A 72,089-nucleotide genomic window follows, 5' to 3' on the forward strand; every position below is an offset into this window, starting at 1 on the left:
TATATTTTAATATCAACATGGAGTCAACTGAGATTTCTTTCTCAGTGTCACATCCCAGAATATATGCAATTAAAGCCAGATATTCATGTTGGGATAAAACCAAGGATACCCTCATCTTAGCCCTATGCTTTTAGGCCACATCTGTCCAGGAAAATTAAAACCCATCACTCTCCAACTCTCTCAGAATGAAAGGCACTGCCTGGAGTTTCCAGGGACAATGCTCATCTAATCACTGGATGTGCTCACAGGTGGGCAAGTGAGTGGTCCTCCCTGTCGCCAGTGAACTCCCCCTTCCCCAGTATGGCCAGCTGCCCTACTCCATCTTCCCCCATGCTGTGAGTCACCACAGTGCTTGTGAAGATAAGCCCAGAGTATGAACATTTTATCATTCACTGAAACACAAAAGGGACACACTTTTCCATTATGCTGGACGCGGTAATGGAAGCTTTAGGAAGTGAGTGTAACATGAACTCATTCCTTCCGCTTCAGCAGACAGATGGATAGAGACATTCCAGTTTGTTTCCAGCCTTTTGTCTTCAGAGCATTTTTGGCATTTCCTTCAGGAAACTGGAGGTTGTGACCTAAGGTTTCCTTAGTGAACACACTTCTGTTTCCCACAGTTAACCTTACCCAGAAATGACATCTACTCTATTAGGTGAGGTTTATCTTCATGTCCCAACTGTGTCCTGTGCATATTCAATGACACTTGAAAGCACAAATTCTGAGAGTAACAATAGGGCTGAAGAGCCAAACACACCAAAATACCTTTATTTAATCCCATTAAAGATGACAATAATAACAAAATGAGAATTAGCAATTACAAAAGTCTGTGATGCTTATAAATTACCCTTGCTTTAATTTTATAGTTGGAGACATTAATAACTAAGAATGTTAACTCTTTCAAATATAATGAACAGAAAGTTTTCCAATAAAAGGTGCTATGATATTCAACCTTCGTTCTACAACTTGCTACTTCACTGATACAGTATATTCCCATATTGCTCAGAAGACAGGCTGGGGAATCCAAAAGTGTCCTCAAAAATTAAGTGACTCAATATTATATCCCATATCCATATTCCCACCTCCCCAGCATGTTGGTGAAAGCCAAGAACATACACTTCTGTTAATCAGTTTAAATTGGTCATTGTGGTTCATAATTTAAATTAGATTGACCATCACATTGTTAATTCTTAAAAAAGAAAAAAAAAGTTTTTAGGACAGAATTATTGTACTTAATTTGGTTTGGCTTTAATGTAATTTAAAGCTCAATTAGGTTTACTTGCCAATGTGGTATTCAGAAGATTGGTGGTTTTTCTCATTCTTAAGACTCTTCAATGTGAGCTTACCAAGTTTCTCTTCCTGAAAAAGATAGTGGTTTCTAAACAAACCACATTTTTTTTTCACACCCTAGTTTATCAGAGTAAAGTCTTTAAAGAATAACAGAAATTTGCCCTTCCACTTTGATTCCAAAGAGCCACATAAGTCAAAGAGAATATCTCAATAATGATTTTTAAAAATGCTCTTCACAAAGAGATCTTTAAAAAAGATCAGTTTATTAATGTTTAAAAGTTGATAAAGCTATGTGCAAAATAATCCACAAAGTCAGAAACCTATTAAATACTATATTTTAAAAACAACAAGACATTTCTTGGTTTAATTGCACTCAAAAACCATACTAATGAGACAGTAATATATTTTTTATTCTTTGTAACATTTATACACATATTCAATTACTACCTAATGAACAGCTATACTGAAAAACTTCTGGTGTTCCCTATCAGTTAAAGTAATGCTTTTAAGGGCACAAGAGGGTGGTATTTTCTTAAGAAATACACATTCAATGGTGTTAACACAGGTTAGGAAAAAAATCCAATGAAACGACCTCTGCGGAAAACAAATACATTCAAAAATCATAAAGAGTACTTTTAACACAACAAAATACAACCATCCTGTTGGTTGGAATGACTCATACAACACTCTGAAATAAACATCACAAAAGTGCCAAAGACAGATGCTGTATTTGTTAGACAAGGTCAAGAAACTCTCTTGGTTTACAAAAGTTAACTCCCAGTTTTCACCTTGTTTTGTCGGTTTCTCCCTTGACAGTAAGGATCTTGGTTGATATCATTTAGATAAAGTAGACTTCCTTATACTGATTACAGTCACAATGGATATGACACTCTAACACATTTCATTGGAAAGATGTTTAAAAAAAAAAAAAAAACAAAGTGACTTCAATCTAACACCAAGAAAACGGATCCAGCTTATGTGGAAACTTTGGCCTCAACAAATGAAATTGCTTTACATCTTCAAACCATTTCTATCTCCTCACAGCCTACCTACTCAACACAGCCTTCCTGCTACAGAAGGTCAAGAAAAGGACCAGGGCACAACCTCTACTCTGAGGAAGGCCAGGTAGTTACAATATAAAGTAAAAGGATCTCCAGGAGGGGTGTGAACGGGGAGGGGAGGGTGAGTTATGCAGAGCCTCCCTAGACAAGCAGAAGTGCACACATTCACTTGGGTTTGAAACTACAGTGAAAGAAAACATCTTCTGCTTACAACTCCAGACAAAGAGAAGCTTTCACATGGGGACTTTAGTCTTTGAGGAGGGGCCAAATGAACCCTTCAGGAGCTTGACAATGCTAGACCTTTGGCTCAGTGCAAAATCAAAGCTCCAGGGGAATAGGAAATAGGCTCCAGGCAGGGACCTGATCTCCACCCTTCCCAGTGCATTGTTCACAGGAACTAAACACCCACCACCACCCTGCACCACCGGGCTGTTCAGATTCTCCCCCTCCCTCCCTTTCTCCAGCTCTCAGCAGCTCCTTCCTGGCAGCAGTTGAGGCCCAGAGCCCTTTTTGAAATACTGGGGTGGTGGGTGACCACGTAAGAGCACTTCCCTAGGATCGGCAGCATTCAGCTTTAGGAAGAAGAGTTGACGTTTCCAGAAGACATAATGGTCTCTGGGTTGTCTCCATCGTCCTTCTGAGGGTGGGAGGAGTTGTCCGATTTACTACGGCTGAATTCCATACCAGCGATGATGGGTCGCTTGAATTTGCCGGTGGAGTCTCCACTGGGGCACTTGCAACAAGACATGATCCGGATAAAGGCCCGGCGCATCTCCTTGTTGGTCAGAGTGTAAATGATGGGGTTAGTGCCAGAGTTGAGCACTGCCAACACCAAGAAGTACTCTGCTTTGAAGAGGATGTTGCAGGTCTTCACCTTGCAGCCCACATCCAACAGAAGCAAGATGAAAAGGGGTGCCCAGCAGGCGATGAAGACGCTCAGGACAATAATCACTGTCTTCAGCAATGCCAGTGATTTCTCGGAGCTGCGGCTGGCCTTGGAAATGTTTTTGCGGAAGGTAAGACGGCGGCTTCGAGTCCTGACCAAGGAGTAGATCCTGCAGTATAGAATGACGATGGAGAGCAAGAGAAGAGTGAAGACTGTGGTGCAAAAGAGGATATAGTGCTTGTGGTAGAGCGGCAGCACGGTGGAGCAGCTGGACAGTGTGCTGATGCAGTTCCAGCCCATGATGGGCAGTCCGCCCAGGATGAGTGAGATGACCCAGCAGGCGCTGATCAGCAGGAAGGAGCGGGAGCTGTTGCTGCCATTGTGAAGTTTCATCTTCAGCATGGTGATATAGCGCTCAATGGCAATGGCTAGGAGGCTAAACACCGAGGCTGATAGGGCCACAAACATACTCCCTTCCCTCAGAAACCACTGGGCCGGGGTGAGCTTGTAGGTGGTGGCGCCAGACAACAGCAGGTTTGCTGTGTAGGCCACTCCTGCCAACAGGTCTGAGAGGGCCAGGTTACCAATAAAATAGTACATGGGCCGATGGAACTTCTTGGTTTTCCAAATGGTCAGCAAGACAAAGATGTTCTCCAGAATGATGCAGCAGCAGATGAGAATGAACACCACCGAAGTCAGTTTAATGCCATTGTCGTCGGGGCTAATATTCAGCTTTCCCGTGTAATTGTAATGCCGGACTATGATATCATAGTTGACATAGTCGGAGACCGAGCTGCGGAGGGCCTTGACTACCGGGATGCTGGTGGACACCATGGTGCTGCCCAGTGTCCCCCCAGGAACCCGGAGGTGGCACTTCTCCAGATGAACGCTAGAGGGCGAGGGCGAGCGGGCCTTCACTCGCTGCGGGGGTGATTCTGTAAGAGATCCAGGCTTTTTGTGTAACTTTTCCTTGGTTGGAGAGGGCCTCCGAAACTGCAGCCTTAAACAAGTCACAAAAAGGAGAGAGTCAGGGGAAAAACCACAGCACACTAGCAAAATTCATTCTAGCTAAGGCATTGCTCCAGTTTTGTTATTACTGCTATTTTAAGAAAACCTGGGGAGAGTGCAGGGAATATATATATTTATATACATATAGATATATATTTTAGAAATCAAATTATTTCTGAAAGACGAGAGAGGAAGAAGAAAGAGAGTAAGAAAAAATCAGCCAGGCTAAAAACTTCAACTGGATGAATGGAAAAGTCTCTCTATGTTCACATACTCTCAAATTGAGATGGGAAATCTAGAGAAGTGCACCCAGTAACTCCATTCCCGGCCCCCAGCTCTCACCCTTCAGCTTCTCAACTCCCGATAACCCGGGATTCTCTGAAATGTTCATCAGTTCAGCTGCTTGCTCACACCAGCAGCCCATAATTTCTACCCAAAGAGACCCAACTGGCAAATCTCAGGACAGAAACCTACACCTGGGTCCCCTCACCCCACCCCACCTCACCCCACCCCAACTTAAAGAGAAGAGCACCACCTCCTAATTGCCATGCAAGAAAGTAGATTTGCACGAAAATCATTTGACAGCATAAGCCATTTTCTGGGCTCTATTAATAACCCTCTGGGAGCAGGTGTGCTGAGGGTCCGAGGGCGTAGTGAGGTGTGGGCCGCCAGGCGCGCCCCAGCTCTGCGGTAAACAGGAAAGCTCAGCGCCTCCGTGAAGCAACTGCCTATTCTTTCTTCTTCTCCCCATCCCCCCTGCAAGCCCAGTGCAAGTAAAGGTATTCAGTAAAAACCATTCATAAGAGATTGCAGTAAATCCCAGAAGTTTCATACGTTGATTGCCTAAGTATTTTCAGTTTAGCCAACACACGTACAAACACAAACGAGAAGTTATACTACTAATGACAATACATGCCACCACATTTCTAAGTTCAGGGGGCAAAGCTACTACTCTCAGAAACAAACAGACGTATGATGTGCATTGCTAAACTGGCGTGGGCAATTTTAGTTAGTGCCGTCCCCACAAAGCGCTGCCTCCTCTCGTAGAACCAGAAAGTGTGAAGGAACGGCACAATGCATTAGTCTGCATAAGTCTACTTTTAAGTCGTTTAAATGTTTCAAAGTAACGCAGCAATATGACTTTTTCTAAGTGAAATAATAGAAGCAGGAGCAATCCCGGCAGCTTCCCGGTCAGCCAGGCTGGTCGCGTTTCCCCCATCCTAACTCTATACCTTTCTCAGAAGCAGTGCAAGTTTAAACCATCACCCCTGTCCCCATATTCTTTGTCTATAGGGTTTCTAAAAATAAGCGTCTTCTCTTTCTTCTGAAGAACCGCAACTTCCATCCCCCGCCCCCACCAGTCAGTTCTACATTTAGGGATTAATCCTTTTCCAAACTCCATAAATCACCGGTGCCCCAAGAACAATTCGATCAAGTTGGGCTCCATAGCAGCCCAGAAGTAAGTTCTTTCAGGGCCCAGAGATGAATGTTTTCAAAGTTTTTGTTTGTTTCGTTCAGGCTTAAAAATTCGTTTCGGCCACCTAGGCCCTCCGGCAGCAGCACTTCTCCACGCTCCCAGCCATCGCTGGCCAGAGCCCGAACGGTTCTTGCCCCCTACCTCGCTCAGGCAGGACGAAGTTGCGTTAGAAAAGCTCCGGGTATGCACCGCGCACTCCGCATCTTGCCGCTGCCCCAGACTGACTGCACTCTGCTTTCGCAAAGTTACTGGAGTCCGGGACCCTCCCTCCGCAGCCGTGCACTCCAATGGCCAGCCCCGCTCGCTGCTGCCCGCGCCAGTCTGCAAGGCAAAGTCGCCGAGCGCCACGCCGAGGCAGGGTGGCTTCCTTTAGGAGGAGGTTGGGAGGGGTTAATGCCTTAACCCTTCACGCCCTCTGAGGGCTGGGGGCCCCCGGATCTGGGCTGCTGGGACACACCGTCCAGGAAAGAGCTGGGGCAAAAGTAAATAATGAAATAAAAAAGAACCCTTCCCGCTGCTTCCCCAAGCAGCAGCGAATCTTAAACACACACACACACACACACACACACACACAGGGGCGGGGGGGAAGGGGCGGAGCCTAGTATCCCCTAAATTCTAATATAGAAGTCATGCCCCTCGCCAGCAATCCACCACTCTCAGACGATGGAGAGGGCTCATCCAAGCCCACGGAAAAGAGGAGGCGGGAACCTTTAGGAAACTTTTCTCCCGACAAGACAGAGGGGCAGAAGACGACCCAACGTCTCATAGTGCACCTCCCCGGTCCCTAGCTTCGCAGCCCTTGGTCGATCCAAGTGTCCCTAGTTTGTGGCCAGCAGCCCCTAGGGCCACTTCCGCGCGGGCAGGGGAAAAAGAAGCCGCTGCCCAGGGAGTTCCACTCGCGCTCTAGGGAACAGAGGCTGAGACAGGACTTTCAGAGGTATGGAGGGGGCTAGAAGCCAGAAAGGGAGAATGGACCGGAATAATCCTGTACTCTTCGTTACCCTTCCAGCCCTGATCCCGGTGAAGCCTAGAAACTTGCGGTCTAAGGGGCTGAAAGTGGCTTACCCCGGTGTATAGTAAAATGGGACAGCATGGGGCTTGGTGTTGGGCGGGAGTTCCCCTCATTCAACTGGGCGCAAAGACAGACAGTGTGTCCCAGATTCTAGCCAACAGTGAGGCCTTTGAGGAGGTGGGCTGCTGCCCGGTCTTAAAAGGGTTAGAAAATTTGGGAGGCTCTGGAATTCTCAAAGGGGAAGAGCCTCCCGGCCCAGCCAAGTAAAGCCTCCGCAACTACCCAGCTCACTGCGGGTGCCCTTCTCTCTCTTTGCATTTGGGAGACAACCCAGAAAGCCTTGAATCTCAATATTTGCACCTCTCCCAACCTTTTCTTTTGCTTATATAATACTTAAGAACGTGCATCTGAGAGTTAGTATTCCATCAGATTTGCCTGACTGGCAAGCTCAGGGTCTGCCCTGCCCTACTGCTATTGTTTTTTGTTTCTTGCGGTACTGGGGATTGAACCCAGGGACGCTTCTGCCATTGAGCTACCTCAACCCTTTCTATTTTATTTTGAGACAGATTTTTCACTATGTTGTCCAGGCTGCCCACGAACTTGTGATCCTCCTGCCTCAACCTTCCTAGTAGCTGGATTTACAGGTGCCACCACAACCGGCTGCCTTGCCCAAAAAAAAAAAAAGAAAGAAAGAAAGAAAGAAAGAAAAGAAAGAAAGAAAGAAAGAGAGAGAGAGAGAGAGAAAAGAGGTTTCCACCCTGTCTCTGCTCCCACCGCTTTCCCATCCCAGCAGATGTGAACTATGTGAACAGTTTCCACAGTACAGTTTCAATTGACAGACACACCCTGTACCTGAATGACTCAGAAGGACGCTTAATGAATAAACAACAGACCCCTGGCTTCTGGGATTTTATGAGTTGGTTTAAAAAAAAAAAAAAAGTTAATTCACAGTCACCTTAAAATCCACATCAGCAACATAGCACCCAACACACACCCACAAATTCAGTAGCATGAGCTTACAAAATGGAAATTAAGATAACAGAACTCCAGACTCCAGAATATACTGAATGGGTTTAAAGACTTACTTCATTTGAGAGGGGAGAGATGTGGTGTCTGTCCAGCCAGTAAAAGTGAGGAATTAGAGATGTCTCACACACTGGGGTTAACTGAGTTCTTTATAGGGAAAAAAATTGTAGTGAATCATGCACCTGGACAGAAGCAAGCATGTGGCAGACTGACACTACTGCTGTGTGAAGCAAGCAAGCACTGCTGGCCGTTTTATCCACAAAGGAAATGCCACTCAGCTTAAGTTAACTGTAGATTTCTCAGCTAAGGAGTAGTAGAAATGGGTTCCACCATTTACCTACTGCAGACCTCTGGTCTCCTAGCTTAATGTCATAATCAATAAGCAATTAAGGAATTGAAATGTGTGTTATTAAAAAGAAGTAGTTCTCTTTATTTAAAGTCTTAAACTTGTACTAATTTCTGAGTATATATATCTACACAATTATATGAAAGAATACTAGTGAATGTCCTCTTAAAACTAGTTAGTTTTACTGTGTATGTATATTACGTGTATATACATGTAGGGCTGAAGGTTCAGCTCAGTGGTAGAGTGCTTGCCTAATACACTCAAGGCCCTGTGTTCCATCCCCAGCACTGCTTGCCTTTAAACCTTTCATTGTTTGCCTACGATATATAATGAAAAGTTGTTCTTTTAGTATTTGTGTACCAGATTCTAAGTGTTACACATGTTAATTCATTTAGCCCTTACAGTTTAATTCCTATAAGTTAGGTAGAATTATTATCCTAATTTTACAAATAAGGAAACTGAGTCCCAGACATATTAAGCATGTTGGTTAATGTGGGATATAACCATAGACAGGCTGCAGACTCTTAACCACTACTCCAAACCACCAAGATAAACCTCAAGTGTGAGAGAATTACGTGGGGGAAATAAGTCCCTTTAGTTGTGAATACTATTCACAACAACATTCAAAATTGATCCAATGTTTTAAGAGCTAATGATTTTTTGTAGTATTTTGCTAAAGATTATTTAGTAATATTTTGCTGATGATTGTTTAGTAATATTCACCCTTAGTTCACATCTATGAGATATAAAATGTGATGGTCACTCAGGCAAAATTAGAAAGTAGGTAAAGCTATTTCCAGGGATGATATCTCTGTCAATTCTAGGTCTCTATTCCCTATACACCTCTCCCATTGCTTTCAAGGGAGCCCCTAAGAATCGCATCCTCAAGTTATCTCCTGGATACTAGTCCAGCTCTTTTTTCTGCCACTGCCTAGAAGTCAAACCTAATGATTCTACCTTATTGCTCATCCCAAGGTTACATCTGATGCCTGGTTCACATCAAGATTACTCCATTCCAAATTTCTGATCCCAAAACAGCTTCACTATTCTTTATGCATGTTTTGGTGTTTCTCTTTAAGGACTGGCAGATAAAATACCATGTATCTTTGTGGGCATAAACTTAAGAACATTTTTAACTGCAATCCAAGGGTAACTGGGTAAGTTGTATTTTTATTTGCTCAATCTGGCAACTCTACTCTTTCCTAATTGTTCCAGTCACTTTGCAACTCCCGACCTCAATGCCCAGTAAAGATCCAATCCTACCCTTACTCATTTATCCACAGGAAAATTACCAGCCTCCTACTTCATTAAGAAAACACTATGAAACACCCCAACTTCCCTCCCCTCCAAGTTTCAGCTTAATAGCTTCACCCAGCCTTACCTCCTTCCCACCTAGTTCAGAAGTGAAAAGACTGTTCCATAAAGCCATACTCTTGCTTGTATCACCATGCTGCATCTTCCAAACTTTCTAAGATTTACTCAGCTCAGTAGTTCCTTGTCTCTTCTACTTTCAATCCTTGGTTTTTGATGACTTTTTACCTTCAGCTTACATAAATATTTGTTTCCCCTACTGAAAACTCACTGTCTTCCCTCATCCTAGCACCCACTACCTCTGTTCTTGATTGCCAACGCTCAAAACTGCATAGAGAAAGATGCTTGAGTCTTGGAACCAGACAGACTAGGGTCCTGGGTCTTAATGCTGCCAGTTCCAAGCACTGTGACTTGGGGCAATTTCCTTTATCTTCCCTGAGCCTATATTCTCATCTCTAAAATGGGATAACATTTCTTTAAGTCACTCTGTGAGGATTGCTGCTACATATATGTAAAAAGTTCCTCAGAGTACAGAGAAAATGCTGCACCTGCCCCCCACCTCTACCTCTACCTCTGTTGTAGTCATTTCTTTCATTATCTTGCTTTTCCAATTTCAATTCACCTTCCCTTTTGATTTCTAAATAAAATTAATCCATTAAACAAACTAATCCATGCACATCATTCAAAAAATAAATAAATAAAATAGCACAAACTTGCCAGGAAGCCTATCAGTCCTCAAAGATTTACCTGATCCTCCAGTCCTCCTAATCACTACACAGTCTTCTTGATGCTTCTTCTGCAAGTCTCTAAATTCCGAATTTTATACTTCTATAACTGCATCATCCATTTTAGACCATATCTATAGATTTTCTACCATTCTGGAAGTGCATTAACTTCTTACTCTTTGCTTGTTTTTTTATTTTGTTTTTGGTATTAGAGATTGAACCTAGAGATGCTTTACCATGGAGCTACATACCCAGCCCTTTTGTATTTTTTATTTTGAAACAAGGTCTTGCTAAATTGCCAAGGCTGGACTTGAACCTGTGATCTTCCTGCCTCAACCTCCTGAGTCACTGGGATTACAGGCATGTGCCACTGCACTCAGCAATTTACTTATTCTAAAGAAACATGCTTGTGTTATACATTTTTAAATCCTTTCATGTCTGATATTTTAGCAATTCTATCCTTACAATCCACTGCTGTTTTGGCTATGGTATTAGAAGTTGTAAGTAACTTTCTCTGAGAATTTTAGAGGCAATACTCCTTTCTCTTTTTATTTCTAGAGTTACTGATAAAAAGTCTAAAGCGATTCTGGTTCCAAAATCTCCCATGTGTACTTCTATCCACTATCTGCCTATTAGTGTTTTTAGAATCTTGTTTTAGAATGACAGGATGAGATGCCTTGGAATTTCCAAGTGCTTTGCAGTTCTGGTAATCATCTGAAATTATCTCTTCAATAACTTCATCTTCTCTTTTTGTCCTCTCCTTCCAGAATTCCCACTATTCAGATTGTAGTTTCCTCATATTTTAATGACCATTTTCCTTTATTTTTTCTTCTTGTTTCTAAGAGATTTGTCAATTTTCTAAGCTGGAATGGGTATATTGGCCCTTATCCTGTTACACAGGGTGGAGATGGAAGACTGGAAGTTTGGATGTTTATTTTAATTTAAATAATTATATTTAAAAATCAACAGAAAAATGAATTAAAAGTGAGATAATGAAAGCATTAAATATAGTGAGGTTATAAAGAAGGGGATGTAGGAAACATTACCTCACTACTACAGTGGATACTTTACGGTCAGGCTTTATATTTTTAGATCAGCTTTTGCCACCTCTTTCAGAAATACCAGAGGCGCCGGGTGCAGTGGCACATGCCTGTAATTCCAGTGACTCGGGAGGCTGAGACAGGAGAATCTCGAGTTCAAAGTCAGTCTCAGCAACCGCGAGGCTAAGCAACTCAGTGAGACCTTGTCTCTTTTGTATTTTGTATTTGTATTTTGTATAAAATACAAAATAGGGCTGGGGATGTGGCTCAGTGGTTGAGTGCCCCTGAGTTCAATCCCTGGTACCCAACCCCCCCAAAAAGAAAGAAATACCAGAAGCTTCTAATTCTTGATCTTATTTGAGGATACATAATGGGAATTTAGTTTGTTTCTAGGTTCCACTTCCTGCTGGTTGATATTACAATTTTTTATGGTTGGGCCAGCCAGTTACACTCATTTGTTCTACGAAGTTTTCTTACTATTGTTGAGTTTAGAAGGATATGTGAATGAAATTGACAGTTACTTTCATATGATTATTAGCCATCAATTACAGAAATAGTTTTCAATATTACTTCAACTGATTCCAGTAAGTTGGAAAATCTAGAAGAAATAGATAAATGTCTAGACACATAAAACCTACCAAAATTGATTGAGAGGTTATAAAAAAAAATCTAAACATACTAACAAAAACAGTGAGACAGAAGCAGTAAAAAAGTCTCCCAAAAGAGAGAAGCCCAGAACTGGATGGATTCACTGCTGAATTTTTACCACACCTTTAAAGAAGCACTAATATCGGTGCTCTTCCAATTATTCCATTAAAAAGAAAGGGAAGAATTGCTTCCAAATTCATTCTACAAAGCCAGTAACACACTGACACCAAAACCAGATAAAAACACAACAAAAAAAGAAAATTACAGACCAATATATTTGAACATAGATGCAAAATCCTCAAAATAATAGGTGGAAACCGAATTAAACAGCACATTTAAAAAGATCCTGTACCATATCAAGTTGATCTCATTCCAGAAATGCAAAGATGGTTTACATTCACAAATCAATAAATATAATACACTGCATAGATGGGGTCAAGGATAAAAATCACATGAGCATCTTGATAAATGCAGAAAAAGCCTTAAATAAAATTCAGCATATCTTCTTGATAAAAACCCTAAATAAACTAGGTATAAAAGGACCTACCTCAACATAATAAAGTATATGTCAAATCCAAAACAGGATCATATTGAATGTGGAAAAACTGAGAACATTTCCTCTAAACTCAGAAATGAGACAAGGATGTAGTTTCATCACTCCTATTCAGTATAATAATTAAAAATTTAGTCAAAGCAATTAAGCAAGAGGAAAACAATAAAAAGAATACAAACAAAAAAGGGAGAAGTCAAATTCCTATTTGTAGATATGATCCTATTCTTAGAAGACCCTAAAGACTCTACCAGAAGACTTAGGTCTGATAAACAAATTCAGCAAAACAGCAGGATACAAAACAACATAAAAAATCAACAGCTTTTCTATACACCAAAAACAAACTCACTGAGCAAGAAATCAGAAAAACAATTCCATTTATAATAACTTCCAAAAAAGCAAAATACCTAGGAATAAACCTAACCAACAAGGTAAAAGACCTCTACAATGAAAATTACAGAACACTAAAGAAAGAAATCGAAGAAGACACTACAAGAGGAAAAGGCCTCCAATGTTTATAGATTGACAGAATTAATATGGTTACAAATTACCAAAAGCTATTATAGACTCAATGCAATTCCCATCAAAATATCAATTAAATTCTTCACAACTAAAAAAAAAAATCCTAAAACTCATATGGAAGCACAAAAACATCCAGAATTGCTAAAGCAATCTTGAACAAAAAGAGGTATCACAATATCCAATTTCAAAATATATTACCAAGTAACAAAAACAGCATGGTACTGTCATGAAAATAGACATTTAGACCAATGGAATAAAATAGAGGACACAGAAATAAATCCACAAAGCTTCAATCATCTGATTACTTGACAAAGGTGCCAAAAATATACATTGGATGAAAGACAGTCTCTTTACTTACTTATTTCATACCGGGGATTGAACCTAGGAAACCTCTACCACTACCTACACCCCAAGCCCATTTTATTTTTAATTTTGAGAAAGAATCTCATTTAGTCACCTAGGCTGGACTCAAACTTGCCATCCTTCCTGCCTCAGTCTCCCAAGTTGCTGGGATTCAACTGTGAACCACTATGCTTGACTAAAACAGCCTCTTTAATAGATGGTACTGGGAAAATTGGACATCCACATGTAGAAGATTGAATCTAAATTCCTATCTCTCACCTTGTACAAAAATCAACTCAAAATGAATCAAAGACCTAAATACAAGATCTGACAGTTTGAAACAGTTAAAAGAAAACTATAGGGGAAATACTTGAAGATATAGGTAGGGTTAAGTTATACTACAGAACTATGGTAACAAAAACGGCATAGTATCGGCTCCAAAACAGATGTGTAGACCAGTGGCACAGAACAGAAGACCCAGAGACAAACCCACATAAATAAAGCTGCTCATACGAGACAAAGGTGCCATAAGCATATATTGGAGAAAAGACAGCCTCTTGAACAAACAATGCTGGGAAAACTGAAAACCCATATGTAGCAAAAGGAACTTAAAACCCTACCTCCCACCCTGCTCAAAATTCAATTCAAAGTAGATCAAGGACCTAGGTATTATTAGACCAGAGACTCTGCACCTACTAGAAGAAAAATTAGGCCCAACTCTCCATCATTGGAACCAAATGCCTCAACAAGACCTCAAAAGTGCAAGAAGTGAAATCAAGAATCAATAAATGGGATGGATTCAAAATAAAGGACTTCTTCACCACAAAGGAAACCATCAAGAAGGTGAAAAGAGAGCTACAGAGTGGGAGAAAATCTTTACTACTTGCACCTCAGATAGAGTATTAATCTTCGGGATATGTAAAGAACTCAAAAAACTTAACACCAAAAACCAAATAACCCAATAAATAAATGGACAAAGGAACTGTACAGACACTTCACAGAAGAAGAAATATGAAAGGTCAACAAATACATTAAAAAATGTTCAACATTTCTAGCAGTTACAGAATACAAATTAAAAATACACTGAGATTTCATTTCACTCCAGTAAGAACGGCAATTATCAAGAATACAAGTAACAATAAATGTTGGCAAGGATGTGGGGAAAAAGGTACACTCATACATTGCTGGTGGGACTGCAAATTGTTGCAACCACTCTGGAAAGCAGTATGGCGATTCCTCAGAAAACTTGGAATGGAACCACCATTTGACCCAGTTATCCCACTCCTCACCTTATATCCAAAGGACTTAATATCCAAGGGACATGACCATATCAATATTTATAGCAGTTCACAATAACTAAGCTATGGAACCAATCTAGGTGTCCTTCAACAGATGACTGAATAAAGAAAATGTGGTATATGTGAACAATGGAATATTACTCAGCCATAAAGAATAAAATTATGACATTTTCCAATAAATGGATGGAACTGGAGACTATCATTCGAAGTGAAGTAAGTCAATCCCAAGAAAGCAAAGGTTCTCACTGATATGTGGATGCTAGCACACAATAAGGGGATGCGGAGGGAAGAAGTTCATTGGATCAGACAAAGGGAAATGAAGGGAAGGGAGAGGGAATGGGAATAGAAAAGACAGTAGGATGAATCAGACATAACTTTCCTATGTTCATATATGCATACACAACCAATGTAACTCTACATCATGTACACCACAAGAATGGGAAGTTATATTCCATGTAACTATATGTCAAAATACATTCTACAGTCATGTGTAACTGAAAAGAAAAAAATTTTAAAAAGATATAGGCAAAGGCAATGACTTCCTAAATATGACTCCTATAGTTCAGAAAATAATGTAAGAGTCAACAGAGAACAATAACATCAAATTAAAAAGCATCTGCACAGCAAAGAAAACAATTAGTGGAATTCTACTATTAACTACAGCCTATGGAGTGAGAGAAAAATATTTGTCAGCTACTCTTCTGACCGAGTGTTAATATTCAGAACATATAAAGAACTCAAAAACATAACACCAAAAAAAGCAAATAATCTAATCAATAAATGGACAAGTGAATTTAACAAACACTTTTTGAAAGAAAGAGTACAAATAGCCAACAATCAATGGAAAAAAATGTTCAGCATTTTTAGTCATCAGGGAAATGCAAATCAAAAATACCTTGAGATTCAGTCTTGCCCCACATAGAATGATAATCATCAAGAATACAAAAAGCAATAAACATGGCCAAAAGGAACCCTTATACTCTGTTGCTGGGAATGCAAACTAGTATAGGCACTGTGGAAATCAAAAGTTTCTCAAACCAGTGCCTATAATACCAATGATTTGGGAAGCTCTGGCAGGAGGATTGCAAGTTTGAGAACAGCCTTAGCAATTTAGTAAGTCCCTATGTAACTTATCAAGACCCTATCTTGAAATAACAAACAAAAAGCATTGGGAATATAGCTTAGTGGTAAAATGTTTCTGGATTCAATCCTCAATACCAAAAAAAAGTCTTTCAGAATTTTAAAAATAGAACTACCATACAATCCAACTATACCACTCCTTGATAATATACCACGAAGAATTTAAGTCAGTATACTACAGAGAAAACTGCATACTTATATTTATCAAGATACAATTCACAATAGCTAAGTTATGGAATCAGTCTTGTTGCCCATCAACTGATAAATGGATAAAGAAAATAGGGTGTATAAATACAATGGAATATTATGCAGTCATAAAGAATACAGTATGCATGGTGGCACACACCTGTAATCCCAGCTGAGGCAGGAAGATGGCCATTTAAACCTAGTCTCAGCAACTTAGCAAGGTCCTAAGGAACTTAGTAAGATCCTGTCTCTAAAAATATATATATATATATTTTTTTCATATATATATATATATGAAAAAAGGAGCTGGGGATGTATCTCAGTAGTTAAGCACCCCTGGTACAAAAAAAAAAAAATCATGTCACTTGGTAGAAAATAGAGAGAACTGGAGATCTTCATGTTATGCAAACTATGCCAGACTCAGACAAGTATCAAATGCTTTTTTCACTGTGGAATCTAGAAAAAATTGATGACATGCAAGTAAAAGGGAGACTACTAGAGAAGAGGAAGGGGATAGAAGAGGGAGGGGAGATAATAAGAGGGGGTACTGGGGTGTGGAAATGATTTAAGTATGCAATATATATATATCAATACACAATAATAAAACTCATTATTCTTTATGCTTGATATGCACTAATTAAAAAAAGTATGTTCTAACTGCTATGGGGCCCCTCTCATGACTATACTGGAAACTAGGCTGGGGAAAATTCTTCTAAAGGTAAGTGTATAAAATTCCCTTGAGAAATCTGATTCCAAGTGACACCTAGTTATGATGGAAGCCCTCTTCTCCCTGGAATATATTTAATAATTCAATAATAATAATGATCAACATTTTTCCATGATGATGGGAATCGCACAAAAAAACAATCAAAATTTTTATGTTTTCCTGTCTACAAAAAAATTTTTCATGTTTTTATTTATGAGGCACAACTATTAAAACTGGAACCATTTATTGTAAATAAATGGTTTGCAATAAAAATGTGAGAAATTATATGCTCGTAATTTATGATTATAAAATTGATACTTTATTTTGTCATCTATAAATTTATTTATTAAAAGCTTGAGAAAAAATTAGTGGAAAATGAAAAGTAAAGTAAAAACAAGCAATTTAAATAAAAGTATTCTGAAAGTGAGAAACAGGTTGTATTAGATAATTTTGGATCATGCTAAAAGCATAATAAGCTATTAAAAGGGAGATACATATTTTGAATAGAAGCAACACATAAGTTCTTGATTTCTTGATAATGCATATAATGAACAGCCATGAATCATAAAAATTAGAAAAATATTAACCTCTTGATCATTCACTTTGATACCTTACTTTGCATCCTTTTTCTAAACGAGGGCCTCCCATCTCCAATTGTATAAGCTTCTTGGTTCTTCTCTTGTTCTTTGCCCTTGTAACTAAACTTAGTGGGACTGGGAGGCCAAGAAAAATGAACACAAACCCCAAGTGCAAAAAGAAATTTCCATTCATGATTTCTTCAAATAATTATTATTTTTATTTTAATCAAATATATATAATTTTGAAAATGAAATATTTCTGTGAAACTTAATAGCTTAAAAAAATAAATCCCCCATTTTTATTCCCCAGTAGTAACTGCTCTCCCCTCTTTCAGTTTTCATTTGTGTATTTGTCTCCTTGTTTTTAATAATTTTCATATGTTGACACTTTTTTTTTCAATTTTAGATCCTATGAATCGGTTTTCTCCTTTAAATATTAGGAGTTGGCTCTCTTAGACACACAAGTGCTCCCACAAGCACAATTTCCAACCTCTGAATATACACTATCAATCATATATATATTATTAATTATTATTACGACCGTCCAGATCTTGTAACTTAGACGTGTAGGCACGATATTTACTTTCGCATATGCTTTTTCTGTTGTCTTTTACTTTCTTTGCTCTTTCTTATGACCAGTTCCTCCACACACTCTCAGAGCATTATAAGTACATGAGAAAATGCGGCAAATTCGTGGCAGTCCCCTTGAGTCCTCTGTCCTCCTCTTCAGTTCTAACTGTCACATGGTTGTCATCTGGGGGTTCCCTTTACTTCTCTCCAGGTTGGAGTCTCATTTCCTGGCTTTCCTTCACTCTTTGTTTATGCTTTCCCACTGAGGGAACACGGCTTCCAGAAGTTTCCTGGTTAGGGGAATATGGGGGGGGAAAAAATCCTTGAGAAGTTGGATGTATACAAATGACTTTATCCTGTCTTCACTCTTTATTCAGTTTGGCTTAGTATAGAATTCTAGGCTGAAAGTTATTTTCCTTCAGGATTTGAAAGGCATTGTTTCGTGGTCTTCCGGCATGCAGTGCTGCTGATAAGAACTGTGAAGCCATTCTGATTCCCTAACCTTTGTGTGTCAGCTGCAATTGCTTTTTTCATGCCCTTCTTATAAAATAAAATTTGTATCCCCATCAAGGCTGGGGTCTATATTACCTCTTCTTGAACTGGTGAACCTTTATAATCAGAATGAGGTACAAATAATGTTGAATAATTTCCAAGGTAGGTCATAAAAAGTCATTAAGTCTTCCCTTCCTTTTGCCTTGAGAGTTGACATCATGATTATCTTAGCCCACTTCTGCTGATATAACAAAATACCTTAGGCTGGGTAATTTGTAAACTACAGATATTTTTTGCTTACCTTCTAGAGACCAGGAAGCCCATGATCAAGGTTCCAGCAGATTCAGCAACTCATGAAAGCTGTGCTCTGCTTCCAAGGTGGCACCTTTCTGTTGCGTCCTCACACTGTGAAAGGACCAGGCAACTGTCTGATGTGTCCCACATGGTGAAAGAGACGGAAGGGTCAGGCAGCTCTCTGATGCCTCTTTTACAAGGGCTCTGATGGAGACCTCATGGTCCAGTCGCTTTCAGGGGACCCACTCCTTCCTTTTCTTTTTTTATAATGCTGGTCCCAGATAAATTCTCCTGACTGGTCTCACCTCCTAACTATATCACCTTAGGGTTTAATTCCAACAAGAGAAGTTCGGACACACACCTACATTCAAACCATAGCAATAATAGCAGACGCAATACGGAATGAGGAGAAAAAGAGACAGGAATGCCCAAGATGCCATGACAATTTTCAGCCGCAGCTGTTCAAGTCTTCATGTCCCCAGTTTGCACCACTACTTGACTGGACCCTCTTGAGAAACACTGAGCCAGAATCAGCCAGCTGAGCCACTTCTGAATTCCTGTCTCTCAGGAACCATGAGAGATGAGTCCAATGCAGTTTCAATACACTCAGTGTAGGGTAAATTTATTGTCACACAGGTGCAATAAATCAAATAGTTTATGAGCCCATTCCCCACCTTCACAAAGCTTCTAGGATCCTCTGTTTGCCTTGAGTATTCTGAAAGTTCACAATGACCTGTGCTGGCATGGCTCTTTGGCTCTTATTTTTCATACTTTTTCCAGCGTACCTAGTTGGATGCTTCAACTTAGAAAGTTACTTCCTTCAGTTAAGAAGAAATTTTTAGCTGGGCATGGCGATGCATGCCTGTAATCCCAGCAACTTGGGAGGCTGAGGCAGGAGGATCGCAAGTTCAAAGCCAGCCTCAGCAAAAGTGAGGCCCTAAGCAACTCACTGAGACCCTCTCTCTAAATAAAATACAAAATAGGGCTGGGGATGTGACTCGGTGGTTGAGCCCCTGAGTTCAATCCCTGGTATGCCCCACCCCCATCCCCAAAAAAGAAGAATTTTTAAAATTCTTCCTTTTAATTTTAAAATTATTTCTTTATTAATTTTTCTTTCTATTTTCTTTATTCTTATGCTAAAATTTCAGTTTGTTCTGATGGTTGAACTCCTGAGTCAACCACTTGGGTCTCCTTCCTATCTGTGTGGGACATTCTTCACTTTACCTCACCAGCCTTTATTCACTCACTCAGCAAATGCTTATCAAGAATCTTCTCTGTGAGCCAGGTGTGGTGGTACACACTGGTAATGCCAGCAGCTTGGGAGTCTGAGGCAGGAGGATCTCTAGTTCAAAGCCAGCCTCAGCAACTTAGCAAGACCCTAAACTACTTAGCCGAGACCATGTCTCTAAATAAAATATAAAAAGGGCTGGGAATATGGCTCAGTGGTTAAGTGCCTCTGGGTTCAAACCCCAATACCAAAAAAATAAATAAGTAATAAAAAGAATCTACTTTGTGCTTGGATGAAGTAAGAAAAATAAGTTGACTGAGATTTTGTTTCTACTAACATATATAACTTTATTTAACTTTAAGAGTTCAGTTTGTTTTCTGAGTGTTCTGTTTACTATTTTTTTTCCTCTAAAGCCTTTTTCACCCTGCATTATCTTATTTTCCTCTGAGTTCCTTTGTGTTTGTTTTTTTCAGTCTCTATGTCATGTTTGCAACTTAGCTGACATCACTGGCTGTCATTTGTGTAAGATTTTAGATACACGCATAATTTTTTTTTTTTTTTTTTTGGTGTGGGAGATTGAACCCAGGGGCACTTAAACACTGAGCCACGACTCCAGCCCTTTTTATTTTTATCTCGAGGCAGGGTCTTGCTAAGTTGCTGAGGCTGTCTTTGAACTTACAATCCTGCCTCAGCCTCCTGAGCAGCTGGGATTACAGGCATGTGCCAGCATGCTGGGCTTAGATACACACCTGAAAGACTACAAGAATGCTGCTTGCCTGGGCAGTGTCTACTAACTGGTGGACATACCATCCAGAGAAAAATCCTCTCTCCTTTTGGGAAGACGTAAAGCTGGATGCAGCATTCAGGGAGAAGTGAGCGAATGGGGCTGGGATGGCTCTCCATCCGGCATATAGACTTCCAGTTCAGCCTCCCGTGTTCATGGTGCATTCCTCAGTCAAAGTCACTCAGCTCACCCACTCCACCTCATCTTCTGCCCAGGCTCTGCAGGGTTGAGTGAGGGTCTTGGTGGGGTAGGATGAGGGGGTGAGGACAGGTCTCACTCCTTCTTAAGCATACTTTCTATTTTCCAGTTCTTCAACCTCGCTTTCAGAGGTGCTGCACCCTGGTTTTGGGTCTTTCTGGCCTTCTATCAGGTAACTCAATCTCTATGCCTTTTCCATTACAGCTTTAGTTTTCAATTCACTTCGTTGCTGGAAACAAATCAACATTTATCTATCTGCTTTCTAGCTTCCAAAATTATGTTGCTGTCATCTCTTGTTTTTTCCTCTTTATTGTTTCTGAAAAAAAAAAAAAAAAACTTTTCTGTGACATCAGTGAAATGTTATCTAGCAGTAGGGGAAGTGAAAGTGTTCATTTCACCATCTGAGAAGAGGTCATTTCTATTTTTTCTTAAACCCATGCAGTTCCCCTGGCCTTGTCCTTTCTAAAGACACAAATGACTACCCACCAACTCCCAGTGACTTCTCAACCAAGGGAGCTCACTGTGATGCTTGACATCCCTTTGTTCAAACTCTTCTGAAGCACTGATCTCTCTCATTCCTTTCTGACTCAGACTGTTCTTTCCCAGTACTCTTATTTTGTATATTACCTTTAATATCCTAACTCCAACAGAGAACAGTCAAATAACCTGAATGGTGTGCTGAGTCCTGTATTTAATAAATACTTTGTATCTAATAAATTTATCCTTTGAACAAATTCTGAGATACATTTTCTTAAACAACTCATTTAACAGATGAAAAACCTAGGCACAGAAAGCTTAAGTAACTTACTTAGGATCTTTATACTTCTCTAGTTGGGCATGGTGGCACATGCCTGTAATCCCAAATACTAGGGAGGCTAGGCAGGAGGATGGTAAGTTCAAAGCTGGCCTCAGCAACTTAGTGAGATCCTGTCTCAAAGTAGAAAAATAAAAGGATTGGGGATGAGGCTTAGTGGTAAAGTGCCCTAGTCTCAGTCTCCAGTACCATTAAAAAAAAAAAAAAAAAAAAACTTTTTTTTTACTACTGGACATATTGCTTCTCCAAATGCTACATCCTTGGTCTTCCCTCTCATCTCTTTACGCTTTCCTAGATTTTCTCATATGTTCCCAGGGTTTCATCCATCACGTGTATTCAGACAACTCTGAACGGTACATTTTCAGCCCTACCTTTTTCCTAAACTCTAAACTCAATTTCCAAATATTTAGTGGAAACCTCCATTTGCATGTTCCATAAGCAACTCAAGATCAAAAGATCCAAGGTCCAGCCAGGTCACTTTCTCCACTCTCTTCTCAAAACAACTCAACTTGCTCTCTGTTGTATGAATCAGTCAGCAGTCATCATCCACCTCACCAGAAAAGCGAGAGCAGCCAGCTCCTTCTCTCACCCCATTGAACTTCTCTTCTGAAGAGGGGTCTGAATCCATCCTTAGTTAGGTCCTTATTCTCTTAGTGACAGCTTCCCCCAGATCGTCCTCAGTTCTATTCCTCTTCAGCAACACCACAACTGCTTTTCTGAACCCCTGCTTAGGATCTGTTCATTCTGCCTACTTAGAGTTGACCGGTAGTTTTCATGGGAGAGAAGGGTCCCTCACGTTGCAAAAAGATAGCAGGGTTTCTTAAATATTTCATGTGTATGTTTATAGATCAATAAATATGTACTAGGAGAAACTAAAAGCTGCCATGTCCCAAATTGTTGGTGATTCAGTGCCAGTGAGAAACTAAGATAAGGGAAATTTGAAATAAAGTGACAAAAATGAATATGCATTCAACAATTATTTATTGAAAACCACCTGCTATGAGCCAGCAGGCACTCTTCTAGGAACTGGGGCTGCAGACTTTCAAAAGAGAAATTTATTTTCCTGTAAAAAAGACAAATAATAAAGAAATAAACACACAAATGCATAATAACATATCAGATGATGATAAGTACAATACTGAGAATCAACATAGGATGTCTTAAGCTGGGCATGGTAGCACATGCCTGTACTCAGGAGTCTGAGATAGGAGGATTGCAAGTTTGAGGCCAGCCTTGGCAATTTTTTTTTTTTTTTTTTTCGAGATCCTGTCTCAAAATAAAAAATAAATAAAGGACTGGGGGTATAGTTCAGTAGTAAAGTAGCTCTGGGTTTGATCCCTGGAACCACAAAAAAGAAAAATGGTTTAGCCTTGAGTTATTCCTCTGGGTGATTCAGACCTTGGTGACCAGGATTGGTCTTTCTGAGTGGGTGACATTAGGCACTAGTTTACCATGAGACTCAGGGCTCCCTGGCACAGCATCAGGAAGGTCTGAGAAGAACTCTGTCCTTCCCTGAGAGGCAATGGGCCTAGTAAGGGGAGCCTAGAAGTAGCCAGCCTGGGTCCTGTCCAGGAAATTTTCCAGTGGTCTAGGACAAGACTCCCCACTCCTTCTAACATCCTTTCCACCCCTAGCACATGCTCACTTGCTTCTGTTAGTCTTGCTTCCTTCAAAGTAATCTTCTGCCACTATAACCTCTCCCTCTACACTACCCACGGCCCTAATTTAGGATGGCTCCAACTTCATGGAAGTAAAGAGAGCTGCTTGGTCCTCTGTTCTGTCCATCATGAAACCTTCCTGACTAATGGTGGGGTGAGCTCCAGGCAGCCAGAGCATGGGTGGCAGGTAGGAGCCCTAGGAAGACATATGGCTGGTAGGTCCTTCAATACATCAAGCTTGAGGGCCAACAGAACCCCAGGGGAGCAGCCCTAACATTCAGTAAAAACACTTCCTCCGTGGAAAGTTTGTAAGTGATCTCTGTCCCACTGTGGGATGACAACCTACATTTGTAAAACCTGAGTAGTTTTTGGTACTTGGCATTGAACTCAGGCCCTCGGGCATGTCATATATATAAAATATTGATGGGATGAAGAAACAAAGGGAGGGAGAGGAGGAGCAGGAAGGAAAGAAGAAAGTTAGAAACATAGGAAAAGAACTCCCCACCAAAATGTAAGTCCCACTGATACTTTGTCTATCTCTTTTGCTGCAGTGTATTATATATTAGAACATAGTACAGTGACTGTACTTCTATTTACCAGTAGCTGGTAAATAGAAGATACTTAACAAATATTAATTAACTGGTTAATTAATTAATCAAATGTCTCTCATCCTTATCCTGAATTATATCAAATGAGTGGGTCATTTGAAAGTAACTAGGTTATAAGAATAGCCTTTCAATTTTAATTGAATTTCAAATTATAGATTGGATTTAAAATTGTTGTCTTTTTGTATGGTTCACTCTGCTGTAGCCAATAACTTTGATTTCTCATTATCTTATTATTTTAATTTCCCTGAAGGATGCACCTCTTTCTGGGTGACTTCAAGTTTTCATCTACATATTTTATGTCACATCACCTTACTTACAGTCCTCTGTTCTGAGGAAAAAAAATGTCTCGCAAGTTTTGTAAGATGAAGTGACAGCTTTTTTAAAATTGTCACACAAAAATGTATTTAAGTATCCTATAATGTTCTGATACACGCATACATTTGTAATCTTCCAATCAACCTGAGCATATCTGACCCCTCCAACATTCGTCATTTCTCTGTGGTGAAAACATTCCAAATCCTTTCCCCTATCCTTTTGAAATTTTCAGCACATTATTATCTGTAGTCTTCCTATTGTACAATACCACAACAGAGCTCTCTTACTCCTGTCTAACTGCATCTTGGTATCTGTTGACCAATCTCCTCCCATCATCCCTCCCTCCCCACTTCTCTCTCCAGCCCCTAGTGAACACTGCTCTACTCTCAACTTCTATGAGTTCCGGTTTTTCAGATGCCACATATAAATGAGATATTGTGGCATTTCCTTTTCTATGCCTAACTTTTTCGCTTAATGTCTTTCAGTTCCATTGATGTTGTCACAAATAACAAGATTTCATCCTTTATGTGGCTGAATAGTATTGCATTTTAAATATATTCCAACTTTTCCTTATTCATTCATCAGTTGGTGGATACTTAGGTTGATTCCACCCCTTGGCTGTTGTGAATAGTGCTGCAGTAAACATGGGATATACTGACATTTGTCTCTTCAATATGCTGATTCCATTTGCTTTGGGTACAGACCCAGAAGTAGAATTGCTGGATAATATGGTAGGTCTATTTTTATTTTTTGAGAAATTACCTTATTGATTTCCAAATGGGTGTACTACTTTACATTCCCACCAACTGTGGTCAAGCATTTCCTTTTCTTCACATTCTCATTGGCTTTTGGATTGAGGTAGATCTCATTGTAGTTTTAATTTTTATTCTCTGATATTTAGTGATATGGAGCATTTTTTTCATTTACCTGTTGGCCATTTGTATATCTTTTTTTTTTTTTTTTTTTTTTTTGAGAAATGTCCATCTAGGTCTACCTATTGCCTGTATTTAATCAGGTTATTTGTATTTTTGTTGTTGAGTTTTTTTGAGTTCCTTACCTAGTCTGGGTGTTAATCTCTTGACAGATGTACAGTTGCAAATATTTTCTCCCAGTTTGTAGGCTGCCTCTTTATTCTGCTGATTGTTTCCTTTGCCGTGCAGAAACTTTGTAGTTGCCTATTTTTGCTTTTGTTGCCTGGGTTTTACGTGTCTTGGCCAAAAAATTCTTGCTTTTTCCAATGTCTTCTAGCACTTCCCCCTATGTATTATTCAAATAGTTTCATAGTGTCTGGTCTTGCATTTAAGTCTTTAATCCATTTGGAGTTGATTTTTGTATATGCTGACAGATAGGGACCTAGTTTCATTCTTCTGCATGTGGTTGTCTAGTTTCCCAATCCCATTTATTAAACAGACTGTCCTGTCCCCATTGCATGTAACAAAAATTCTATTTACATAAATTATAAATATTATGGTCCCTGAATTCTTTTTGAGGGGGGTGGGTACCAGGGATTCAACTCAGGGGAACTCAACCACTGAACCCCATCCTCAGGCCTACTTTGTAGTTTATTTAGAAACAGGTCTCACTGAGTTGTTCAGTGCCTCACTGTTGCTGAGGCTGACTTGAACTTTCGACCCTCCTATCTCAGCCTCCCAAACCTCTGGGATTACAGGTATGCACCACCAGACCCAGCTGGTCCTTGAAATTTTAATTGTTAATTTTGACATTATAAGATCACATTAAAATTTAGTACCTAGAAAAGGCCAAATTAAATCAGTGAGGTATCTAAATTTGAAACTATTAAGAAGTAAATTCAAACTAATTTTCTTTTTTGTTTGTTTAAGAACATTTTTACTAGCATGCTAATATTTCAGCAAAGTTATTACAATGGGTTTAAAAGGCAGACAGACACACTATAAGCTATAACATAACAAAGAAATTTTATACAATTAAACTATTATACAGTCCTATGGGACTTATTGAATAACTACCATACCCAGAAAAGAAGTTACACCTGAAAGGTTAAATTCAGTATTAGCACCTACAGTATTTCTGAAAGTAAAACTTTAACTGCTTTATTCTCTCCTAATATGTTTTCTTAATTTTCTCCAAATACAGTGCTCACAAACCCATGAAAGAATGAAGAGTGTAAAAAATCCAAACTCTAGGAACATACAGACAAAAGAGGAGCTAGAAATATTGACACAGACTTGAAACTCTAAAGTCACTTAATTTACTTGAACCAATCATAAGATTTCTGTGCACTGAATACTGAATATGAGGAATCTATGAATCATAAGGCTGCCCATAGGGTTAAAAATTAGCAATATGCAGTATTATTCCTATATATTTATTCCTCATAAATTATGTTTATAACAAAACTGTAATATTTACTTGCTCATTATACATTCAGGGATGCAACAGGAGCATATGTGTTTGATGATTCAGCATTCACTTTATAGTGCTTACTTATTTGTGTAATGAATAAGCAACACATACCATATCTTTCCAATATTCAAGGTAATGCAATAATACATAAGTCTCCAAAGAAAGTAACTGTAAATTGCATTAAATATTGCTTTTAATTAGGTATAACCGCTATAATAAAACAAATAACATTATACATTTATACATTTTTTTCCAGTGAGCTTTAGTTTGAGAAACTTGAACAGCAGAAATCAATCATAAGATTAGAATTATGGCAAAACTGGTAGCTCTTTGAATTCTGAGAAATACATTAGCATAAGCAAAGGCATAATCTACCTCTCACCTGGAGAAAAGTCATTTAATAATTTCAGGGAATTAGACTGAACATTGGCTAAGATATGACCCTTTGAAGTCTAAAGTCACCAGGAAAACTGGCCCAAAGAATAAAGAGAATTAATGGTAATGTTGGCAGGTAAGAAATAAAATTTGCAGTGGGTTGACCAAATGCATATTTTATTAAACCTCCTTGAATAAAAAAAAAAAAGGTGAAATGCTTACCATTGTATTTTCTCACAAATAAATCAAAAGATGACAGAGTCCTACACAATCTGGAGACACTAAGTTGATGCTAAATGACTAGAGGTCACTCCTGGTGTGGGATTTTAGAAAGTTAGTCCTTGGAATAAATGGCACTGTGGCTCTGGCAGCAAATACAAAGGAATGATGCTCTGGAGAGGAGGCAGGGACACTGTGATCAGCCAGTGGGTAGACCAGGGTCCCAGCTGGAGATGGGATCTTTAATTCTATGGTTTATTTTCAGCTGCTCATGCCTCATGATAATTTCATTCACTTGAAGTCCCGTATCAATAGGGTCTGTGAGGAGGGGCCTTGGGAATGTTTATGCTCTCATTCTGTTCTTGAACACATGTGGAGACTTTCTCCAGAACCTTCTCATAATGAGTTTCCACACATAAGAAGATCATATATGCTGTTAAACAAGTCAAACAGCCTTCAAGATACCATCAGCCCCCAAGCTTCTCTGCTTCCGCATAAAGGTTATTTAGAGGTTGAACTGTTTCTTCAAACTGTTGCCTATCAATCAAGTTCTCCAGTTCCACAGGGAATCTGGTCTAGAGCTGGCAGTGTGTGGCCACTGTTGTAGTCTTGTTTTAGTCAGTTTTTTTCGCTACTGTGACTAAAAGACCTGATCAGAACAATTTTAGGGGAGGAAATGTTTATTTGGGGGTTCATGATTTCAGAGGTCTCAGTCCATAGGCAACCGGCTCCATTCCTCAGGGCTCCAGGTGAAGCAGAACATCATGAAGGAAGAGTGTGGTGGAAGGAAGTGGTGCACATGATGATCAGGAAGCAGAGAGAGAGACTTCACTCTCCAAATACAAAATATGTACACCAAAGGCACATCCCCAATGACCCACCTCCTCCAGCCATACACTACTCACTTTCAATTACACTCAGTTAATCCATTAATCCACTAATTGGTTTAAGACCCTCATAACATAATCATTTCTCCTTTAAACCTTCTTGCGCTTTCTCACACATGAGCTTTCAGGGGAACTCCTCACATCCAAACCATAGCAAGTCTCCTTGAATGACTACCGTCCCAGGACGGGCTCCTGGTGCAGTCTCATGGTGAGGACAGGACCCACCCCATGGCCTCTTCTGTCCTGCAACTGCAGTTCAGCTGCCTTCACCGTCACTTAAATTCTCCAACCTAATTTTATTAAAGATACCCTAGATTACAAGAAATGAGGAGTGGCTAGGGATGTAGCTCAGCAGTAGGATTTGTCTAGCATTTGCAGGGCCCTAGGTTCTAGCCTCAACAACAACAAAACAAAACAAAACAAAGCAAACAAAAACAAACAAACAAACCAAAAAAGAAAGAAGAAAGGAAGTAACCAAGCCTTACACAGGCGATGGCCTTTGAAAGGACTGGGTCAAAACCAGCTCTCATACACATGAAATAAACAAATGCTTTTCAAGTGCTTAAGGATCTTAATGTGTTTATTTGAGTCCTTTAGTCTTTTAAGTATCCTTTAAATATTGTTGAAACTCAATCAATTTAGTATACTTGTCCCCCTCCCCGCCCAGTCCATCCTAATTCTTGTGTATTTTATTGCTTGCAATTTCTTATCTTTTCTGCAGCAGGAGAGGTGTCAGTAATCAAAAAGAAAAGTAAAAGGATAAACAGATAATCAAATTGGTATTTATTCCCATAATTCAGCCATGGATTTCCACTAAAGTGAATTGCTTAAAAACTGACGAATTTCAGAAGGTAATTACTCTCCTGGTGCCCTGCTTATTTGAAATACAAACTTTTGCTTTAAGAATACAAGCAAATATAATTGAAGATTGGCTATTTAAATACTCTCAAAAATAATTGTTACTAATCCCTCAATTCCAGGTCTTTACCTTTGTTCTTCTCTCCATCTAGAATTTTATTATTCCTTAGTTCATAGCCTCACCTCTTTCAGCTCTCAGATCCAATGTCATCTCAGAGAAGCCAGACCTGAACCCTAACTAAAAATGCACACCTCTTCTATACTCCTTCTCCCTAGACATGCTTTGTTTTTCTTAAATTATCACCCATACATGATTGGTTGGTGATTTGTCTTCTCCCACCTGAGAACAAATTCTTGAGAATTATCTTCAAGGTGGTCCAGAAGAGTCCCTAGGAATGAAATTGGAGTATATCATGCTAAGTGAGATAAGCCAATCTCAAAAATCCAAAGGGCGAGTGATCTCACTGATAAGCGGTTGATGACACATAATGGGGGGTGGGAGGGGGACAAGAATGAAGGAAGGAGGGACTGTATAGAGGGAAAAGAGGGATGGGAGGGAGGGGTGGGGGGGGAGGAAAAACTAACAGAATGAATCAAACATCATTACCCTATGTAAATGTATGATTACACAAATGGTATGCTGTTACTCCATGTACAAACAGAAACAACATGTATCCCATTTGTTTACAATAAAAATAAAAAATTAAAAAATTAAAAAATTTTAAAAAATTTATTTTGAGACATGACCTTAAAAAAAAAAAAAAAAAAAAAAAGTCCCTAGGATAATAGTTACTCAAATATTTGCTGACTAAATAAAAAATCATAAAAATACTAATGATATTTCTTTCTTCCTAAATACAAAATGACCTTTTTTAAAATTTAGAAAGTGAAAATTATCTGATTAAAAAAGGAGAGAAAAAAAAAAAAAAGAAAGAAACCTCTCAGTAAATGCCAAAAAGAAAGCATCAAAACCTTTAAAACCTTAAGGTAAATCAAATTCCACCTAACACTGACATTATACTGCCCCTGGGAGAGGGGCATCTACTTAATTACCATTGAATTACTGAACTCAGTCAATGTATGCAAGAAATCAGTCACACTGGTTGTTTGCCATTTCATAGAAAAAAACAACTGGTTGCTTGGTTACATTTTTCTCCACTGATTGGCTTCAGGTAAGTCAATGCTGAGTCTCTCCTGGGAAAACCCAGTGGCTCAAAGTTGACTGTCTTAGATCTTTCAGTTCCCCCTCACGTTTTATTTTTCTGTTTGCCGGTGTTATACCTTTTATGATACTAAAAAAGATTCATTTTATGTATTAACGAAATACACAAATATTAGCGTATATGCATAAATCCTAATAGTAAGGATCTAACATCCTTGTCTTTAACGTGCTCCCAGGGTGGTAGGGACAGCTGAGAAACACACAAATGTGTGCTCTCCAGCATAGTGCTGGTGCAGTCAGCCTGTGGCTCAGGTTCCTGGCTGAGATAGCACTCTTGGGTCCCAGGTTGTGAGAGTACTCCTTTCTGCTGCGACTGTTGAGAGAGAGAGCATGGTGCCTAACCCTGAGCCTTCTGAAACTTGGCTTTGAAATCGTTGAAACCTTAGTGGGGATAGACATGGAGCTAGAACAACTCATTTCAAAACTGCAAGCAGTTTTCTGGAGAGTCTAACACTTGAATACATCTCTGAGTCAGATTATTCTACTCTTTTTGAAAAGTCATCTAAGTGGCCTTTCAGTTATGCAAATGAAAAATTAAAACCCCAAATCAAGAAAGATCATTTCTGAGAAGCATGTAGCTTCAAGAAGTCAATTGCTTTTGCCAACTCTAACAAACGAAGAAACTAATATCTCCACCTGAATATCTCACATAGTTCATACTCAACATAACTACTCTGGAATTCATGATAGCCCCTTCTACAAAACTGTGCTTTGTGGCCTCCTGCTGTTCCCTCCTATCTTCCAGTTTTCCATAAATGATGTCATTAGTCACCTTGGGTCACCCTTGATTGTCCTTCCTGTACCAGAAGATCCAATCTCTCAGCAAGTTCTGTTAGTTCTAGTCCATTCTCCACTCAGGAGTCAGAAAAAGTTCGCTCCCCCTCTTTAATTTATTTTATAAATTAAGAAATTTTTTAAAAATAGTTTTCTGTGCTTCAGTGTTGAGTTATGAGTTTGATGATACTAAGAAAGAATTATTTATGTATTACTAAAATACACAAATATTCATCGCTTCATAAATGCAATAGTAGGGATCTAACATCCTTCTCTTTAACATGCTCCTAGTGTGGAAGGACAACTGAGAAATACACAGATATGTGCCCTCCAGCGTAGTGGAGGTGCAGTCAGCCTGTGGCTCAGGTCCCCAATTGAGCTGGCACTCTTGGGTCCCAGGTTCTGAGAGTGTCCTTTCTGAGAGACTGCTAGAGGCAGAACAGGGCATCTCAGCCATGTTCATTTTATAAATTAACACTTTCAAAAGAACAGTTTTAGGTACCTAGTAAAATTGAGCAATAAGTACACAAAGTTCTCATGTATACCTTCTACCCCATATCTGCACAGTCCCTCTATTATCAACACCAACTACCAGTGGTACATTTATTACAAGCAAAGAGCCTACACTGACAGACATTATCACCTGATGTCCCAAATTAACACCAGGATTCACTCCCTGCTGCTATTTATTCTATGGATTCTGAAAAACGTAATGACATGTATTAGGTAGCTTTGTATAGAATAGCTTCACCACTCTAGAAATCCTCTGGGCTCTTCCTATTTATCTCTCCCTGCCCTCTAACCCTTAAAAACCACTGATCTTTTTATAATCTCCATGGTTTTTCTTTTTCCATAATGTCAAATAATAGGAATCAAATGGTTTGTAGCCTTTTTCAGATTAACATATTTCACTTAGTAATGTACATTTAAAGTTCCCCCATGATTTTCCATGGATTTACAGCCTATTTATTTTTAGCAGTGAATAATATTCCATTATCAGGTTATATCACAGTTTATTCATTCATTCTTCCACTAAAGGACATCTTGGTTACTTCCAAGTGTTGGTAATTATGGATGAAGCTGCTACAAACATCCTTTTGCAAGTTTTTGTGTGGACATGTCTTTAGTTCACTTGAAGAAATTCCAAGGAGCATGACTACTTGATTATGGTAAAAATATATTTAGTATTGTAAGAAACTAACAAACTGTCTTCCGAAATGGCTGTATCATCATGCACTCCCACCAGCAAAGAGCAAGTGTTCCTGTTCCTTCTCTTCCTTGCTGGCACTTGGGGTTCTGGAGTTTGGCCATTCTGGCAGGCATGTAGTGATAGCTCATTCTTGTTTTAGCTTGCAATTCCCTGATGACTTCTGATGTTGAATGTCTTAATATGCTCATTTGTCACCCACAGGTTTTCTTTGATGATGTGTCTGTAAGGGTATTTCACCCATTTTTAAATCAGTTTGTTTATTTTTATTGTTGAGTTTTAAGAGTTCTTTGAATTCTTTGGTTAACAATCCTTCATGTGTCTTCTGCAGATACTAGGAGAAAATATTTGCTCATCTTTTCATTCTCTTGACATTGTCTTTCACACAGCAGAATTTTTAAATTTTAATGAAACCCAGCTTATCAAATTTTAGTGCATCATAGTTATACATAAGAGTGGGGTTTATTGTGACATATTCATAATGCACATAATGTAGCTTTCTCCTTTTCAGTCTCCAGTACTATTCCCTTCTCCTCCTCCTCCCTCCCCTTGATCCCCTAATCTATCCCCTCATTTGTTTATGGATTTTGCTTTTGGTGCTGTATATAAAAAGCAGTTGTCATAACTAAAAGGTCACCTGGATTTTCTTCTATGTTTTAGGAGTTTTATATTTTGTGTGTTTAATATTTGACCTATGATCCATTCTGAGGTAACTTTTGTGACGAGCATAAGCCCTGTGTCTAGATTCTTTATTTTATTTATTTATTTATGCATGTGTATATGTTTGGTTGTCATATCTCCATTTGGTGAAAAGACAGTCTTGTTCCACCAGATAGCCTCTGCTCCTATTTGTGTGTTTACTTATTTATTTCTTGCCATGTTGGGCATTAAATCCAAGGCTTCCCATGTGATAGGCAAGCATTCTGCCACTGAGCCACATCCCCAGTCCCTGGCCTTTGGTCCTTTGTACAAGATCAGTTGAATACATTTATGTGGGTTCATTGCTGGGTTCTCTGTCCTGTTCCATTGATCTGTTTGTCTATTTTTTTTTTTTTTTGTCAATATTCCTGTCTTGATTACTTTCTCTTTAAAGTAAGTCTTGAAGTTGCATAGTTTCAAACCTCTGACAGAAGAAACTTTTACTTTCTAAATTATTTTATTTATTTATTTATTTTTTTACTTATCTTTTGCAGTACTGGAGATTGAATCCAGGTCCTCACACACATTAAGCACATACTCTACCACTGAGCTACATCCCTGTCCCTTTTATAAAAAAAGAATTATTTTGAGATATGGCCTCACTGAGTTTTCAGGGACAGCCTTGAACTTCTGATTCTCCTGTGTCAGACTTCCAAGTTGCTGGGATTACAGATGTGTGCCACCATGCCCAGTCATAAAGTTTTCAAATAATGAGTTTGTATTTTAAAAACACAAATCCTCTAGAGGCTTTTTCTTGTCCTAAGAATAAAGTCCACAATACATAGGAACATCTCTTAGACACTCTGCCAACCTCTGATTTTCTGTCTCCAGATCCTCCACCTCATCATTTTTTATTCCCTAGTCAGAGGGACTTCTGTTGCTTCTCTAACCCATGCTCTGTTCACCTCAAGGCCTTTGCTCGTGCTGTTTTGTTTCAGGGAATATTCTTGCCAACCCTGTACTCCTCTGCTCTCTCTCCAACTCCCACCACTCCCCATGCCAGGTTAACTCCTTTCTTATCCTTTGGGTGTTCCCTTGATCCCCCTACTCAGGGACACCTCCATGACCCTCCTGATCTGGTCAAGTCCCCAAGTCACATGCTGCATGTCACCTACATCCTCTTTTGTGCACTTATCTAATCTCTGTTCATTCTTTCAAGCCATTACTAGACCAAAGCTCTATGAGGCCCAGGGACACTGTCATTGTGTTGACAGTGGTCTCCCAGGCACAATGCATGGCACGTGGCAAAGTATCCATAAATACCCTTTGAAGGAGCAAGTGATTGAAACCTGTAGCCTGCAGCTACACAATCACATACACATTTGAACTATATAAACATATTCCAATCTAGACCTTTCCTAGACTTTTCAATTCTAGACTTCATTGACAAGGTAGAATTCATATATAAAGAGTTTTTTACACTTTTTACTAGGAATTAGGTAACACAAAAAGACATTTTACTATAGTTTTCTTGCTTTAAAATAACTGCAGTTATAATGAAAAGACAATGTCCCTTTACTTTTCTCTGAAGTAGGTGTAAAGTAGGTTTCTGCAGAGGAGAATGTTATTCCCAATAATAATCCTATCACTAGACATTTTGGAACACCTTGAAAAAAAAGTGATGAGGAACCCACCAGCCTGCTCTTTGCTAAGGCCCTATGGAGCAGGCTCCAGTCCCTGCTTAGGGGGTATTTGTGTTGATGGAGACAGAAAATGAAACAGTTTGTGGAGACTGATTTTCTTGGTTCTGGCTCTGCTTTTCCCTCTGATGCTGTTTGTATTTTTGGTAGATTATTCTCAACAAGTTAACTAATTTTGGGAATGAGGGCACCAGTGGCTCTCACTTTTAACACAATTTAAACTTAATTTGGTATAGAAAATGCAGTTTTAAAGGAAATTTTAAATTTTGTTAAATGCTGTAAATAACTTTTTGATTTATGAACTTGAAAAGGTAAAAACTCATCCAGAACCTACTTTGGAACTCTCCCAGGAATGAAATAGGTTCCACTGAGGCTCAGATCTTGTGAGAATTCTACAACTACTAAGAATATGATCCATTAGGACAAATAATTCTTTCTTTCTTTCTTTCTTTCTTTCTTTCTTTCTTTCTTTCTTTTATTTACTTTATTTATTTTATTTATTTTTGTTGTTGTTATTGGGAATTGAACCCTGGGTGCTACCCCTGGGGTACATCCCCCAGTGCTTTTTGGTTTTTGTTTTGAGACAGTTTTGTTAAATAGTCCAGCCTGGCATCACACTTGCCATCCCCCTACCTCAGCCCCCCAAGTTGCTGGTATTACAGACATTCATCACTGTGTTTGGCAGTCCATAGTCTTTTTTGGTGGGGGGGAGTTTCTGGGTATTGAACCCAGAGGGACTTTACCACTGAGCCACATCCTCAGCCCCATTTCTTTCTTTCTTCTTTCTTTTCTTTTTTTGAGACAGGATCAAACTAAGTTGCTCAAGGCCTCACTAAATTGCTGAGGCTGGCCTCACCCTCATTGAGTCACTGGAATTACAGGCATGTGCCACCTCACCGAGAGGTACCTATTGTTTTTCAAAGGTATCTTTAATAAGAAAATACTATGCTAATGTTTCAATTTAGCAACATTCCAAATAACTTCTAATTATTTTTCTACAATTCTGGGGCAGAAATGAATTGGTTTTTATTAAAATACTTCACTCACTTATTCATCTATTCATCAAATATTTATTTAAAACCAAAAGGATTGATGAATGGATAAAGAAAATGTGGTATATATATATACAATGGAATATTACTCAGCCATAAAGAATGATAAAATTATGGCATTTGCAGGCAAATGGATGAAACTGGAGAATATCATGCTAAGTGAGATAAGCCAATCTCAAAAAAACAAAGGACGAATGATATCGTTAATAAGTGGATGATGACACATAATGGGGGGTGGGAGGGGTTAGTGTTAAGGTTAGAGTTAGGGTTAGGGAGAGGGGCAAGAATGGAGGAAGGAAGGACTGTATAGAGGGAAAAGAGGGGTGGGAGGGGTTGGGGGGAAGGGAAAAAATAACAGAATGAATCAAACAATATTACCCTATGTAAATTTATGATTACACAAATGGTATGCCTTTACGCCATGTACAAACAGAGAAACAACATGTATCCCATTTGTTTACAATAATAAAAAAAAAAGAAAAAACAAAAAACAAAAGGATACCAGCCCCACTTCAAGGTACTTGGGATACATCAGTGAGCAAAGTAGAGAAAGATCCCTGACCTTGTGGAAAATCCATTTTAGTAGGAGAGACATCCAACTAGGCATGAATATAATAAGAAGCAAATTACATCACATTAATCCACTTGAAATATTTATTGAGCACATACTAGAAACCCAGAATAAGCAAAACAAGTCTCTATCTTTGTGCAGCCTACTTTCTAACAGGAGAAGATGGACAATGACCATAATAAATTAGTATATTATACCACATGTTAGAAGCAGATGAAACTAACCAATCTAAATCTGAAAGGGGAGGAAGTGGTTGAAATATATTTTCTTTCTTACTAAAAGTTTCAAAGATCTTCATACTCAGAAAGCAAAAACAACACACTTCTTAAAGAAACTTTCTACAAAAAAAAATGACCATTTATATAAAATCTCTTTTTTTTAAAAAAATTGCAAGTATATTCACTAAATTATGGATCTATTGGATCTATTTGTTCTAAAAAGTCTCTATCGAGTGCAGAAGTGATGGCAGCAAATGATAACGACACAATTCCTGCTCCTGTGGGCAAATATTTTCTATTTGCCTAAGAATTTCCTGATGAAGAAACAGATCTGAAAAAGCATGCATCATCTGCATAGCACAGATGAAGTTAATGATTTTTTTTTTTTTTTTTTTTTTTTGTGGACCGCTTTGTTTTGTTGTTTGTGTTGGTGGTGGTAGTATCAGGGAATGAACCCAGGGGTACTTAACCACTGAGCCACATTCCCAGCCCTTTTAAAAAATATTTTATTTTGCCAGGTGCGGTGGTGCACACCTGTAATCTCAGCAACTCGGGAGACTGAGGCAGGAAGATCATGAGTTCAAAGCCAGCCTCAGCAAAAACAAGATGCTAAGCAACTCAGTGAGACACGGTCTCTAAATAAAATACAAAATAGGGCTGGGGATGTGGCTCAGTGGTCAAGTGCCCTGAGTTCAATCCCTGATACCAAAAAAAGAAAATAAATTTATTTTGAGACAGCATCTCCCTGAGTTGTTTAGGGCCTCACTAAGTTGGTGAAGCTGGCTTTGAACTTGTGATCCTCCTGCCTCAGCCTCCAGAACCGTCGGGATTACAGGTGTGCACCACCATGCCGGGCTTGACAACTGATTTTTGTGTTTGTTTTGTCATCCCAAAGTTTTTTGAAATCCAAAAAATTATTTATAAGTAGCAGGGTGAATAAGGGGTACTAGTCTTCACTGCTGTTCATACAATTTCAGTTTTACTGAAGAAAGGAAAACTTGCCTGTAGCTGTGTACCCCTGGCCACTCCTTACCCAAATGTGTTAACTGAGCCCCGGAGGAAGGTGTCAGGGAAAGCATCTCCAGCGGCACCCTCCTTACAGAAATCTGGGGGAAGAAAGTGAAGTTTTAACCAGAATGTTTAAAATCCACTTCTGTGGACTCTTTTCAACCCTAGGTTCATGTGATATTCTTACATGTCCCAATGTCCAATTTGTGGAAATTATTTTAAGGAAGAAAATGTGCCATATCTAATATCTTCATGTCATAAAATGCTCCAAACAATTCTGTGATGGAATCTGCTTTTTTCCAGCCCAGAAACTCTGCCCCCACTTGTCCTGGTCCTGCTGTTACTCTTCCTTACTCTTCCTCTGGCAAAGCACTGCTCTCCATCCCACATGCCAGGACTGCCAATCAGGTAACCAACTCCTTTGGCCAAATGGTGTGCCTGGGACCTGAACCAGGTCAGACTGATTCTCCTGGGATTTGGATCTTGAGCAGGGTGACTCAAGGTCAAAAAGTACTTGTAGCCAGCATTTTCTGATGGCAGAGCCCTGAAGAGATCTTCCATTAGTTCCTGTGCTCTAGATCCTCAAGTTTAATTGAGCTGCCCCATATATGCCTCCAGCAAAATTCCTTGTTATTTAAATCTGCCCGAATGGTTTTTGTTGCTTTCACCCAAAGAACCCTAATATATATCTACCCATAGATAGGTTGAAGTATGTATTTAAATAATTATTAGACAGATAGATGTGTATGTATGTGTATATATATATGTATACATATATTGAAAATAGCAAATATGTTCACTTTCTTTCTCTTTAAGAGCCATCTGGAAGTTCACTCTGCAGCATACAAAAACAGTTTAAATGCGTATGCCATATTTTTCTTAATGTATTGATAAAAAGTTTGTAAGAATCCATTATTTTAAAGAAGCAATTATAAAAAGATCAAGACTTCTTTTATGAAAAACTGCTAATGTTCAAATCAATTCTACAATGAATATCAACTCCTACCTCCAAAATGAGATACTTATAGCAGAAATAAAATGAGTCATGTAATAGCTGTGTGTAGGAGCAACTGTCATAGTCTTTTCACTAAAAATGCCATGCGTGTGTATGTGTGTATAAATAGATGCACGCACATTCATTTAGAGCTGTACAAAATCAATATCTACTTAATTTTTTACTTTAGGTACTTCAGGCTGGAGGGTTTAATTTCATATGGAAACTTTTCTGTTAACCATTTAGTTTTCTGGCTATTTTCTAATTAATAGAGAGGAAGAAAACCCAGATCCAGGTATACTTTATTCAACATAACCTTGATCACCAGTTTCTAATTTTTTATTTCTGAACTGACAAAACATTTAGATATAAGCGAGAAGATTTTTTAAACTTCAAAATATAGTATTATTTAGCCATATCTATAGATATGGTGGGGGCTCACATCATATCTATAGATATGGCTAAATAATATAGACAATTGTAGTTTGATGACCTGTATTTTTATAGAAAGTTCTCTGTAGCTTTGAAACCCTTTTCTGTACTGTACCAGTCAGGTTCTGAGTAAGAAATAAAATTTACTCAGAGGGATTGATGAAGAGACTTCAGGAATGGGCTACTTACAGAGGTTGTAGGAAGGTCGAAGAGCAAACAAAGGATGTTGAGTGACAGGGACAAGGGGTGGAAACAGTGTTGCTCAGAACCAAAGGAGAAGCCAGAGCCAAGGAAGAACAGCCACCCAGCTGCTGCCAAGGACATGGTACAAATGCAGGGAGAGAGGGTAGAATTATTTTACTGTCTTACTGCCCACCCTCTGATCTACCATTAAGCCAAGCAGAGGCCAGATGGCAAAGAGTCCTGGCAATGCAGCTATTAGGAGGCAGTAAACTTTTAGAGGATAGAGAGGTTCACGTGCTGATCTGAGGTGAAACCAAGTGAATAACCATGTACATTAACTCAGAGTATAACAGACTTAGAGAGATTAAATGCCTGATTAAATTTACACAGCTCATGATCTCTGATCTGGGACTTAAATACCAGATTCCAGACTCTCCAAAGTCAGTCCTTTTTCCAATATGCTTTATTAATGGCTTAGCTGCTGATGACTAAGGCATACGCTATGTGTTGCTTGAGTCAAATGCAATACTTTGTTCCAAGCTGAGCTAACTCAATGGGGATTCCTGTGGGAGGTTCTTTGTTATTTGTCTTCCATGGGAATCGGGTCCATTAGGTGGACTGTCCAGTGAACCAGGTGAACACAGTAATGATGAAGCCATGGCAGCACAGACAGGAACAAGGTGTCGAAGAGAAGCAGATGTCACATTGTGGGCGAGAGCCTGGCCACAGTTGTCGGCAGTGCTGAGTTTGAATCTTCTCTCCCTACCTCTCTCACCAGTTGGGGTCCTGAACACTTTATTAGAGTCTCACTTTATTATTGAAGGTAAAAAATTGCCTATGTCATAGGATTGATGTGAGGATTAAAACAATTCTAATAGTGCTTAGCATAGTAGCTCTAATTAACAATAGCTGTAATTCATTGAACTATTTCATACCATTATTTTCCATAAAACAAACTTAAGGTAGAGCACAGTAGCCCTCATTTCACAAAAATGGAGACTAAGTCTTAGGAAATGATTTGTCTAAGATCACACAGAAAATGTCAGTGCCCAGATCTGAGTTGAAAAGCAGGTGCTTCTACTCTGTGAGACAGGTCCAGGCAAAATGAGGTTCTAGCAGTTTTGCTGGTGGGGGCTCACACCAGAAACTACAAAAATGTGCCTAAGCACACTTTTTCTTGAACTTCCTCAGGTTGGTGTAATGGGCATGAGTTATGCAACCTTTTCTGGTTATTCCTCTCATCAGTTTGCTGGGCCCCTTGTTGACATTTTAGGCCTAGCCTCAGCAACTTTACTGTTTTTTAAATAAAGCCTGGTGTGTCCTTGAAGAATATGCCTTTCACCATGGGGTAATTGGTTTGGAATCCCAATGCCTTTCTTTATCATCACGTGGAGCTGATTTGTGAGGAATATGGCTTTGATGCTCCAGTCTTGGCTTTGCGCCAGGAAGTCATTGTTGGGGATTCTGGCTGTTTGATGTTAAGACGCAATCTGCCCAGGAGCTGACGAGGCCTATTAATAGGAATTCAAACACTGTGTCACAAGCTTCACCAGGAGGGCCTGGACGGGGAGGCCTGAATAACGATTCTGACAGAGCCAGGAGGCGTCATTGGACAGGACAGGGTGCCCTTGACACCACCTTGGGACTCATGGAGGCATTTGAAACATGCCAGCAGCTCCTCTCTACACTCCCCTCACTTGATTCACTCTTTTGGGCACACGATATGCCCCAATTAGGTGTCGGTCTTTCCCACAGGATAGAGCTCCTTAGAGGCAGGGATTATGTCATTAATTCAGAAAGCATTTGTTGAGTGCCTCTTGCCACTGCCAGGCATAGTAGAAGGAGCCAGGAGCCTTATTCTTCTTTGTGCCCAGCACCTCGTAAAGAGGCTAGCACATGGCCGATGTTCAGCAAGTGTTGTGGGTAAAATATTACTCATCGAGGAGGCTCAACACTAACGCTGTGTTCCCCTGCATAGTGAATATATTTTGAATGTGGTATTTTCTCCAGATTGGAGGGTAATACCCAAGTCTTTTGCATTAGGAAAATTAACTTGTGGCCTATGTGACAGAATTGTTAAATGTATTTCTGTTGATCTCACTGTAAAAGGCTAGAACATTCCAGTTGATCAAACATTTGACTGACAGTTAAGCTCATATTTGGTACTGTCAGTTAAAAAAATAAATTGAATATCCAAATAAAACATAAATCATTCTGTGATGGTCAAAAGGCAATGTGAGTCTCACAACCATCATTAGGGAACCATTTATCATTGGATAGGCCCTAGCTGTATACATGGGGTTAAAGACCTAGATTAATAAATGCTTACTCTGTTATTGTGATTTATTTTTTGTGCACAATTAATGATACATAATTATGATGAGACCCCCCAGGCTACAGTCAATCATTTCAAAAATGATTTTAAAGAAACAAAATTATATCAACCCAAGGTTTTTCTGAGAGCTACAGAAATGGAATTAAATATAGACGAAATTCATTGGACCCTTACTGCCACTGCCTTACCAAAACTGTTTCTATGACAGGGAGCAGGAGGCCCACAGAGGCTGAGCCAAAGTTGTGGGACCACAGTCTAGATGTTAGAGCAGGGGGAGAAGGAGGATTTTTTCCCCCTTGAACTTCTGTAGATAGAATTTGAGCCATACTTCTCACAAGCCTTGTCTATTGGCAGAGTTAAAAAAAAAAAAAAAAAAAAGGAACAATGGTCATTAATTACATAGACTGTTTTTTAAAACAAAAGCAAACCGTATTGTTTGTTATAATGCCTTATGATACGATAAATGTACAAAATATATGCAGTAGAATAAAAATAGGCAAGTCAATAAGTGCATGGTAGATTGGGTAATGTCCCCCCGCCACCACCAAATTGTCCACATTCTAATCTTCAAAACCTCTAAATATGATGCTTTCATGGCACAGGGATTTTGAACATGTGATAGGTCAGGATCTTGAGACAGGAAGATTAACCCAGATTATCTGGGAGGATCCCATGTATTCATAGGGGTCCTGATAAGAGGCAGGCTGAAGGATCAAAGTCATAGAAGGATGTGTGATGGCGGAAGCAAGAGGTCAGCATGATTCATGAACAATGCCCAGGGCCATCGAAGGTAGGCAGCCTCTGGAAGCAGGAAAGGGAGCAAACAGACTCTCCCCTTGAGGAGGAACCAGTCCTGTCACCTTGATCCTAGTTCCATAAAACATTTTGAGACTTCCAACCCACAGAATCATAGCAGAATAAATTGTACTGTAAGACACTGTTTGTAGTTGTTACAAACAGCAATTGTAGGAAGCTAATGCAGTGATAAAAAAGAAATCTTAGCTATTTAAAGACTCTAGTGAAAAACAGAATTCTAGATAAAGAGGAGATTCCAGAAGAGGCGAGATAGAATTAAAGGCACTTCATGTGCACTCACTGCATTGCGGTTCTTCAGTACTGTCAGTTCAGCCATGGCTTCCTTCATTCTGTCAGCCAAACTCTTTGATAGTGGATCAACATGCTGATGATTTTGGATACAACTCCCTATGCCCAGAATTCCTATAACCCAGCAGTATGACTACCAAGCACATAAGGAAGAGATTTTGTCTTCTACCAAATACAGCATACGGGCAAGAATTGAAAGAAAATACTATTTTCTGTGCTTAAGTTTTACCTAGTTTTGATGATCTTACTAATATCAATGAAACTTCTTTTATAGTGGGTAGAACTAGAGAATGTACTAGTTTTTGTAGGAGAAACAAAAAAGTATAAATACTTAGACTTTATATATTTTTAAGTAATTCAATTAGTCATATAAATTAATAATGGAACTGATTATTAAAGTGATTCAGTCTTCTTTTTTTTCTTTTTCTTTCCTCCCTGCTCCTCCTTCTCCTCCTCCTTCTCCTCCTCCCCCTTCCTCCTCCTCCTCCTTCCCTCCTCCTCTTCCTCCTCCTCCTCCTCCTCCTCCTCCTCCTCCTCCTCCTCCTTCTTCTTCTTCTTCTTCTTCTTCTTCTTCTTCTTCTTCTTCTTCTTCTTCTTCTTCTTCTTCTTCCTCTCTCTCTCTCTCTCTCTCTCTCTCTCTCTCTCTCTCTCTCTCTCTCTCTCTCTCTCTCCTGTACCTGGGCTTTGTTCATGTTAGGCAACCTTTCTACTATGAGCTACATCCCCCAGTCCTTTTTTAATTTTTACATTGTACATGGTCTCACTAAGTTGCAATCTTCCTCTTAAATGTGTGTTTTTCAATATTTATGATTTAAAACAAGTTCTTTTTAGTGAGCTATTTTGAAAGAGGACTTCAATAATAAAATTTCTTTCTTTCTTTTTGTCCCTTAGTAATCATTAAAAATCATTTCTACCCAAAAAATTCTTTGTCATTTTAAGACATGTAGCCTCTTACTCCTATCCATTTCCCCACTCAATAGAGCCTGTAATATTGATTTTTTAAAAAAATCTGGTGTGATATCAAAGCACTGTATCAAAGTCAGTTGGGTCACTGAAGGTAAATCATTTATCCTCATATGTCAGTTTCCTCTCCTTATTTGTCTATGTGCCATGATTAGCTGAAAGGCTTCCAAATAGTCTTTCCCTACCTATTATAGTTAAGAATAAACATGTTGAGGGAGCTGGGGTTGTGGCTCAGTGGGAGAGCACTTGCCTAGCATGGGTGAAGCACTGAGTTCAATTCTTAGCACCGCATATAAATAAATAAAATAAAGGTTCATTGACAAGTAAAAAAAAAATGTTTAAAAAAAGAATAAACATGTTGGACTCTGTGTAGTTCAGTGGTAGAGCACATGGTTAGCATGCATAACGCCTTGGGTTCAATCCTGGCACCAAAAATAAAATAAAATAAACACTCTAATACTTAAAAGAATCCTCTCATTGCAGTTAAGTGAGAATAGATGTTCTTCAAAAGTAATTTGAAACACTAAATACAATGAAATGTAGTATCCTGTTATTGTTATATAAAGATAAGGCAAGAGTAGCATAACAGTGATGTATTGTATAAAAGGAAAATAATATTTAGTACTTTTGAAGGAAAAAGAACAAGTTGACAGGATACACTCTTTATTTTACAATAGGGAACTTGATTTTGTGTAAGAACCAGTCTCAGTTCTCTCTTTTCCCGTCCATGATGGATAGCAGAGAGGATCAGCTTTTGGCTGAGTTCATTGAGTGTAACAATTCCATAATCTCTTCTTTCGGGGAAAAAAAAAAATGAAGACCTAATTCAAAACAAAAAAATTAAATTACAATTGACTGATTACAGTCACATAAATCTTGGAATTGCATAGCTCTTTTAAACAGTTAAAACCTAGTGTTTTTTTTTTTTCTCCCCAAAAAGGAAACTTTTAAAAAAGTACCCAATCACATCATTGACAAAAACCACAGTTTTTAAAGAATAAGACAATTATCCTTATTTCTGTGAGCAAATAATGTTTTGATTTTTGGTGACTCCTGGAAACAATAGTTTAGATTTCATGAACTATTATACATTAATATATAACCTTCCCTCAGTATCAGGGGTTTCATATGTATGGATACTACCAACCAGGGATCAAAAATATTCAAAAAGAAAATTGTATTAATATTGAGCATATGCAGGAATTTTTCTTATAATTATTCCCTACACAATATAATGACTATTCACATAACATTCACATTGTATTAGTTATCACAAGTAGCCTAGAGATGATTTAAATTATTACAGAAGAGTATATGTAGGTTATATGCAAATACGATATCATTTCACATACAGGACTTGGGCATCCTAGGATTTTAGTATCAGCTGGAGGTCCTGCCACTAGTTCTGCAGTGTATACTGAGGGACAACTGCATATGCCTGTAAAGAGGTAATTACATTAAAATTAGGTCATTATGTTAGGACCCTAATCCATTATTACTGGTGACTATAAGAAGAAGAAGGACTACGAGATGGCATGTGAGGACATAGCAAGAAGGTGGCCAGGCCATCTGTAACCCAAGGAGAGAGGCTTCAGAAGAAAACAAATTTTTCCATCTTTATCTTGAACTTACAGCCTCCAGAACTGTTAGAAAATAGTGTTCTGTTGTTTGAACCATATTCTCTGTGGCATTTTGTTATGGCGCCCTAGCAAAAAACACACTGGAACTTTTGAGAATGACCAAAAGGTTGCTGTCAATAAATATGCTGAACTAAGGAGTCAAAATGGGATTGTCCTAGACAAAACAGGGGAAATAGTCAAGTCAATCAGGGCTAATGTAGGAGAGCCTGTCTGAAGGAGAGGATGGGACAAATGAATCAGAAGGCATTCCAGGCCACAGGAGCTACTGAGCCTCAAACAACCTGGGTACGGTTAAGACATATTATAAGATCTATGACTTTTGTGTGTGTGTGTGTGTGTGTGTGTGTGTGTGTGGTGGGGGGTACTAGATATTGAACCTAGGGGTGCTCTACCACTGAGCTACATCCCCAGACCTTTTTATTTTATTTGGAGACATGTCTCACTAAATTGCCGGGGCTAATCTTGAACTTGAATTCTGCCTTGGTCTCCCACATAGCTGGGATTATAGGTATGCACCACCACCCCTGAGATTTATGTTTCTGAAAGACCACTATGGTGGCACGTAGCAGAAGGATTGTTGGAGATGGGTGGGAAAGCAGGAATTTATTGAAAAAAGATAGTAAGAGCCTGCTTGAAATCAGAGGATCACATGGGGATATAGGAAGTGACAGATGCAAGGGATATTAAGAAACTAGACTCACCAGGAATTGATTACAGAGTACTATTAGCCCTTCTTACCTGCTCGTTCTGTATTCTGAGGATTCAACCAACTGCAGATCAAAAATCTTCAGAAAAATAATTGCATCTGTACTGAACACGTACATTTTCCTTTTGCATTGTTGCCTAAGCAATACAGTACAACCATTTTTCATAGCACCTACTGGATTAGGTATTATCAGTAATTTAGAGATGACTTAAAGTACATGGAGGATATGCATAGGTTATTCTGCAAATACTACACTATTTTGTACACAAGACTTAGGCATCTTAGGATCTTAGTATCTCAGGGAGGTCTTACAACCTACTCTCCAATTAATACAGAGGGACAACTGTATATGTAGGGGACAAGGGACAAATCAAGAAAATATGTTTTGGCTTGGGTTATTTAGCCAACGGAGATAGCTAGAAAACAAAGAGGAAGAATAAGTTTGGAAGTAACTTACATTTACTTCCTAAAATAGCTAATGATGACATTGGGTGTTTAACTTTTGGGTTCTGACTCTAGATGATGGTATATAATAAAATTAAAACTGATGAAAATTAGTATTTAAAAATGTTAAAAGTGGAATAAGTTTCCATTTCCTCTTTGAAAAGATGTTAATTAGATAATCATCAAAATAATATTTTTAATATAACTTAAATTACTCAAAATTGCTTCTGGGCAGTAAGGATGACTTTTAGATTTAACCAGTTCATATTTTTATTATATATTGAGAAACTGAGAACATTTTCTGTCACTAGGGATATAGACTCTACATGTTTGATACAAACAATGTTTGACAATATCAAGGTATGTCTTTTGAGGGTGGCAGGAAGATTTGGTCAATCAACCTTGAAACCAGTTGTTTACTAGCTTCTTGGATGATCAGTCATTAAGAGCTTCCGTTTTTCATTACTCATCAACTTTTCAGTAACTTTAACAACAGGAGTTATTCATTGTTCCATTCAATGAGGGGATGTGCTGAGCCTACCTACTGCCTAGAAGTCACTGGAAAATCTGGGGGACACAAATTTAAGGAGGTATATGACTACTGTTCTCAAGTTGCTCAGCATGTCATGAACCAAAAAAAACCATCAACAATTTCAGTTAATGTGATCATGGTCTTAATAAAGCTATGCACAGAGAAGCTAGGCCTGGTAATGTGCCTGTAATCCCAGTTACCAGGTAGACTGAGGCAGGAGGATCTATCACAAGTTCAAAGCCAGCATGGGCATTTTAGTGAGACCCTGTCTTGAAAATTTAAAAGGGCTGGGAACTTAGCTTAGCAGTACAGTACTCCTAGGTTCAATCTCCTAGGAGACTGGAAAAAAGAAAGAAAGAAAGAAAGAAAGTTTAGCTCTTTCTCATCAGTCTTTCCTCCCCCCTGTGGCTTCCACAAATACCCCTTAATTTTTGGGATGGGGAAAAGACTAACTCAGAAGCTCCTTGTTACCTGTAGATAATTCATTTCCACATTTACCTGCTGCCTACTTACCAGGCCTGGGAGATGTGAGGGACAAAAGAGACGTCGTCCTAGCTCTCAAAGAGCTTATACTATTGGGAAGGATGGGTATAAACAAATAGTTGTCTAACTTCAGGCTCTTCTCAGTCAACTGAGTATCAGATCAGCACCATCATCAGTGGTCAGAAGTGCCTGAGCAGTGAGGAAGGTCGGAGCCCAGGAATGGAGCAACTACCCCATCATGGAGGAGGGGCCATGAGGATACGCCACAGAAGTAATCACAGGTAAGTTGCCTGAGTGGATAGGATACAGGACAGCAGAACCAGACATTAAGAATACAAGCTTTGGAGCCAACCTTCCTAGATAAGAATTCCAGATGTTCCACTCATTAACTGGAAGTGTGACCCTAGGTACATACCTTACTTCTATAAAGATGATAATAGGAGGTGCCTTATAACTTAAGAATTAAAAAACTTTCCTGAAACACTTATAAAATGTGTGGCAGAATAAATGCCCCTTATATTCATATTATTATTAAGAATCTACATAATTAAAATGTTTTAAAGGAATGATGGTGATCAGGAATATTTTGTACCCATGTTAATTGGTTTTATTATTATTATTTTTTTTAATTTCCAGGGTATTTTTTTTTTTATTGTAAACAAATGGGATACATGTTGTTTCTCTGTTTGTACATGGAGTCAAGGCATACCATTTGTGTAATCATAAATTTACATAGGGTAATGTTGTTTGATTCATTCTGTTATTTTTTTTCCTTCCCCCCACCCCTCCCACCCCTCTTTTCCCTCTATACAGTCCTTCCTTCCTCCATTCTTGCCACCCTCCTTAACCCCAACCCTAAACCTAACCCTAAACCTAACGCTAACCCTTCCCTCCCTCCATTATATGTCATCATCCGCTTATCAGCGAGATCATTCGTCCTTTAGTTTGTTAATTGGTTTTAAATTTGGAATTCAGTGTTCTTATCGCAAAGTATACGCTAATTCATCATTTGTGCATGTACCTACTTATTTATATAGGAGCTCAAATGTTCAGAGAAAGGTTTGGAAAGATGTACATGACATAGCTGAGAATGATCCTCTCCATAGAGAACTGGACCAGAGATGCTCGAGTTCTTTAACTTTTCATAAAATATTTGATTTCTTCTTTATGATGAAAATTATTCATGAATTAAACATAATTTTAACAGGTTAAAAAAAGTTCTAAAAAAGAAATGCTAACACTCTACTAGAGATGTAAAACAAGGTATATCTACAGTTCAATGACATTTCCCCAACACTGGTTGAAAACCTAGTTTGCTTTAGACACCCTACCAGGTATTTTAGGATATGAAAAGCACATATAGAGTTACCCAATCTCTTGCAAAAGTCCTTTTCCCTCATTTCTGGCTACTGTGACTTGAATCTGACTGGACATTGGGAGATGGGTGGGGTTTTGATTGGAGTAGCTAATGCAGGTGAGCAGTGTACACAAAAGTGGGGGAGGAAAGCAGGCAAGCTTCAGGAAACAGCAAGTGGGTGAGTTTGGATTGGTCACAGCTTACTGGAAACAGAATGGTATCTGTAAACTTGGAAAGGGAGATTGGATTCAGTGCACCAAGAGCCTCAAATGCTGGGTCGTCAGTTAGCTTTATTTCTTTTTGTAAATGAGAACTACTGAAGGATTTTGAGTAGAAGAGAAACACAGTCATAAGAAGAATATTTTAATAGCAGTCCATAAAGTGGATTTAAGTGAGCTTCTTTGGGAAATTTTAAATGGTCAGTGTTAAGAGAATGAAGACTTGACTAATGGGTAATAGGGAAAAATTGGGGGGGGGAGTACAAATTAAACGTAAGAGATAGAATATTATGTTAATTGATTTTAAAAATCATCAAAAGATTAGCAAGAGGTGCAGAGAAAAAAGATGTACAGGCTACTTCAGTGTTTTCAGGATTTAATTTTTATAAAGTGATGCCATTTTGGGGAAACAGAAAAATCACCAGAAAGGTTACTTAGCAACAGCAACAGGTTTATTTTAAGACATTTTGAGATTGAATCTCTAGGTAGGCATCTGAGCAAAACGAACATCAGTCATTTGAAACTTCGTCTTTCTGCTGGGACAAGAATATTGAAAATGTAGGTGTGGATATAATTGTCTGATAGAAAATGCAGAAAAGGAGAAGAGTGGAGAGTCTTGAGGAATGGGTAACTTTGAGGATGCTGGAGATTAGCAAAACTATAGAGAGATTAGGAAAACTATAGAAGGTCACCTGAAGAAGCAAGAGGAGAACCAGGGTTGCATTTAAAGGTGGTGGAGAAGCCAGGTGCAATGGTGCATGCCTGTAATTCCAGCAACTCTGGAGGCTGGGGCAGGAGGATAGCAAGTTGAAGACCAGCTTCAGCAATTTAGTGAGGCCATAAGTAACTTGGCAAGACCTTTTCTCAAAATAAAAAATAAAAAGGGCTAGGGATGTAGTTCAGTGGTAAAACACCCCTGGGTTTAATCCTAGTTACCAAAAATTTAAAAAAAAAATTTTTTTTAAATACACTTAAAGGAATGGAAATGTTTCAAAAAAGGAGAGGTCAACAATATTTAATGCAGCAAAGAGTTCAGAAAAATAAGGACCAAAGATTAATTCTCTGACACCAAAAATTTCTTTTCTTAATTTTTTAAAAAAATTGAAATATCTATATGTATAGTTTGAAGAATGCTGGAAACCATATTCACCTGTGGAACCACCATGCTAATCAAGAAAGAGTGTTTTCCAGCACAGTATCTTGCACAAAGTAGTCAGTAGATCTCCAGCTGTGCACAGGTATCAGCAGTTTCTGTCAGGCAAGAGAATGAGATTGAATCTTAAGTTGAAGGCCTGCCCAAAAGAGCTGTATCATCTGAGGTCAGATGAAGTAAAAAATCAAATACTGAAGTCAGGGTCAGCAGGAACAAGGGGACAGTATTTTGTAAGTCTGAGCAGGTTTGGGGTTGTGTAATCCTGTGTTATGCAAGCAATGTTTGGTGACCTACCAGCAGGGAGGTGACATCAAAGTTAACTTTAATTCTCTAAGCTAGGAGAATTTGCCCTCTGAAACTCTAGGTAGTTAAGGGTTACAGGTATGTGGTGCTCCTGCATCAGATCTAAAGTGACAATGTTCTGGGAGCTTTCAAAAATTTGCTCTGATTCCTGATACAAGTGAGATTCTGGCTGATCTAGATACTTTGCTGTTGTTATATTAGCAAATCATTCTACTCAGTTCCCCAAATTGGAATTTCATTTAACTAAGAATATGTGAAAAAGTTGATAAACGCTGGTCCCAGCAGAATACTTCTCTAACATAATGCTGCATTGTTTCTACCTTGTATTCAGACAGAGCTCCCTAATTTCAGGTATCAAAGGACTTGAAGTGCCTGCTACTGTCTCCACCTGGCTAGGTGGTATCTTGAACTCCATGTGTCCTAAGCAGATTTTTTTTTTTTTTTTTTTTTTTTCAGTACTGGAAATACTGAGAATTGAACCCAGGACCTTGCACATGCTAGGCAAGTGCTCTACCACTGAGTTACATCCCTATCCCTCTAAGCAGAATTTTTTTAATCTCCACTCTCTTGCCTAGTCTTCTCCATTTTAGTAAATGTCACACAGATGCCTTAGGAGTCTTCCTTGATTATGATCCTTTCCTTCAAACACAAAATTGAACCCATCAAAATTTGTCAGCTGCATCTTCAGAATGTATCCTGATTTTTATCTAGCACAATATTAAGCAGGCAAGCTCTTGAGGCAGAATTTTTGGGTCTGAATTGTAGCTCTAACACTTACTACCTACATGATCCTGGCTGAGATACTTTACCTCTCTGTGTCAGTTTTCTCATATGTAAAATGGACAGAACAATGGCACCTACCTCACAGGACTGGTTGTAGAAATAATATTAACACATATAGGAGCTGAAGAAACAGCTCCTTTTGGAGAACACTCGCCTAGCATGCGCAAGGACCGCGGTTCAAATCCCCGGCCGCTCAAATGAGAAAAAAAAAAAAAAACACATATAAAATTCTTGGCATTATGCCTAGCTATGGTAGGTGCTCAGTTAAGGTTAGTACTACCTCTGCTATGTTTCTGTAAGTGTCACACAAAGATCCCTTTGTTAAAGGCTTGGTCTCTGGGATGGTGCTATTGGAAAGTGGCAGAACCTTTAAAAGGTGGGGCCTGGTAGAAGGTCCTTACCTCACTGGAGGTGTGCCCAAGGAGGGAATAGTGAGACCCCAGTTTCTTCCCCTTTTTTTCCTGGCTCAGGAGGTGAGCATTTTGCTTCACTATGTACTCCCACCAAGATGTCTCATCTTCGGCAGAGACCCAAAGCAATAGGGCCACTTGATCTTGAACTAGAGACTCCTGAACCATGAGTCACAATAAATCTTTTCCTCCCCTGCCCCCTCTCTCTTTTGCAGTGCTGGGAATCAAACCCAGGGCCTCACAAATGCCAGGCAAGGGAAGGTGATATGAGCCAACCCTCACCTTTCCCCACCTGGATTACTGAAACCATTGATCCTTGCCAAGATTCCCTGTTTTACTTTTGACTATGGTCTACACAGCTACCAAAGTGAACTTTCAAAGATACAACCAGGCTGGAGTGGTGGTACATGCCTGTAATCCCAGTGACTCAGGAGGCTGAGGCAGGAGAATTGCAAGTTCAAGGCAGTGAGCAACTTAGTGAGGTACTAAGGCATTTAGTGCAACTGTTTCAAAAAATAAATAAATAAAAAAGGCTGGGGATGTGTCACAGTGGTTAAGTGGTTAAGCACCACTGGATTCAATATCCAGTACCATAAAAAAAAAAAAAAAAAAAAAAAAAAAAAGGACTGGGAATGTAGCTCAATGCCCCTGGATTTAATACCAAGTTTACATAAAATGTATGTAATTCAAATCAAGTCATTCAGCTGTTCAAAGTCCTCCAATAGCTTCCCAATTGCAAAAAAAATTCCAAAGTTCTTACCACCATCAAGAAGGCCCAAGCAGGTCTGGCTTCCACTAATAACTCATCATTTACAACTCTCTCCTTGCTTGACTACACTTAACTTTGTCCTTCCTCCTATTTCTCAGAGTTACCACATCACTCTGGTGCAGACCTTTGCACTGGTGGTCCCTCTTTCCAGGAAATTCTTCAGCAACCCTACACATTAGAACATCCTTGCTTCATCCAGCTCCTCTTAGATACTGAAAGACTGTCCCAAATTACTCTTATTCCCCCCTTTGCCCGTTTTATTTTTCATAGTTCTTACAAAGTATTTATTTGTTTCTGGTCATCTTCCACTGCTATGATGACTGCTTTCATAGTCCATCTGATTCATCAGGATGTCCCTGTGATTAAAATAGTTGCTGAACATCATAGGAGCTCAGTCAATGTTTGTTGAATAAATGAATGAATGGGTAATTTTCATGTCTTCCCTTATTCTCCACCCATCTACTCTCTGATCTGAATTAAACACCTTAGAAATCATTTAGCTCAACACTCATGTTTCACAGGGGAAGAAACCTGTCTGCAGAGGGAGACCTGCCTAGTCTTGGGACAACCTCTCCCACCTACTCCTTTCTACATCATTGTCCCCCACATCATTTCACTTCACATCACATCATTTCTTGTGATCACATCATCACATCATGGTGTGGATGCTTCCTCCATCCACACCCTACTGTGCCCCAGGGCTACTGGCTATGGGTGCTCTTATAAGCACTGGTAACTACAAGTAGTTTTCAAAGACTCTTCTCTTTTATCTTCTACCTTTTGGGAGTCTCTCTCTCTCTCTCTCTCTCTCTCTCTCTCTCTCTCTCTCTCTCTCTCTCTCTCTCCCTCCTTCTTCTCCTGCCTTTCCTGTGGTTCATTCTCGGGGTTCCACTTTTGACCCACTCTTCTCACTTCTCCCCTAGGTACTCATCCATCACCCTGACTTCAGCTACTATCTTCTTGCTGAAGAATCTGTACCTGCAGCTCAGATTTCTCCCCTCATCCCCAAATCACATGTCTGCTCACTAGACACATCCATCTGGATATATCTGAGCATCACACACTCAGAATTCTCAAAGTAGAAGCCATTCTCCATCAAAATTGTTCTTCCTTCAGTGTTCCCTACCAGATGAATGGTAATAGGTTACCCAGTCTGGGAACCTGCTCACTTTCTGTTCCCTTCAAGAAACCTTAAAGATAAATTGAGTTTACTTCTCCAATAATTATTACATCTATTTATTTCATTTCCTCTGCTACTACTTTAGTTATATCTATCATCATCTCTTACAAGGACTACTATAACAGTTGCCTAATTAAAAATTTTTTAAAACGTGGGTCTGAACCCATTAGCAAAGTGTCAAATCACTTTTGTGGATCATAATAAACTTTTAAAAGAATCTTAGCTGGGTGTGGTGGCTAACACCTGAAATCCCAGTGACTCAGGAGGCTAAGGCAGGAGAATCACAAGTTCCAAGCCGCATACAGCAATATGGCAAGACCCTGCCTCAAAATTTAAAAAAAAAGAACTGGGGATATAGCTCAGTAGTAGAGCACCCCTGGGTTCAATTACCAGTATAGCAAAAAAAAAAAAAAAAACTTAATAATAAAAATCCAAAAAAGTAGTCAGACCAAAACTAGTAGCAACATGGAGACATTTACTGGCAGCTTTTCCTGTTTTTCTAAAGGTCAATCACTGAAAATATTTTCAACAAGGGAGAAAACACATATACTAAAGCAAGCCTGCCTTGCCCCATACACTTAACCAGAGTGGAGAAAAGTTTTATATGAATAGCACTTAGTGAATTGCATTGTCAAATGCAGTGGGAATTTACTTTAATGTTATTTACATATACCTCAGGATGGTGAAAGATATTTAGTCTGTTTCTAAGATGCTCTAGGTTGCCCAGACTCCTCATATCTCCTACCTGGGTTCTTTACCTGGAATACACCTTCTCTCTTTTGCTACATATTGTCTCTAGCAGCCCTCTTGGATTTGAAATAGTGGTCAGGTACTCATTTCAGTTTGGTCAGTGCAGTTTGATTCTTCAGTTCTGTGACCCTGGGTCAGAGCTAAGTTTTCTAGACACCATGGAATTTTCCTCAGTGTCACCTAGTCTAGTAATCACTTCTCCCTCAAATCTTTCTCATTCCTGCAGCAACTCCTGAATTTAAATAAGAATCATTCTGAGCGGCTCCATCAGTAGCTCTCAGCAAATTTCATCTTCCCAGTCTTTGTGAGCATCGCATTCCCAGGACAGTTCCCAGGGCAAGGAACCCTACCACATAAGGAAACTGAGGCAACAGAAAAGTTGGGAGCTCAGCAACTAAGGTTAGTAAATGTCCCATGCACCCCAACACCTCCCAGGTCACATCTTCCAGGCTACGATAATCATAATTTTTTAAACCTGAAATAAAATGGAATAGAATAGAGAATGTCTGACTACAGCACTTGTGGTGGGGTTCAGTGGTTGTGTATGGTTGTATACAAACACAGGGTTTACTGTGGGTCATGGCCATGTTACCCGGTCTTCATTTTGTCCCCTCTCACTCATTTTCTACCCTGAGCATGACCTTTTAAAAAGCAAGTACAATATAGGAAATGTGAAGTTCTCAAAGTCAGATGAAGCTGGAGTTGAAACCCGGCTCTGGCACCTCGTGGCTGCATGACCACACAGCAATGAACCTTGTTCACCTCATATGTTAAGTGGGAATAGTATGGTGAATCCAGGATCAGGGCCCCAGGCAGCCCCACACAAGCCACTTGAAATCACATACCTCTAATCTTTGCCAGAAGCCAAAGATACTTATATTTATATTCATTTTGTTAATGGAACTGAAGCTCAGAGAAACTAAGTAATTTACTCAGGGTCACACTGCTTGTATGTTTCTGAGCAAGGATTTCATTTCAAGATTCTCCACGCTCTTACCATTGAGTTTGAATTTCTACGACTATATATCTGAGGTTTGTCAACCTATGATTTCACACAGTCACATAACTCAATTAACTGAGTATGTGTTAAGCATTAATTTTGCACATAACACCAAGTTGGGAGCTATAGGGAAAAGAGAAAAGTAAAATGTGGACTGCTGCTATGGAATGTACACACAATTTAGAAAACACTGATAGTACAGACCAATAGTCAGCATATTGATGGTGCAAAATATATAAAGCATGTTAAGATACTTGTAAATTGTAACTTATTATTCTATTATAAATTTAAATTACTCTTAATGAAGAAATCAACTTATATTTTATACAATGCATGAAGGTCCTAGTTTAATGATATAATTTGTAGATTAGAAATCTACATGGATATGAAGGAAGTTCTTATTTTTAAATTTAATGGAAGATGCCCCTTTTCAGAGACTAAGACTATGGGAATAACAGTATCTCTTGCATTTTAAAAATAAACCCCATTGTATTTGTGTCTACCTAATTATCAGCATCTTTACAAACAAAATTGGTCTACGTTCTAACTAAGAACTAATAGGAACCATAAATAGGCATAATTACCATGTGTCAATTAAAATATATATATATATTTAATAAACATAATTTGCTAAGGACTGCCTAGTAACCATGAAACCAAGCCACTTGACAAAGAGTTTTAAGGCATGTGTATGCGAGCAGCAGGAAAGGAACTTAACTACATATCCCGCAGTCCTTTCTTCCCTGGAATTCTCCTAAAAGAGAGAGGAGTTTCAATCATAATCTGAGGAATACATAACTGTGTTTCCAATATAAAAAATTAAGTAATTCTGAATGAAGTTATTCTAATGGTTGTGAACTTCCTAAGGTCAAGAATTAAAAACAGAAATTTTAACAATATTTATATTTGCTATTTTGTCATCCTTGAACTATGCTTGAAGTTTCTTAGTAGCCAATGCTTTTAGGTTGAAAATAACTTTAAGACAGTTTTTATTCAAGTTGTCGATTATTTTTACTTTTAATTACATTTTTTTCAGGAAGTTCCTTTTCTGTAAGCATGTAAGAATAAATATGTAATGGATTGTGAAAAAAAAAAAAACAAGGAATTAATAGGGAAGAACATTTTTGAAAAAACATCATTATTTAAAGGGCTCACAGGAAGCTGCCTGGTCACTTGTCAGAATGAGCCTCACCCTTCCACATTTTGTTTACTCTTTCTGCTTTCCCTATTTATTGTTTTAAATTGACTTTCCATTCCTCTAGTGAGCACCATGTCCTAAGCAAAGCTGGGAAAATCAGTTTATATACACAGCACTAACTTATCAGTTTTTCTATCTGAAATTATTTAATACACATAGGTATACAGTGCCTGGAAAAGGATGTCATGGGAGAACTGAGGAGTGGACGTGTGCACTTGAAGAAGACTCTGGAAGGGCGCAGGTGCTTCTGTAGCCCATCTTTGTATCCTGGAGAAATGGGAAGACCCAATGACCTTTGCAGTGCTTGATGCAGAAGAGTCAGGCAGGGTTTCCCTTTGAAGTATTAAAAAAAAAAAAAAAAAAAAAAAACCTGACATGAGCTATGTCATTATCTTCGTCTAACTGATACTTAAACATTATACTCTGTTGTTATCATTTCTGGACACTAAGCTCTATTGTTCCTTAGCTATAACCTCTGAGAACACTGCAAGAGAAAAATCCCAGGAAGAAGTAAGTTTTCAATTTTCTTTCTTTTAATTTCTTTGTTTGCAATAAAATTAATATTAAAGCCTCTAGAAGAAAGCCAGTACCACTTATATCCTATTTAGGACAAATACAGCACACATATCTATCTGGACATCAAACATTAATTTCACTATTGCTATTTTCACATTAGAGTTTCAAAGCATCCTGGGACATTTCTCAAATAGATGAGAAGTTGCATGCAGATACATACCCTCAGAGGTTAGTGATAAATGGGGTTCCCTGGTTGCTGTACTAAAGGCTTAATTTTTTTAAATTCTCTGAAAATTATCAGATCCAAGATAAAATACACAGAAAGAATCTTTAAAAACATCATCATGAGTATGAAAACGAGACAAAACATTTGACAAGAAAAAGACAACTTGAGCTATAACCCATACAAATCCCCCAGCTGCCTGGTTATTCCCAGGCAGTACAAGATAACAGGATTCCTTTCTTGTGATGTGTGAGAGTTAGTACTTATAAAAGAAAGCAGTTTGTGGTTAGTGAAGGCACAATGTGAAAATTTACACATTATATCATTTTTGTTAAGGAGATGATGGGTCAGGTTTAATCGTTGTGAAGTTGTAAGGTGCTAAGCTCCTGTGGGACTGTGAGATTAAAGGGTGGCCTCTCTTAGACTGTGTTAGTTAGAAATGCATAACAGTAGGTAAGGAACCAAGAAGTGGAAAATATCCACCGACATAATAGGAAAAGGTCTGCATTACATGGAGTAGAATTAAAATATGAATGTATAAAGGAGCACACATTAGAAAATATATTAATGACTTTCACAAAAAATTACAACCAGATTAAAAGTGTGATGTCTTGAAGGAAGTGATAACATTGATTTATCCAGCATACTGGGTTGAGATGACACAGTATTGGAGAAAACACTTTCAAAGAGTTTAGTTGCATTCACTTGAGCAATATAAAATGAGTGCCTCTTCTGTATATATCATAGTACTACATGTGAAACAATCTTTTAAAAAGTTATAAGATGTGATTTTGTGACCTCAACTAGGGTTTACATTTTTACAGGCACAATTGAATAGTACCAAGGTTTACATGCAAGGATATTTTTTAAAAATATTGTTAGTTTTTATACTTATTAGAGCTATAAGAAAATTAATATAGTAAATTAAAGCATTAGCTGAACTAAATGTGGGCTAAAAGCAATTTCCAAAAGAAAAAAAATAAATGCATTGCTTTTTTCGTGCATGAGTTAGTGAGTGAGTGTGTGTGTATGTGTGTGTGTGTGTGTGTGTGTGTGTGAAAGTGGGCAGGGTGCAGGTATATACATGTGTTGGGAAGGCAGTCTATAGTTTAATTGGTTGTTTTAGAGAAATTCAGCTTATTGCCTGTTATTGTCTAGGTCTTAACAGCCATTCTTTAGCTTTCAATCTTCTCAGTTATTTGGCCACATATTTTGGTGGGGATAGTCTTTTACCAAATGTCTTGTGCTCCCTTAAATACAGACTTGCTAGTGAAAATCACAGATCACTTGATTTGCTTTATAATTTCAAAGGTCAATTGTTTTGATCACTGCCTCAAAATTTCAGTCAACGAATAATTATATAATTCAGCACAATGAATAATTACACTGAAAAAGTTAGATATCACTTTCACTGTTGATGTTTATAATGTATGATATCATATAAATGCAACATTTCTTATGTGCAACACGTTTGACCACTTATATAAAATAGTATCCAATTGAACATTTTACATCTAGTTTCCAAAGTAATTGTGCTGGGGTGAAAGAAGTCAGAAACAAAAAAGTACACATAGTGTAGTTATATTTATATAAAATTCTAGATAATTGCAAGTACCCTATAGAGACAGAAAATGGATCAATGGTTTCCTGGAGGAGATAGCAAGGAAGTGAGGCAGGAAGGGGTTACAAAGGGACACAATGAACTTTTTGGGCTGCTGGAAATATTTGTCATCTTGATTGTTCATGATGGTTTCACAGAAGTATACACACATTAAATGTTCTCAAAATTCAACACTTAAATATGGCAGTTTGTAGTATGTCTGTTATACCTCAACAAGTTTTAACAAAATTCTAATCTTGACTATTAAGTTATTCTTGTTCGAATGAACTGTGCCAATATAATTACTATAAATTGCAGTTATCTGGGGATGAAGGTGAAAAATAGAGAAAAGAAGACAGAAACCACAGATGTAAAATTGGCAGGAGGATGGCTCCTTCTTTTGATGTTGCATCTAGAGGTCAAGTCTCTAGTGACTTATCATCTTAAACTTTTCCAGTAACACTGTTCAGTTTGCTTTCATCACTCCAGAACAAATAACTTCCCCATTCCTCACAAAGCACTATTTCCTATGGTGTCTCAAAAAGCTAATGCCAGATGATGCTAGATACTATCTCACAGGCCTGGAGCTGCATAAACCATGGAGCAGATTTAGTAGCTTTTATTGATAAGAGGAAAGGGAATGAAAAGCAATGATTCAGGGGCAGGAAAGATAGTTTAGTACCTTTATCTTACCATTAATATCTACAAGAAAAACAGTTTTTGCATGATACGAGTTTAGTGTTCAGGGCAGTCCTGCAATCCATTATATTCACCTTGCAGCCAAAGTGATATTTCAAAACTGCAAATCTGATCAAGTCACTCCTGCTAAAAATCCTACCATGGCTCCCTACAGGCCTCTGCCCTTAGGAAAAATCCTCAACATTCCTGGCCAAGTACTTCGTGACTTTACCCTTGTCTACCTTTACAGCTCATCTCACTCCATCCTCAGCCATTCTGAATGCCTCCTACGCTCTCACTCATCAAGGCTTTTCATGCTGTAATGCAGTTTGGGTTCTTCAGGAAGCAGATCTGAGGCAGGGTTTAGTGTTCCGGATGTTTACTAGGGAGTGCTCTTGAGTCGACACCCATGGAAAGGAGGGAGCGGAAGTAGGATTGGGAAGAGGGAGAAATCAAGCCGCAATGCAAGCCTGACGGTGTGCGCCAACGCACTGGGTGCTCTGAAACTGAAATAGCTCCTCTGAGGTAGCCTGCATGTGGGAGAAGGGTGTGACCTTGGCTTGCCTGTGGGAGGAAGGGTGTGACCTTGGCCTGCAGTGGGGGAAAAGGTGTGGCCTTGGTGAGGCACCTCTCTGCAGCTGAGGCAATGTCTGAGAGAACTGGTAGCACCACTAGTATCTGGGGCACCCAATCACTTCTTAAAGGGGGCCTCCCCTGGGAATTACTTTGTATGAAGCTCTTTTCTCCAATTCACCAGGGTCATTTCAGATTATCCTTTGACCACAGGTCATTCTCACTTCTTCAGACAGGGCTTTCCAAATTCCCAAACTCAGCTGGCTTCTCTACCAGTACCAAGCTTCTCTTCTTCATTGTGATTGGCTGCTCGCTTCTGTTTTCTTCTCTAGGACAGTAACTCTGTGAGGATGGGGTAACTTCTGCAGCATTCACCTCTGCATCCTCAGTGCCTGCCTCAGGGAGGGCACACAGCAGGTACTGGGAATATGGACCCAGTAAGTTAGTGAATTTGAGGTCCACAGAGCACTGCAAGAAGCTGAGGTTCTTGCTTTGGCCTATACTGAGGGTGGTGGCACTGGGATGTTGTGGCAAAGACTTTAGCCTCTATCTTCACACCCCAAGTGGGTCAGTTCCAGCTCAGTCATGTCCTAGCTGTGTGACCTTGCTAAAGTAACCTCTCTAAGTTCCATTTTTAAAAAATTTTTATTTGTTCTTTTTAGTAATACATGGCAGGAGAATACATTTTGACATATAACACATGTGGGAATATGACTTCCCATTCTTGTGGTTGTACATGGTGTGGAGTTACACTAGTCATGTATTCATGTATGAACATAGGAAAGTTATTTCTGATTCATTCTACTATCTTTCCTATTTCTATTTCTCCTCCCTTCCCTTCATTCCCCTTTGTCTAATCAAATGAACTTGTATTCTTCCCTACCTGCCTTATTGTGTGTTAGCATCCACATATCAGAGAAAATATTCTGCCTTTGGTTTTTTGGGACTGGCTTATTTCACTTTGCATGATATTCTCCAGTTCCAACTATTTACAAACAGAAGTCATAAAATCATTCTTCTTTATGGCTAAGTAATATTCCACTGTGTATATATATATCACATTATCTTTATCCATTCACCTGTTGAAGGGAACCTAGGTTGGTTTCATAGTTTACCTATTGTAAATTGAGCTGCTATAAACATTGATGTGGCTGCATCACTATAGTAAGTCCCAATTTTAAAAATCAGCTATAATAATAATAACAATAATCTTTCACATAGGCTCTTGGGAGATTTCAAGTAAGCACATATGTAAGAGTTTATCATAGTATCTGGGATGTCAGTAGGACATCAGTAAATGTTAGTTACAAATGCTATTATTATTATTCAGGCATTAATATATCTTAAACAGAGAAGAACATTATGAAAATACTTTTTAAATTTGTTAAAAATTTATCAAAATAGTAATTTAGATCCCCTTCCTGATCTCTCAATCATTCACCTTTATAAAGTACTTTTCTTTTTACTAGAAATTGTATCTGAGCCTTAAGTGGTTATTCCTCTGAGAAATAGATAACTGTCCTACTGTGCTTTCTTTATGGGTTGCCACGCCAATTAGTTGACAGTCATATCTGAATGCCCTTTCCCTGGCATGAATTTTTAAAACCATCATTCTTCTTAAAGAAATACACACATTTAATACCCCACATCTAAGCCTTGATGCCTCCTTTATGACTTATTTCCATGGGGCCCCACTTCTTCCTTATCTCCTTTTATTGTGTGTTCTTTCCCCACCATATTCTTCCTAATTGAAACAGTTTACCCTCTTCCTTGTAACCTCTGACCTCTTTTCACATGTTTTTTTTTTTGGGGGGGGGCGGGGGATACCGGGGATTAAACCCAGAGGCACTTAACCACTGAGCCACATCCCCAGCTCTTTTTTATATTTTATTCAGAGACAGGGTCTTGCTAAGTTTCTTAGGGCCTCGCTTATTTGCTGAGGCTGGCTTTGAACTCACAGTCCTCCTGCTTCAACCTCTCCAACCTCTGGGATTACAGGTGTGCGCCACCCGCCCAGCTCTCTTTTCATTTTAACTCCTCCACTGTTATAGCCATTATTATATCCTTCTTTAAAAAGGAATGGAAGCTTTGATGACCATTTTAAATAAGATCCAAATGTAACTTCTTCACTTAATTCAGAGGGCAAAGTTATATAAAGGGAACAAATATTCAGATAGGTCAAAAACTGAGTAGAAGGGCTGACAAATTTAGAGAAAATGACTTCCTTTTCTGGGTGACAGGCAAAAAAATTACGAAGAAACTGAAACTTCTTGACCACATCAAAGGGTTAATAGTAAGAGTTGTACTTGGGGTACATATGTCCCAGTGATATAAACAATGTACAATCAACTGAAAATGCTATTTCTTAGTGTAGAAGGAAGAAAATTAATAATCACGAGAACTGACTACTTCTCTGGAAATGTCTCATTTCTGTATATGTCACTGTGAGTGAGCCTTTTCTTTTTCATTAAGCTCAACGGTTCTTTCCATTTCTTGTCAATCTCATGTCATTTGAGGAATAGATATCTGCTGAGATTTGTGATTACAAGGCATCACATGCAAGGAATAAAAGTGTTCTTTTAAATCTTAATAAGATGCCTCTAAATATATTCTGAACTTAAAAATGTGTACTGATGTCTATTCATCTATCTACATATCAGTATAATATATATCTATGTGTAGCTATATATCAGCATTTATATTATATTATATATATACTGTTATACAAGGGATGAAAAAGTGATCCAAGAAACTCAGGGCCAAAAGTCAGTGCTGAGATCTGATAGTGTTCACACAATTTAACATTTTGGTCAAGTGTCCACAGTAAACTATCCTCCCATTTGGAAAAAATACAAATGTTGATGCTGATATGAGCATGGTTCTTTATATCATGTCTGTCCAAATAAGTAATTGTCTTCCTAGTAAATTTCAAGAACTTAAAGGAAGAAAATGTCTTGAAATGCCTAAAAGAGAAGGCATTTCAAGCTTCCTAAGTTTAAAAACCTTAGTGTCAGACTTTTTCTCTCTCATTGGTTACTTCCAACAGTCATGAACCTCAGGAGACTTTGCCTCTGAAGAGGAGTGTCTTTTCATTCTATCTTTCTTCATCACCCCAGAACTATACCCAACTCCACACTCTTTATGGCCTCTTTCCTGGTCCCTGTGTTCCTCTTATCTATTCATCTGTTCCAGTTTATCTTCCATGCAGACCTTGGAAATACCTTTTTTTTTTTCTTTCAGCATGTGCATGCTGGCAAGTGCTCTACCACTAAGCCATACCACCAGCCCTGGAGATACCTTCTTATATAACAAGATAGGAAACTTTTTGAGTGTCAACTACATGCCAGGTACAATGTTCAGCATTTATAATAATGTTATGTAATAATTACAATACTATATGCAGCAGGGTTGTACTGATATGGTATTTCTATGAAATGCAATTAAAGGAGATTAAGTGTCTTTCTGACACTAACTACCTTCCTTTTTTTTTTATTATTGTATACAAATGGGATACATGTTGTTTCTCTATTTGTACATAGAGTCAAGGCATACCATTTGTGTAATCATACGTTTACATAGGGCAATGATGTTTGATTATTATTTTTCCCTTCCCCCCCACCCCTCCCACCCCATTTTCCCTCTATACAGTCCTTCTTTCCTTCATTCTTACCACTCTCCTTATCCCTAACCCTAAACCTAACCCTAAACCTAAAGCTAACCCCTCCCACCCCCCATTATATGTCCTCATCCGCTTATCAGCGAGATCATTCATCCTTTAGTTTTTTGAGATTGGCTTATCTCACTTAGCATGATATTCTCCAATTTCATTCATTTGCCTGCAAATGCCATAATTTTATCACTCTTCATTGTGGAGTAATATTCCATTGTATATATATGCCACAGTTTCTTTATCCATTCATCAACTGAAGGGCATCTAGGTTGGTTCCACAATCTGGCTATGGTGAATTGAGCAGCAATGAACATTGATGTGGCTGTATCTCTGTAGTATGCTGATTTTAAGTCCTTTGGGTATAGGCCAAGGAGTGGGATAGCTGGGTCAAATGGTGTTTCCATTCCAAGATTTCTGAGGAATCCCCACACTGCTTTCCAGAGTGGCTGCACTAATTTGCAACCCCACCAGCAATGTATGAGTGTTCCTTTTTCACCACATCCTTGCCAACACCTATTGTTGCTTGTGTTCTTGATAATCGCCATTCTAATTGGGGTGAGATGAAATCTTAGGGTAGTTTTGATTTGCATTTCCCTTATTACTAGGGATGTTGAACATTTTTTCATATATCTGTTGATTACTTGTACATCTTCTTCTGTGAAGTGTCTGTTCGTTTCCTTAGCCCATTTGTTGATTGGATTATTTGTATTCTTCGTGTAGAGTTTTTTGAGTTCTTTATAGATTCTGGAAATTAGCGCTCTATCTGAAGTATGCGTGGCAAAGATATTCTCCCACTCTGTAGGCTCTCTCTTCACATTGTTGATAGTTTCCTATGGTGAATGACATTTATTGATTTCCGAATGTTGAACCAACCTTGCATCCCTGGGATAAAACCCACTTGATCGTGGTGCACTATCTTTTTAATATATTTTTGTATGCGATTTGCTAAAATTTTGTTGAGAATTTTTGTGTCGATGTTCATTAAGGATATTGGTCTGAAATTTTCTTTCCTTGATGTGTCTCTGTCTGGTTTAGGTATCAGGATGATATTGGCTTCATAGAATGAGTTTGGGAGGGTTCCCTCCTCTTCTATTTCATGGAATACTTTGAGGAGTATTGGAATGAGCTCTTCTTTAAAGGTTTTGTAGAACTCAGCTGAGAACCCATCTGGTCCCGGACTTTTCTTTGTTGGTAGGCTTTTGATGACCTCTTCTATTTCATTGCTTGAAATTGGTTTATTTAAGTTGTGTATGTCCTCCTCGTTCAATTTAGGTAATTCATACGTCTCTAGAAATTTGTTGATGTCTTCGAGGTTTTCTATTTTGTTGGAGTATAGATTTTCGAAATAGCTTCTAATTATGTTTTGTATTTCAATAGTGTCTGTTGTGATGTTTCCTTGTTCATTCCGAATTTTAGTAATTTGAGTTTTCTCCCTCTTTATCTTTGTTAGTGTGGCTAAGGGTTTATCAATTTTATTTATTTTTTCAAAGAACCAACTATTTATTTTGTTAATTTTTCCGATTGTTTCTTTTGTTTCAATTTCGTTGATTTTGGCTCTGATTTTAACTATGTCCTGTCTTCTACTACTTTTGGTATTGGTCTGCTCTTCTTTTTCTAGTGCTTTGAGCTGTAGTGTTAAGTCGTTTATTTGTTGATTTCTACTTCTTTTTTTGAATGCGCCCCATGAAATAAATCTTCCTCTAAGTACTGCTTTCATAGTATCCCAGAGATTTTGATATGATGTGTCTTTGTTCTCATTTACTTCTAAGAATTTTTTTATTTCCCTCCTGATGTCTTCTGTTATCCATTCATCATATAATAGTGTATTACTTAATCTCCAGGTATTGGAGAAGTTTCTGTTTTTTATTCTGTCATTTATTTCTAATTTCAATCCATTATGATCTGATAGAGTACAAGGTAGTATCTCTATCTTCTTGTATTTGCTAACAGTAGCTTTGTGGCATAAAATATGGTCTATTTTAGAGAAGGATCCATGTGCTGCTGAGAAGAAAGTGTATTCGTTCTTTGTTGGATGGTATATTCTATATATGTCGGTTAAGTCTAAATTGTTGATTGTGTTATTGAGATCTATGGTTTCTTTATTCAATTTTTGTTTGGATGATCTATCCAGTGGTGAGAGAGGTGTGTTAAAATCGCCTAGTATTATTGTGTTGTGGTCTATTTGATTTCTGTAATTGAGAAGGATTTGTTTGACGTACGTGGATGAGCCAATGTTCGGGGCATAGATATTTATGATTGTTATGTCTTGCTGATTTATGCTTCCCTTAAGCAGCATGTAATGTCCTTCTTTATCCCTTCTGACTAACTTTGGCTTGAAGTTCACATTTTCTGAAATGAGGATGGATACTCCAGCTTTTTTGCTGTGTCCGTGTGCATGGTATGTTTTTCCCCATCCTTTCACCTTTAGTCTATGGGTGTCTCTTTCTATAAGATGAGTCTCTTGCAGGCTGCATATTGTTGGATTTTTCTTTTTAATCCAATCTGCCAGTCTATGTCTTTTGATTGATGAGTTCAGGCCATTAACATTCAGGGTTATTATTGTGATATGATTTGTATTCCCAGTCATTTGACTCATTTTTGTTTTTTGACATGATTTGGTTTCTCCTTTATTTGGCTATTCCTTTAGGCTAGCGCCTCCTGTTGCTGATTTGCATCGTTGTTTTTCATCTCTTCCTCATGGAATATTTTGCTGAGAATGTTCTATAATGCTGGCTTTCTTTTTGTAAATTCCTTTAGCTTTTGTTTATCATGGAAGGATCTTATTTCATCGTCAAATTTGAAGGTAAGTTTTGCTGGGTATAAGATTCTTGGTTGGCATCCATTTTCTTTCAGAGCTTGGTAAATGTTGTTCCAGGCCCTTCTAGCTTTTAGGGTCTGGATTGAAAAATCTGCTGATATTCTTATTGGTTTCCCTCTGAATGTAATTTGATTCTTTTCTCTCGCGGCCTTTAAAATTCTGTCTTTATTTTGTATGTTAGGTATTTTCATAATAATGTGCCTTGGTGTGGGTCTGTTGTAATTTTGTATGTTTGGAGTTCTATAAGCCTCTTGTACTTGGTTTTCCATTATATTCTTCAGATTTGGGAAATTTTCTGATATTATTTCATTGAATAGATTGTTCATTCCTTTGGTTTGTTTCTCTAAGCCTTCCTCAATCCCAATAATTCTTAAATTTGGCCTTTTCATGATATCCCATAATTCTTGTAGATTTTGTTCATGATTTCTTACCGTCTTCTCTATTTGGCCAACTTTGTTTTCAAGATTAAATAATTTTTCTTCAATGTCTGAGGTTCTGTCTTCCAGGTGTTCTATCCTATTGGTTATGCTTTCTATGGAGTTTTTAACTTGGTTTATTGTTTCCTTCATTTCAAGGATTTCAGTTTGTTTTTTTTTTCAGTATCTCTAACTCTTTATTGAAATGATCTCTTGCTTCCCGTATTTGGTCTTTTAACTGTTGATTGGTGCGATCATTTAATGCCTGCATTTGCTCTTTCATCTCCTCCTTCAATGCCTGCATTTGCTCTTTCATCTCCTCATTTGCTTCCCTGATTGTTTTAATTATGTACATTCTGAACTCCCTTTCTGACATTTCTTCTGCTGTGCTGTCATTGGGTTTTATTGATGTAGTATCTAGGTTTGTTTGGGACATTTTCTTCCCTTGTTTTCTCATATTGGTCAGCTGTCAGTGGGACCCTGAGATATTGCAGATTTCCTCTATTGGCTTATAGTGTCCCTGTAGATTTCCAGTGTATCACCTCCCAGCCTTCAGTAGCCTGATGTCTTGGAGTAATTTGATAATGCTGTGCATCCGAAGAAAGCTGCCCCTAGCCCCCTACTGGTCCAGGGTTTGGAGCTGGCTCTGTGCGGAAAGGCTCTCACTGGGGGCCTGCACCATGCAGCTGGTCGTGTGGGAGGAGCCCACCGCCGGAGTGTGGAAGGCTACCTGGGGAAGACTCTAGTTGCCCTGCCCTGCTCTGATAAGCCACCCCTATCTGTGCCTGCTGCCTAGGCCAAGTTTCGCCCAGTGGGGGAGACTCACCCCGTGACTCTATTTTTGTCCAAGTCTCTCAAAGCCTCCCCTTCTTGAGTCCTGCGTTCTGGAGCAACTGGAGATGCAGTCACCCTCTAGGCCACCATCTTGGATCACCCCGTGGAAAGAGCCTGCGGCCGGAGTGGGCAGAGTCGCCTAGAGAAGTCTCTGGCTGCCCTGCCCTGATCCCAGAGGCTGCTTGAGATCGAAGCTCTCCGTTGGCTCGGGGACTTGTGGCTGGCTCTATGTAGAAAGGCTCTCACTGGGCAGTCTGTTCCGAGAAGCTAGCCTTGAAAGGCACCTCCCACCACAGGGATCCCAGGCTGCTTGTGGAAGTCTCTGGCTGCCCTGTCCTGGTCCCTGAAGCTGCTTGCGGGCTGGAGTACGCTGTGCTGGCTCTGGGACTTGGAGCTTGTTCTGGTCAGAAAGGCTCTCACTAGGGGACCTGCTCCGAGAACCTGGAGAAGCTGGCTGTGTGGGCGGGGCCCACCGCTGGAGTCACTAACTACCTTCCTAATAGTGTCCTTCTCTTGCTGGTCATATTATCTTTTTGCTTTAAAAAATCATGACTGAGTTTTTTCTTTTTTACTACTGATTCCCACTTACAAAATAAAATATAAACTTTTTGTCTTAACCTTCAAAGAAAATGAAAGTATGTAGCTTTGCTCGCTTATCAAGCCTTTGCCTGCTCATCAAGCCTTTGCCTCTACTCCTATGGTATACTATAAACTCCAGTTGGTCTGGACACTCACATTTCCTCAAACTTCCAGCTCACTCCATGATTCTGTGCTTTGCTTGTGCTGGTTTCTATCTGGAATGACTTTTCTTTGCCTAGCATATTCCTTTTTAACTTTCAAGTCTCAGCACATGTAAGTCAACTGCTCAGAGGCTTTCTTGACTTCCACAGAAACCGGTTGCTAGATTCTGTTGATCACATGAATATAATAGCACATTCCACACACATTATAACTCCCTACTGAGAGAACCTACTTGTGTTTCCAGCTCTCTCACTTGTAATATCTTCATGAACTGCACAGTCATTAAAATTTGTATCTCCTACACATTACATAAAAGCCTTCCCTGAAGAAAGAATGGAAGGATTGAATTATGATAATGGAAAAATTAATTTTTCAAAATCTCCAGGGAAACAACTTCGATACAAGCTCTCTAACAAATGCTATCTGCTTGCATAGTCTTCAAAGTGTGATTGTTTCACCAGGCATTTAGTAAAATCATTAAGAAGATACAATTAGTAAAAAGCAAAACTATTACATTTAAACAATGCAGCAATAATAACAGCTAACATTTATTGCTCAATTACCAGGTACCAAGAACTATTCTATTTGCTTTTATGAGCAAACTCATTAATCCTCACAATACTGTTAGGTTGTTATTACTATTATGAACCTCAATTTGAAATCGAGGAAATTGAGGCACAGAAAAGGCTCCTCATGAATACATACAGTTTATTAAGTGGCAAAACTAGGACTGAACCCACATAGTCTGGTTCTAGAGCCATATTCTTAACCTCTAAACTACATTAACAAAAAGTCATAAAGGTGTGACAGAGAGTTTTTTTGAAAGTTTAAATTTTTCAATCTCTGTTTTAATTTTTAAGAGAAAATTTCAAATCAGAAGACCTTATGTATGAATAACCATTAAAGTTACTTAAAAGTAAGCTTGCTCAAAAGAAAGTTTATGACTCCACTGAGTATGGTTACAGACGAAGAGTAAGCACCAAACTATAAGAATTGAATAGAAAGAATACAACCTAACACCCACCTATCAAGTGAGCATGTACATAATGTATGCCTTGAACTAGGGTACAAGCTTTAGGAGTGCAATAATGTAATATATGTTTTTTATTCTAAAATACAAATAGTTATTATAAAAGATATGACAAAAGTAATTAGAATAGATGATAGATAATAAAACTTATAGTACGGGCAATAAATGCAATTATACAACAATAAATATATGCTCAATAAGTAAGATTTTTTAGAAATTTGAACATTGAACTGGAAATTCTTTTCTCAAATGCTTCAGAATCATTCCCACAACAGTTTTAGGAAATAAAATTGCTACTAGCATAAAATTTCATGGAAATTAAGTTAAGAAACAAGAACAAAACTGAAATACAAAGTTCTAGATTGAATTTTGACTAAAAAGAAACAACAACAAATGAGCAAGCTTTGTTTCAGGGTATGACTAAAATGGAACAGCATTAGGAAAACTGGCTCAGGAAGTCAGAACACAATATCAATCAGTAAGACTTTCCATACCTTTCTAGTCACAGGAAATCTTAAAATATCAGTCCATTCTGCCTGCATGTGTAGCAAAGGCAAAATTGCTACTGAAAATATTACATAAGGCATAGATGATGTATTTCATCAAATTTAAGTTAAAATTTATTTATTTATTTATTTATTTATTATTTATTTATTTATTTATTCTGCAGTACTAGGGATTGAACCCAGGGAAATTTTACCACTTAGCTACATCCCAGTTTCTTTTTTATTTTGAGGCATGATCTTGCTAAATTACCTAGGCTGGCCTTGAACTTGTTTTTCCTGCCTCAACCACCTGAGTGACTGGGATTACAGGTATGTGCCACCATGACCAGCTTATATGTTAATTTTATTTATAAATGTCATTTCATAGAAGGAGTGTGCATATAAAATACATGTGAAGTCTTATCAAAGCTGAATGAAGCTGAGCATAGTGGTATATGCCTATAATCCCAGCAACTCAGGAGGCTGAGGCAGAAGGATCACAAACTTAAGGTCAGTCTCAATAATTTAGCAAGACCTATCTCAAAATTAAAAAAAAAAAAAAAGATTGGGTATGCTGGGCATGGTGATGCACACCTGTAATCCCAGCAGCTTGGGAGGCTGAGGCAGGAGGATTGCAAGTTCAAAGCTGGGCTCAGCAATTTAGCTATGCCATAAGCAATTCAGACACCTGGTCTCTAAATAAAATATAAAAAAGGACTGAAGATGTGGCTCAGTGGTTGAGTGCCTCTGAGTTTACTGAAAAAAAAAAAAAAAAACAAATGAAAGAAGAAATTATAAGATGAAAAGCAAGGGAAAGAAAGAAATAACAAATCTTTTTTCTGGGATTCAGTGTTAAAAGGTTTCACGCTTTTTGAAATGATAATTATAGAACTAGAACTATATAAGTAGTAAATTTGCAAGTATGCTGATAGAAGATGCCAGTGGATTTGTGGCTACTCCGAAAGAAGAAAAGAGAGGAAATCCCTGACCAGTCCCCAGCTGCTCTAACTGTTCCAGCCCAGAAGCCAGACATATGAATAAAGAAACTTTCAGATTGCCCCAGCCTCAGCTGTCATCTTTCTGCAACCATTTGAAAGACCCAAAGTGAATAGTGCCCAGCTCGGTCAACCCCAGAAAAAATGAAATCTAACAATAAATTATTGTTTTGAACTGCTAAGCTCTGTAATAAGTTACACACAACAATGAATAACTAGAACATGTAATAAACATCTGAAGACCAATTAATTCATAATACTTACTGTAAAATTCAGCCCTGCCCTGTCATTCCAGAAATTTAACTGTTTATACACACATATGTATATACGTGCATATCACATATTTAACTGAATAATATCATTTTACTCCATTTATTTTATTGGACACAAAAATAATTAGAATAATGAATCTAATAATTATTAGATCTTATTGACATTTTAAGGGCTATAAATGATGCACTTAAAGTAACACATACAAATATAAAAATTTATATTAATAGAAAAATGTTTATATATTTTAATAGTCTTAACAGAAATTTTAGATGGATGGCTAAATTAATGTCATTTAAAGTATAAATGTATATTTCTTACTTTCATAGTATGCTGAATAAATTAATGATGATTGAGAAAACTTTGGGTTTTGTACATTAAACAGTTATTAAAAACTTACAAATAGAAGAAAATCATGAAATAAATTGATACCAGATGAAAATTCATAAGATGAAATAAAATGACATTCTGCTGAGAATCAGGAAAGAGTAAATCAGATGAATCAATGAAGAGGATTATCTTTTTTTGATTGAATAAATGGTTTCAAATTTTTTAATTATAATGCAAGGCAGAATAAGATTATGACATAATTTTAATCTTTGTTACAGTACTTGTGCACTGGCATTTAACTTCAACAGAATTGTTGTTATCTAATTCAGTTTATGTCATAAATGCTTTACTAAAGAGGTCCTATTTGGTAATTATTTATATCTTTTTTTTTCCTGACATTTTTAGGGGATGCTAAGGATCAAACTCAGGACCTTCATATGCTAGGTAATGCTCTGCCACTGAGCTAAATCCCCACCCTATTACTCACATCTTGAAAGTGTGTTTTATAAAGCAATTTGTTTTTCAGTTCTGGGGATGGAATCCAGGGCCTCACATACGTTAGGCACATGTTAAACCATTTAGTCATATCCTTAGTCCTGAAGCAGAATTCTAACCCCTCAAAATTTCCTCAAAATGTAGAAAAAGCTACAAAGTTGTGTATAATATATATGCATAACTTTTATATATTTGAGCCAACATTAAAGCATGTATAAAGAAACTGTGAAAAAATTAGCATTAAGTACTT

At 38.5% G+C, this 72,089-nt stretch overlaps 1 protein-coding gene and 1 long non-coding RNA gene across 2 annotated transcripts; one reads left to right on the forward strand and one right to left on the reverse strand.

Annotated features, from left to right (window-relative positions):
• Positions 1–740: 740 nt before the first annotated feature.
• Positions 741–6,169, reverse strand: S1pr1 (sphingosine-1-phosphate receptor 1). Its single transcript, XM_047523909.1, has 2 exons — positions 5,864–6,169; positions 741–4,237 (listed from the first exon to the last, which is right to left on the reverse strand). Exon 2 carries the CDS (start codon positions 4,069–4,071, stop codon positions 2,926–2,928), a length of 1,146 nt encoding a protein of 381 aa, XP_047379865.1. The 5' UTR covers positions 4,072–4,237; positions 5,864–6,169; the 3' UTR covers positions 741–2,925.
• Positions 6,170–6,378: 209 nt separating this feature from the next.
• Positions 6,379–56,453, forward strand: LOC124962462 (uncharacterized). Its single transcript, XR_007104482.1, has 5 exons — positions 6,379–6,659; positions 37,532–37,636; positions 47,178–47,325; positions 54,194–54,366; positions 56,325–56,453. It is a non-coding gene; the product is annotated as an uncharacterized LOC124962462 (long non-coding RNA).
• Positions 56,454–72,089: the final 15,636 nt, after the last annotated feature.

The sequence above is a fragment of the Sciurus carolinensis genome, chromosome 1, assembly GCF_902686445.1.
Source record: "Sciurus carolinensis chromosome 1, mSciCar1.2, whole genome shotgun sequence".
Lineage (NCBI taxonomy): Eukaryota > Metazoa > Chordata > Mammalia > Rodentia > Sciuridae > Sciurus > Sciurus carolinensis.

Excerpts from the sequence above, each read along its gene's own strand:
- S1pr1 (XM_047523909.1), bottom strand. The coding sequence starts at position 4,071 with ATGGTGTCCACCAGCATCCCGGTAGTCAAGGCCCTCCGCAGCTCGGTC.